This window comes from Alligator mississippiensis, chromosome 7 (assembly GCF_030867095.1).
Source record: "Alligator mississippiensis isolate rAllMis1 chromosome 7, rAllMis1, whole genome shotgun sequence".
NCBI lineage: Eukaryota > Metazoa > Chordata > Crocodylia > Alligatoridae > Alligator > Alligator mississippiensis.
In genome coordinates, this window is record NC_081830.1 from 2,699,586 (window position 1) to 2,768,993 (window position 69,408).

Here is a 69,408-nt window from a genome sequence, read left to right on the forward strand (position 1 = left end):
CTAGCCTCACCCAAACCACCGGTATAATATCAAAGCCAAACATAAACTCAAGCCTCCTGGCTATAACTCAAACACAAAGCCTCCTGGCAGAACCATGGTGCTCAAACCTCTCCGAGCTGCCATCCTTCACCAAGCTAGAGCAGTTCCTGTAATGCTCGCCTCCTAGCTCCAGGAGCTCCTGCCCCTCCAGCTGCTGGCAGGGGACTGCCAGCCTGGCCTCAACCCTGGGCTTTATAAGGGCCAGGCCCTGCCTCCTACAGGCAGCTGGCTCTCCTTAGCTGCCCCGGGAACCCACAGCTGGGCTCGTTATGTCCTGCCAGGGCTCTCTCTCTCTCCCTGGCAGTTTCCACTCTCTAGGAGCAGGCACTGAGGTGCCCTGCGACAACCTTCTTGATAAAAGGCCAAACAGTTCTGTTGAATACGCCACTCCCTCCCCACCCCCCACCACTGCCACACACACACATTTTCCTTGATTTTTTTTTTCAGAGTTAAAAACAATGGTGTCTAGCATTTATGCAAGCAAAGACACTTTGAATGTGTAGTCAGCAACAATACAGCAGACAGAGTTCTTGGGCCCTGAAGACCAAGCACTGTCTCAGGAAAAACAGGCTGATAGCAGTGTTCTCTGCTACCCCTTAAGTGTCTCTTGTTCTGCTTATTTCTCTCTCTCTCCCATTTTACCTCCTTGCCCTTGTCTCTGGGCACTGTTTTCAGTTCCCTTCTTGACACCAGAAACAGAAAGGAGTGTCTTTAGGTACTGCAGCAGAAGACTAATGGCATGAAGTTGCAGCAAAGTAGGTGTAGAGTCAATACCAAAAAAAATGTCTCCATTGTTAAAGCAGTGGAATAGACTGTCCAAAGAAGTTCTGGATGCTCCATCACGGGAGGTGCTCAAGAAGAGCTTGGATAAGTATTGAGATCAGGGATGATCTAGAAGTAGTCATGCAGGGAGGGTATGGCCCTCTGCCTAGGATCTCTCAAGAATATCTTAACAACTATTGCAGCAGCAGGACACTGGCTGCTATTGTCCTCCTGCTTCACCTGTAGCAGGCTAGAGTATTATGCCTTGTTGTAACATGGCAGCATTGACTGTGTATGTTCAGAAGAAGTTAGACAAGGATTTGTACATGATGGTTTGGCCAGGGATGATCCTGCCTCAGGCAGGGGGTTGGATTAGATGACCTCCAGAGGTCCCTTCCAGCCTTAACTCTTTATGGTTTTGGGGGGTTTATGCTGGATCTTCATATGCAGATCAGCACTTTGTTCTCATGATGGCCTGTGCCCTACTAATAGAGCATTCTGGCAGTCTCACACAGGTCTGGATCAACCACAAGTAATCTTTCTTTGAGTACAAGCTAGTCACGGATATCAAGTTGCACATCATTATTAAAATATGAGGACATTTAAATCAGAAATATTATAACAAAACCATAGTCAGGCATAGTCTCATATTCCCTTCAATTCAAGCAGTATAATAAGGCCATCTCTTGGCCGGAATTAAGTTTTCCCACCTTCTATACCAGCAGTTCCCAAACTCTGACAGATTGCATACCACCAATTTAAAATAACACAACCTTAAGTACCACCAGCAAATTTTTGTCATGTAAAGTAATTATTTAACAGGTTGTCTGCGTACTACTGGTAGTACATGGAGTACCATAGATTGGGATCTGCTATTCTATACCATTTCCTACTTTCTTCTGCTCCTAACAGTTATGACACCATGAAAATGTAGGGTCAGCTGACTGAAATGGGCCAAGTTCGGTAAGTACAAGAGCTGAAAAGGTCACACTGCAGAACTGTGTAGGAAAATTGGAGGCAGCTAGGTCTAGGCCACAACACTGAGCTGGGACTCAGGAGTCTTGGTCTCTATTCTTGACTTTGCCACTGGGCAAGCACTTTTCCTCCTGATGTGACCAGGATTTCACTGGAAGTTGTTCACAGAAGTGGGACTTATCGTCAACCCATGAGTCTGTGTTGTAGTGAAGGTTTGCAGTGGCCCCAGGTTAAAGTTATGGATCCCTTCATTAACTGTGGGATGGGACTGGGAACCCCCCATTCCAGGGCAAAGCTTAGGGAGGGGGGATGGGTTGATCAGACAGGTGTAAGAAAGCCCCAGGTCTTAGGCAGGGCAGGAAGTGGAGAGGGGAGCTGGGCTCAGTTACTGGGCTGAGGAACTGATAGAGGAAGGGCTGCATGAACAGTTTGAACCAGTGGAAGTTGCTTTGTCTTTATCGAGCACTGTTCATCTTTTCAGAGCGGAGAAACAAGTACTTATCAAACCACAGCCCAGCCGTTAGACACTTGCACTGTTTGCATAAGAGATTTCAGCAGTGACTCAGTAAGGGCAAAACTGCTGGAGAGAAACAGGGCACCCGAGAGATGACAACAATCACTTGTAGCCACTTCTTTGCTGTTCACCGTATCTGCACAAGTGACTTGATAGCCTTGGGTCTACTCAGCGATGTAGACCCCATCTGGGTCTCATCCCCACAGTGTAGGGTGGAGTGAACAGACTCCCAGTTTAAGGCATTCGGTCACCATGGCATTCTCCCATATAGGACAGGACAGAGAATTTCCCCCAGTTACCCCTCTACTAAGCCCACTTATTTGGATATCACTAAAACCATGCATGTTTGTAGGAGTGAAAAGTGGGGCAGAGAGATACAGTTGCCATTTTGGTGAAAATGAGGGCTTTTTTCTCTGTTTTAAAACAAATCAGTGGTAATGAAATACTTTCTCAGTTCCCTGGTAAAATGTCGGACCAGAGAGCATCATCTGAGCTAGAACACGCAAGAGCTAAGTGGTGGCAGGCCTAACCTGGACTGGAAAAGACCCCCATTCAACTCCCAGCTCTTTATTGCAGCGGGAACTTGAGTCTGGATTTTCTGGCCCTGAACCTAACTGCCCTCTCCACTGGGTCAAGTGAAAAAAAAACAGTATTGATGGCAGAATCACTCTTCATTGATCTTAGTAAATCCTGAACAGCACCTGAATGTGCACCCCACTGATTCTTGCTCCACCCAACGTGTACAACCAATTGCCTGAGAGAGAGAGCGACAATCCTATTCTGACAGAAGTGAGGTCACTTGAAGTCCTGGGTCATTATAATATACTGGCTTCTTTCTGATTTCTCCATTCCACAGATTTTAATGACTCGCTCTCCTTTAATGGTTCCACTAATTAAGCTATCCTTTGTGCTGCAAATCTGCTGTCTGTTAACTGCTCCTGGTAATTTAGACCCTCTTGCATACCCCTGCAGACTGCTTTTAACACTAGCTAGCAACATTAACTCAAATGTGGAAATAATTTTGAGTGCAGCCCTGCCAATGCATTGCCAAGATGCTCAAGAAGGCCCGGTTTTTTTTGGCTCTGAGACAGATGTGCATTTAATTCTAATTACTACAGGACTAATGAAACATCTCCTAAGTATTTTTGCCTTGTTTATTCTTGTTTTATACATACTATACGATGAAATAAGTCAATGTGCATTCCAACAAACTTACATTTCTTCTTGCTTCGATCTTCAACTGAACAATACAGTTTGAGGCCCCTAGCCTATCAGTAAAGTTTCTAGTTTCTTTTTTAACTGAAGAAAAATGTGCTGTGCTGTATGTGATGATGCACCACACTATTTGTTCCCACCTTTTCAAAATCCCATGGACCTGGGATAGGCGTTCCTTGTCCCTGCCCCCTGCCCATCTTCCTATCTGTCCCTGTTTTCTTTTTTCTGCTTTCATCTTTGTCTTCCATGTAGGGAATCTGGTGCACCACCAGCTATTTTTGTCACCACCAGCTATGCTGCACGGAGCATATGACCAGAGGCCAGAGCCTTGGGCTGCCTCAAGGTTGCCTGGTTTGGGGGTAGCTGATTAGCTCATGCGTGGGGCCCATGTCTCCATCCTTACAAATGTCCACCCTATATCTACTCTCTTTTCCCCATCCACTACCAGTGCCAGCTAGGGTGAACTCTGCCACTCTTGTAGATCTTTGTACATCTCGTACCCATTCATCCTGGTCACATCACTTCCATGTTGAAGAGGTTAATTCCCTGTTTCATCTCCCCCTTTTATCCAACACTCTTCGTTGGGTCTGTGAGACTCAGAGACTGCTTCAAGGCTCCTGAAATTCATTGCATTCCCAGGACTTTGACACATGAACTTTTTTAATGCTGTTTTTATTCATTGCAGTGACAGCAGCAGTGAGTGAATCTGCCCGGTAGTGAATTAGGAGAAGGGGGAAAGGAAAGGATGCAGAGGGAAAAGAGCAAGCAAGGACTAGAATTGAGGGAATCTGGCTCTACCACATTAGTGGCTAATTTCTTGGCACACAAGCAAGCACATGTCTTATCCTGGCATCCTTCCCTCTGGTTTTTCATCTGCCCCAGGAGATCTTTATTTTTAACACCTCAGCATGGTACGGAGCTCATTCATGGTCTTTCAAGCTCATTCATTTTGATTTCAATATCTTAAAGTTTCAGCTTCTAATAAATTTCATTTTTATTTATTTTGAGTTGAAATCTCACTTCATTTTTATTGCAAAATTAAATTTGCTTTAATTTCTCTCAGCATTTCAACTTTCCTCAGGTTTGAGTGAGCTATCATTTGGTATCAAATTGAAATTGATGTTTGACAAAATCAATTAGCTTTTTACAAAAATGGTTTTTCATTTCTTTCATTTTGCTTAACTTCAATTTTTGAAGTGTTTGTTGGCAACCAATTTGATTGACCCTTCTTTCATATCAACATGTAATACCATTTCAGTTAGAAAAATGATTTTACTTCCATGGAAACTTATGCTGCATTTCCAAGTTGTTTTTTTTTTTTTTTTTTTGGGGGGGGGGGGTATTCTGTTTGTTTCTTCTCTAAATCAACTACTTTTTTATTTTTAATTTTTTTTTAGCTTTCTGGGATGCTGTTTGATTTTGCACACCAGCTTGGTTCAGTTCAACTGCAGAGGTGCAAGGCGATGACTATATCATGTGATGGTGGCAGACGAAGAGGAGACAGGTGGTCCCTAAGAATGCAGCTTTTTAAGCTCTTCCTTGATCCAGGGGATGAAACTGGAGACTTTTGCAAATACTTTAGGGAAGGTTTTTCCACATGGTCCATAGGAGACAATGCCATAGGCTGCCCCATTGCACACCAGAGGACCCCCAGAATCACCCTGTGGAATAAAACCAGAAGTGAGAGGAATTACACTGGAGCAAGTTGTTTCTTTCTGTGCCAGAATTGGAACTCACCTCCCCTTTCTGACCATTGACACATTCTGAGCTGGGGCGAAGATTACACATTAGAGATTACATGTTAGTCTGTGTTAAGGCTATCTGGTGCTAGTGACAAGTTACACATTCGGGGTTAATATCTGCTCTAAAATGCACTGCTGAGCCCTGCTGCTAAAGGGCTCGTGAGCAGGGATGTGGCTATGGGCTGCAAATCTGCTTCATGCTCCTAATGTGTTCTTAGATATCTGCTAATGGGTTCTTAGATGGGCATCAGAGGGACACCAGCCCACCAACTGTTGATGCTGACTTGGTGCAGAGTCACTTGGTTGGACTGGATGTGTTTAAGTTAATGAGCTGCAACCGGCAGTACTGAAAGAATTGGTCGGTGTCATAGTAGTACCACGGGCATGGCTGTCTGAGCACTTTTGGTGCTTGGGTCAGGTCCTAGAGGATTGGAAAAGTGCCAGTGTGGTCCCTATATTCAAGAAGGGGAGGAAGGAGGATCCGAGTCATTATAGGCCAGTTAGCCTCACCTCCATCCTTGGAAAGATCTTTGAAAAGATTATGAAGGATCATATTTGTGGGAATCCAGCAGGAAAAATAATGCAGCAGGGCAACCAGCATGGATTTGTACCGTGCCTGACCAATCAGGTTTCATTTTATGACAGGGTCATAAAATGCTTAGATGCAGGAGTAGAGGTGGATGTCATTTTCTTGGATTTTAGCAAGGCCTTCAATACGGTATTTCATCCCATTCTCATAAATGAATTAAAAGGCTGTGACACAGATGTTTACACGGTCCGGTGGGTGACAAATTGGCTTAGTGGTCGCACCCAGAGAGTGGTAGTAGACAGGTCAGTATCGACCTGGAAGGATGTCGATCGTGGGGTCCTGCAGGTTTCGGTCCTTGGACCTGTACTCTTCAATGTCTTCATCAGTGACTTAGATGTGGGTGTGAAGTGTACTCTGTCCAGTTTGCAAATGATACTAAATTGTGGGGTGAAGTGCACAGTCCAGAGGGTAGGGAATGATTGCAGGCAGACCTGGACAGGTTAGGCAAGTGGGCAGTACACAACAGGATGCAGTACAACAAGGACAAGTGTAGAGCGCTGAACCTAGGGTGCAAAAATATCCAGCACATCTACTGGCTGGGAAGTGACCCTCTCAGCAGCACAGAAGCAGAAAGGGATCTCAGAGTCATACTGCACTTCAAGATAAACATGAGTTGTCAGTGTGACAAAATCATCAGCAAAGCTAACCACACTTTATCATGCATCAGCAGATGCATGACACACAGAACCAAAGAGGTTGTTACATCCCCTCTATGCAGCATTGGTCAGACCGCAGTTGGAGTACTGGGTCCACTTTTGGGCTCTGTACTTCAAGAAGCATGTTGATAGACTTGAGAGGGTCCAGAGAAGGGCCACTCGTATGGTTAGGGGCTTACAGGACAAGCCCTACGAGGAGAGGCTGAGGGACCTGGACCTCTTCAGCCTCCACAAGAAAAGGCGGAGAAGTGATCTTGTGGCCTCCTAAAAATTCATTAGGGGAATGCAGCAATGGATCGGAGAGGCACCAGGGAACCTCTTGGGGTAACAAGGAACAATGGTCACAAACTGACAGAGAGCAGATTTAGGCTAGATATCAGGAAGAACTTCTTCATGGTAAGAGTGGTCAAAATTTGGAATGGGCTTCCAAGAAAGGTGGTTCTCTACCCTACATTGGGGGTCTTTAAGAGAAGGCTGGATAGGCATCTGGCTGGGGTCATCTGAACCCAGTTCTCTTTCCTGCCTAGGCAGGGGGTTGGACTCAATGATCTGTTGACTTTCCTTCCGACCCTAGCATCTATGAACCTATGAATCTATGCCTTCCCTGCTCACTGGCTGTCTAGGCACGGTATAGGCCAAAGAGGTGTGGGGGGAAGGGCCCTCTTATGCCACTTAGATTACTCCTTCCATCCACTGAATTGCTTCACTGAATCCCATCAGCCCCTGGATTTCCACCCCTTTCCTCCCACCCCTCAAAATGGCTATCCTGCCACTCCAGCAGACTGAGAGCAGTGGCTGAAGGAGAAGCAACAGCAGCAGGGCACGGGAGAGTTCCCCTTTGCTGCCTGATCCTGGACTCCCTGCAGCCTGGATCCAGCACCTGACAGCAGTGCCTCCTGGGATACTGAAGGACTGCAAACAGGGGAACACCCAGAATTTAACTGAACTCAAACACAGTAGTAAACCTCAAAGCTAATCCTGGCCCCAAATGGTTTAACTTTAAAATGCCCAAAGGGCTCTCAGCACCAGTTAATGAGCCTTACTGTGTGATCATTCACATTTTAAGTGCTCTTAACACATTGCTAATGCACATTTTAAGTACCCTTTAAATGATCTACTTGTCATTTGTAATCTGAACCTGAGACATCTGCATGTTATCTCCCAGTTTTCGGCCCAGACAACCCCAGTATCTCCCCCACCACGGGCTCAGATGGTGTTAGCATTACCCTACTCCATGAGCCAAGAAAGCTGCTTACTTTGAATGTTGATCTCTTTCCAGAGGAATCCCCTACACACATCTGAACCTGAGGAGCGTATTTGGGGAAACACTTCCTGCAGATGCGATCATCCTGCACCCTCAGGTCCACCTCCAGCAATACATCAGATGACTTGTTACTCCACAGGTGTATTCTGCCCCAGCCAGCCACGGAGCACATGGTTCCTGGTTTCACATTTTTCTTCCAGGCAGGCAGAGGGATGGTTTGCACTTGCTTATTCAGCCTGGCTTTGTGTTTCAGCTGCCATGGAGAGAACCAAAGGATCAAAGAATCATTCAATAGAGCAGAGACGGAGAGGGAGCGCACAAAGGCTGTTGATGCCTTGCAGCACTTGCTGCAATATGGGTTCACTGGGGCAGGGTATATTAAAAGGGAGATACCAGCAGAAGCATGATGTCATAGCAGTGAGAGATCGTCCTGTTGTATTTAGGGTGGGGGATCCAGCGCCTCACTTTGATCTGCTGAGAGTTTGGTTCTGGCTTCCGAATGTTGTGCGCTCCCAGAATCACAGACATTTTGCTCAGATGCCTGTGGAGAAATCTCAGACTACTGTAGCTGTTCAAACCTAGAAAGAAAATCCCCAAAGCAGGGCTCTGTGGGTCTTACACTCTGTGCCCACTTCAAATCACCGAGGTCCAGATTCATTACATTTATTAGACACTACAGTGAACTTAGGCGCCTAAACCTGATCTTATTCAACTCTGCTCAACTCCCTGAAGAGCCATTAATGGGGTGTGGCGGGGGGGGGGGGCAGGGGTGGGAGGAGTCTTTTTCTTCTGCTGTGCTTTCTGAGATTTAGTCTAGAGACCAACATGGTGATAAACTACAGAAGCAGCTACATTATTGGTTTTTCAGGAACCTGATCAGATTATCACATTTAGGTGCCTACAGGCACTTAGGAGCCTAATGAGCGGGCTAGGATCTGGGTGTAATTTGCTGTGCTACAGTGACTGGTGAAGCAGGACTCCCATGTCCTGTGATCCCTTAATAATGCCTGGCAGTAAGTAATGTTGCAGCACAAGAAGCACCATATCCAGAGGACTTCCAGGAGCTGCTGAGGAACAAATAACAGAGCCCTTCCCTTCTAGGGGCAGCAGCTCTTATTTGCACTCAGCTCCCTAGGCTGGGTTAGGAGGTAGGGGCTGAAGGCTTTTCTCTTATCGGTGCTAGGGGCCTGTCTGCTTGAATTAGGGGATACAGGGCCTCTGATCTGACTCCAGAATGTGTGGACTGGCCAGCTTAGAGTGCCGGCAATGAGGACTGGGGCCTTTCCCCTTTCAGGAATGCTAGTTTTCATCCAGAGACAGGGAAGGGCACTGGCTGGCTCAGGGCATTGGACGTGCTCCTCTCCTCTGCTGTAGACACAAGGTGGGGGCATGGGGGCTGGAGCTGCTGTTTGTTGTCATGAGATGTGTGGGAGCCACTGGCTGAGAAAAAAACAGAGATCAATATAGTCTTCTGTTTCCCTCTGCCATTCCCCTCCTGTCTCCTGAACTGAGGATGGAGGGGAAGGCAGGGCCACTCAGCAGCTCTAGGCCGACGGGGTTACCCTGTGACTAGGGAAATTGGCAGTGCAGGAACATCCAGCTGCTCAATGGCCCTGCTACGTATCAGAGCTGTGGCATGTTCCTCTTGACCCATAAAACTCAGACTAGAGACCTCACCTGGGCTCGGTGTTACAGTGAGCCGCTGTCACCACCACATCTTCCTGGATCAGAAACCCTCCACATTTCGAATTTACTTTCTCAGTTTTTTCTATCTTTGTGTAGGCCATGTAAGGACGGGAGTACTTCTTAACTATCCGTCCTCCAATGATCTCATCTGGCAAGGAAACAGGGAAAGCTTATAACCACTTGCTTTGACACAACATATGGCTGAGAAATCAGCACCTCCATGGACCCTCCCCAGCTCTCTCCCAACATCCCAGAGGAGATTTCAGAAATCTCAGCATGCAACTCAATTATTCTCCCCACCTGGAGCACACAAAGTCATCTCTGCAAAGGTTTACAGGTGACACGGTGATGGGAGCAGTGCTCAGCAATGCAGAGGAAGGCTGCTTGCGTAGAGTGCTCTACACTGCCTAGTATGCAACCGTGTGAAAAGAAACCCATGTAGGGGTAAAGAATACCATGATGCTATAAGAGGAGACTTTGTCCTTGGTGGCTGCTAGGTCTGGGGGAGAATCTGCTGTATATCAGCTCCTGGGCTGGTACTCTTGCCAAAAAGGCAAATGGGATCTTTGGAGTGATAAATAGGAGGATCCTAAGTCAGAGACAGGAGGATCTGTGAACTCTGTATCGGACACTTGGCCAATCCCTGCTGGATACCTGGGAGCCATGCCTGGGGTTTAGTTTCTGTGCTTACTCTATGAACTGCACTGAGAAGCAGACCCCACCCATTTATTTTCTCTCCACACACCCCAACCTTGGATATTCAGCAATATAGCCCCTCTCGGTACATCTACCATACCTTTCACGTGTCAATAAGCCTTCCTGGAGAGGCAGCTATGGAGTGGGTCCTGGCTATGTGTTCAGATCACCTCAGTACCCTAATTGCCAATACTGAGTGCCTACATAACAGGAATAAGCATGGGGGTTATGCTGCTTAGTGGCATTCTGGGCTTGGGCCAGAAGCAATGCCGACACACTCCTGGTTTCCCCAGATCAGGAATTAAGCTGAAATGTAGTAGAGAGTTCAGTTCACAGAGATGCCTGAGGAGGATGAAAAACCTCTGGTGTTTAGCACCAGGAAATCCATCAACAAAGCGCCCCCAAGGGAAGGCTAAAGAGTGCCCTGATAACAATCTTTTCACACCCAAATGGCAAACAAAACTCTGGTAAGCTTGCTTCAACAGACAAGCTCAGAAGGTGAGCCAGTGGCTCAATGTGGACACTGGACATATTCAGGCTAGACAAAAGGAACCAATTTTAGTGGGGACAGGGGTTAAGTATGGAGCACTTGGCCTGTTGTGTAATCTATGACTCACACCTACCCCTCCTGTGTAACCTGGTTCCTGAATGAATGGGGATGAATGAGGGTGCTTGAGAGACAATGGCAGTAGGTCTAAAAATAGCTCCCTCTGAATGACCAAACCATCAACACCAATACCAGGACCAACAGCCCAGCCCTTGGAACCACCCTCCGCATTCAAGAAACAAAAGATGAGACAACCCACCATTGTGCCAGGCTGCACATGCTCAGCAAGAACACCTGGAGCCCTCTGGGACAGGACTGACCTTGCCAGGACAGGTCTGGACAATTGATTTCTGTCTTACTTTTTGGGTGTGTAGTGTATATGCTTGAATTGGTGATAGGTATGCATGTGCCTCGGCTGGTTTGGATGTGTATGTGTCTGGATGTGTATGTGCCTGAGTTGGTAGTGATCCTAATTGATTTGTGTGTTTGTATATGTGCTATTGTACACTGCTCCCTCCTGTCTAACAGCACAATATTGAGCTCCTGAGCATTGACCTGACCCCAAAGGGCAACAATACTCTTTAAGCCCATCTTCAAGACAGTAGAGCAAGTGATGACAAGAGCCAGCTGAACCAGAGATCTCCGTTAAAAGGGACCTTTAATGTCTGATTTTTGTAGAACACTCTCCCTCCCCACTCTCCCAAAAGGCAAAGCCTAACCCACAGGATGCTAGGATGATCCATGACTACTTCCTGGGGCTTTAAAGAAGAATGGATTAATGAACTGCTAGCTCACCCCTCTGGCCAGATTTCTGCCCAAGTATCTCATTGCTCTTTGGATCCCTTGGACAGAAATCAGAAATGCTATGATACTGGCCTCATGTACCACTCCCTTCTTTTACCTCCAGTCCCATACAAACTCCTTTCCCTTCTGGCCCTCAGTTCATTTCTAGCTAGATCCCAAGGCAGCTGCTGTAAAGAAGCATCTGACTCTGAAGAGGACCCTTGATTTGAAAACACTCTGAAAGCCCCAGGAGCTTCTGCCTAATAATCCAGTCCCACCCTGTACTCACCTGCCCCAGCCCCATGGAGCAGAAGAGCTGTGGGGAGCACGAACAGGAGCAACATCAGCATCATTAGAGTCCAGGACACTGACACCACTTTTGCCTCAGCCCAGGGTTTTTATAACCCACAGGAAACCTCTGGGTCATGTCCACACCCCCTGAGGGGGGAGCCAATGTCCTGCAGTGACCATTAGCCCAGTGCTAATATTGCATAGCATTTCACCCTTGAAAGGCTCTCAAGTCATCTTGAAAGGCTCTCAAAGTACCCTGGTAGAGAATCACTGCCCAAGACGTAAAGGATTAAAAGAGATTTCTCTTGTTCTCTCACAAAATGATATCAGGAGACCCACAGAGTAGTGGAGCCTGGCTGTAATTTGTTTGAAAAAGGGTTATCTCAGACTCGACAAAAGATCAGATGTTGGAAAGAGCTTTGTTCACCATGGTTGCATGTAACTGTTCACTGCTGATCGTCTTCATGCATTTGTATCATTTGTCTATTATATGCCTCATTTTCCCCACTTGTTATTGGGCTTAATTCTCTCCAATGTCCAGGAGGATCCACACAGGGATCCCCCCAGAGAGAACATCACCCAACCCGCAGAAACCATACGTGGAATACACAGCCCCATGTGAATATAAGTATTAAAAAACCGACCACACACCATGCAAATCGGTACATGCAAAACTTCACAAAGTACAGAAATACAGAAACCCAGGCTTACAACATAGCTTCACAGAAACAAAGCCTCACAGTATGTGGACATAGAAAACCATACGTATAACATCCAAAATGAACTATAGCAATATCAAACAATATATAGGCTATATGTGTACTCATAAAACTCTCCCTCTGTAAAGCAAATGAGAGGACTGGCTTTTAAATCATTCATTGGATAAAATGGAGAAATAGCTCAAGGATTCGTTTAAGCTCCATTGTGGGGAAAGGGCCAAAACCCAAGGTATCATACGAGTAGGCCTCTAACTGGCATGGAAAGTTAGGAGAGGTGGCAATGAATAATGGAGGCCGCCAGCCACAACATGTATCCCCTTATTAGCTTGGGCAGAGGAAGACAATCACTCCCAAGGCCAAGAGGTCGGGTAGGGTGAAGTGTGCCAGGAGTCCCCTTGCACGAGGTCCCCCCACATGCCCCAGTGTGGTGGCAGGAGCTCACATGTATATTCTGCAGACGTGGTAGGCAAAGCTGTGGGTCTGGGAAGGAGAAGGGTAGAGCCTGGTGGGTTAGAATAGGAAGTGGGGGATATCAGGACAGCTGGGTTCTCTTCCCAGGTTGAGGAGGGGACATGTGTCCCGTCCATTAGAACTTGGGAGGCTCCTCCAACTTCTGTTACTGAGCCACAGATTGGCACCCCTGGGTGCAGAAGTAGATTGTGGCCCAGCCAGTTTCTTGCCCTGGGCTCAGCCAATGGCTGAGCCTAATCCTGTTAGATTGGCTTAACCCCCATACTCACTCCAGGCAGTAAGCGAGGCCCACAGGCTCTTCCTATGCTAGTCCAGGACCAGCTGAATGATGCTAATGACTTGGAAACAATCGGAGGTTATAACAGGCAAACGGCAGCACTAGCCTGAAGTGGTGCAGAGGACAGCTCTGGACTTGGGTTTCTACTAGGAGGGTCACATGAGACTTTGCTTACTCACGGAGGGGACTGGCAAACTGGGTTTGTACTCTGATCATGCCCCACAGGAGTCATGTAAGTCAGGAGAGGTTGGAAAGCCTGGAGCTGGAGGGGCTATTTTTGACCCGAACTTCTGTCGTCTGAAGTAGTAACTATGCCATCACCACGTGACAGTTTTGCCTTAAGCCTGCTTAGTGATGCAGACACCATCCGGGTCTCAGAGTAGCACGGACCTTCATCCTTACAACACCGTGAGGAGGGAGGGGTGTACAGACTCCCAGTTCAAAGCATTTGGTCATCATGGCTTTCTCCTACATAGGGGCAGGGCAGATAATTTCTCCCAGTTGCCCGTCTACTAAGCACTTGTATTTGGGTATCCCTAAAACCATACATGTTTGTGGGAGTGAAAAGAGGGGCAGAGAGACACAGTTGCCATTATGTTGGAACTGGAGGCTTTCTTCGTGTGTGTGTGTGTGTGTGTGTGTGTGTGTGTGTGTGTGAGAGAGAGAGAGAGAGACAGAGACAGAGACAGAGACAGAGAGAGAGAGAGAGATTTAAAACGAATTGGTGGCAATGAAATACTTTCTCAGTTTCTTGGTAAATAAAAATATGTGTTCTGCTGTATGTGATGATGCACCACACTATCTCTTTCTGCCTTTTCAAAATCCCATGGGCCTGGGATATGCGTTTTTTGTCCCCATCCATCTTCCTATCTGTGCCTGTTTTCATTTTTCTGCTTTCATCTTTGTCTTCCATGTAGGGAATCTGGTGCACCAAGCAAGGCTATTCCACCACCAGCTATACTGCACGGAGCATATGACCAGAGGCCAGAGCCTTGGGCTGCCTCAAGGTTGCCTAGTTTGAGGGTAGCTGATTAGCTCATGTGTGGGGCCCATGTCTCCATCCTTACAAATGTCCACCCTATATCTACTCTCTTTTCCCCTTCCACTACCAGTGCCAGCTAGGGTGAACTCTGCCACTCTTGTATGTCTTTGTACATCTCATACCCCCTCATCCTGGTCACATCACTTCCATGTTGAAGAGGTTAATTCCCTGTTTCATCTCCCCCTTTTATCCAACACTCTTCGTTGGGTCTGTGAGACTCAGAGACTGCTTCAAGGCTCCTGAATTTCATTGCATTCCTAGGAATTTGACACATGAACTTTTTTAATGCTGTTTTTATTCATTGCAGTGACCACAGCAGTGAGTGAATCTGCCTGGTAGTGAATAAGGAGAGGGGGGAAAGGAAAGGATGCAGAGGGAAAAGAGCAAGCAAGGACTTGAATTGAGGCAATCTGGCTCTACCACATTAGTGGCTAATTTCTTGGCACATAAGCAAGCACATGTCTTATCCTGGCATCCTTCCCTCTGGTTTTTCATCTGCCCCAGGAGATCTTTATTTTTAACACCTCAGCATGGTACGGAGCTCATTCATGGTCTTTCAAGCTCATTCATTTTGATTTCAATGTCTGAAAGTCTCAGCTTCTACTAGATCCCATTTTTATTTATTTTGAATTGAAATTTCAGTTCATTTTATTGCAAAATTATATTTGCTTTAATTTCTTTCAGCATTTGAACTCCTCTCAGGTCTGAGTGAACTATTATTTGGTATCTAATTTAAATGAATTGTTGACACAAACAATTAGCTTTGTAAAAAATGTCTTTACATTTCCTTCATTTTGCTTAACTTCAATTTTTGAACGAAGACTGAATGATCCTTCTTTCATATCAATATTTAATACCATTTTAGTTTGACAAATGAATTGACTTTCATGGAAACTTATGCTGCATTTCCAAGTTGTTTTTCATGTTCTTTCTAAATTAACTACTAATTTTTATTTATTTATTTATTTTTTAGCTTTTTGGGATGATGTTAGGTTTTGCACATCCGCCTGATTTAGTTCAACTGCAGAAGTGCAGGGCAGACAAAGAGGATACAAGTAGTCCCTAAGGATGTAGCTTTTTAAGCTCTTTCTCGATCCAGAGGATGAAATCGCACACTTTTGCAAATACTTTAGGGAAGGTTTTTCCTTGTGGTCCATAGGAGACAATGCCATAGGCTGTCCCATTGCACACCAGAGGACCCCCAGAATCACCCTGTGGAATAAAACCAGAAGTGAGATGAATTACACTAGAGCAATTTGCTTCTTTCTGTGCCAGAATTGGAACTCACCTCCCCTTCCTGAGCACCAGGTGCGCTCTGAGGTGAGGGTGAAATAACACATTGCAGATAACATATTAGCTAGCGTTAAGGTTAACTGGTGCTAGTGACCAGTCACACATTCAGGGTTAATACCCTCTCTGAGAGGTGCTGCTCAGAGCTGCTGCTAGAGGACTGGTGAACAGGGACGTGTTTAGGGGCTGCAAGTCTGCTCCATGCCTTCCTGGCTCACTTGGTGTCTAGCCATGGTATAGGCTAGTGGGGTAAAGGCCTTCTTATGACACTTTAATTATTCCTTCCATCCCCCACATTGCCTCACTAAATCCCATCAGCCCCTAAATTGCCTCCTGCTCCTTTGCCCCTGACAAAATTGCTACCCTGCTACTCAATCAGACTGAGAGCAGTGATGGCAGGAACAGCGGGGTGGTGGAAAGTTCCCCTTTCCTGCTTGCTCCTGGGCTTCTGCCTCCCCTATGTGTCTGCATCCAGCACCTTAGAGCAGTGCCTCCTGGGATACTGAATAACTGCAAACCCGTGGTTTGATCTCAGAAAAACACCCAGAAGCTAATTTAACTCAAGCTAGGCAGTACAGCTCAAAGATAATTCTGTCCCTCCAAATTAAAGAAAGGTTTAACTTTAAGATGCCTAAAGGGTTAATGAGCTTTACTAGGTGGTCATTCACATTTTAAGTGCTCTGAACACATTGTATATGTACATTTTAAGTGGTCTTTAAAGGATCCACTTGTAATTTGTAATCTCATCCTGAGACATCTGCATGTTATCCCCTCCCGCGCCCCCCTAGTTTTGGGCTGAGACAGCCCTAGCATCTCCCCCACTACGGTGACAGCTGGTGTCAGCATCACCCTACTCCGTGGGGCAAGGATACTGCTTACTTTGAATGTTGATTTCTCTCCAGAGGAATCTCCCACGCACATCTGAACTAGAGGAGAATATCTGAAGAAAGTCTTTTCGCAGATGTCATCATCCTGGACCTTCAGGTCCACCTCCAGCAGTACATCAGAGCCGGTTTTATTCGACAGACACGTTCCGCCCCAGCCAGCTACGGAGCACATGGTGCCTGGTTTCACACACTTCCTCCAAGCAGGCAGGGGGATGGTTTGAACTTGGTGATTCAGCCTGGCGTGGTGTTTCAGCTGCCATGAAGAGAACCAAAGGATCGAAGAATCATCCCATAGATCAGAGAAGGAGAGGTTGTGGGCACTGCTACCCACTATGGCCCCGGGCTGGCTCCAACTCCCCACTGCTGCTGCTTTCTCCTGGGGAAACCTCGGCCAGGAGAAAGCAGCAAGCCTCAGGCAGGGAGAGCTGTACCCTCACAGCCACCTGAGCCCACCTGCATCCTCTGAGCCCATGGGAAGGAAGGGCTGAGCAGTGTGAGGTGCAGCTGGGGGCTGGGTATGGGTGCAGTGCTGCAGATCAGGACCCTTCTCTGTGTGGGGCCTCCAATTTTGTCTTTACCCAGGGCCCCAGTGCAGCACTTGCGACAGTGTGAGGTCACTGGAGCAGGGTGATATGATCAGAGAGATACCTGCAGAAGCATGATGTCATAGTGAAAGGTCCTCCTGTTGAATTGAGGGTGGGGGATCCAGTGCCTCACTTCGATCCGCTGAGAGTTTGGTTCTGGCTTCCGAATGTTGTGCGCTCCCAGAATCACAGACATTTTGCTCAGATCACTGAGGGGAAATCTCAGACTACTGTAGCTGTTCAAACCTAGAAAGAAGACCCCCAAAGCAGTGCTCTGTGGGTCTTACACTCTGTGCCCACTTCAAATCACTGAGGTCCAGATTCATTACATTTATTAGACACTACAGTGAACTTAGGCACCTAAACTTGACCTTATTCCACTCTGCTCAACATCCTGAAAACCATTAAGAAGGTGTGGGGAGGGAGGAGTATTTCTCTTTCTCTGTGCTTTCTGAGATTTAGTCTAGAAGCCAAGATGGTGGTACATTACAGAAGCAGCCACATTATTGGTTTTTCAGGAACCTGATCAGATTAGAACAGGATCACATTTAGGTGCCTAAGAGCACTTAGGAGCCTAATGAGCGGGCTAGGATCTGGGTGTAATTGGCAGTGCTACAGTGACTGGCGGAGCAGGACTCCCATGTCCTGTGATCCCTTAATAATGCCTGGCAGTAAGTAATGTTGCAGCACAAGAAGCACCATATCCAGAGGACATCCAGGAGCTGCTGGGGAACAAATAACAGAGCCCTTCCCTTCTAGGGGCAGCAGCTCTGATTTGCACTCAGCTCCCTGAGGCTGGGTTAGGGGGTAGGGGCTGAAGGCTTTTCTCTTATCAGTGCTAGGGGCCTGTCTGCTTGAATTAGGGGATACAGGGCCTCTGATCTGGCTCCAGGATGTGTGGACTGGCCAGCTTAGAGTGCCAGCAATGAAGACTGGGGCCTTTCCCCTTTCAGGAATGCTAGTTTTCATCCAGAGACACTTCTGGCTCAGGGCATTGGACGTGCTCCTCTCCTCTGCTGTAGACACAAGGTGGGGGCATGGGGGCTGGAGCTGCTGCTTGTTGTCATGAGATGTGTGGGAGCCGCTGGCTGAGAAAAAAACAGAGATCAATATAGTCTTCTGTTTCCCTCTGCCATTCCCCTCCTGTCTCCTGAACTGAGGATGGAGGGGAAGGCAGGGCCACTCAGCAGCTCTAGGCCGACAGGGTTACCCTGTGACTAGGGAAATTGGCAGTGCAGGAACATCCAGCTGCTCGATGGCCCTGCTACGTATCAGAGCTGTGGCATGTTCCTCTTGACCCATAAAACTCAGATTAGAGTCCTCACCAGGGCTCGGTGTTACAGTGAGCCGCTGTCACCACCACATCTTCCTGGATCAGGAACCCTCCACATGCCAGTTCTTCATTCTCAGATGTTTTGGTGATTGTGTAGGCCATGTAAGGACGGGAGTACTTCTTAACTCTCCGTCCCCCAATGATCTCATCTGGCAAGGAAACAGGGAAAGCTTATAACCACTTGCTTTGACACAACATATGGCTGAGAAATCAGCACCTCCATGGACCCTCCCCAGCTCTCTCCCAACATCCCAGAGGAGATTTCAGAAATCTCAGCATGCAACTCAATTATTCTCCCGTCCTGGAGCACACAAAGTCATCTGTGCAAAGGTTTACAGGTGACACGGTGATGGGAGCAGTGCTCAGCAATGCAGAGGAAGGCTGCTTGTGTAGAGTGCTCTGCACTACCTAGTATGCAACCGTGTGAAAAGAAACCCATGTAGGGGTAAAGAATACCATGATGCTATAAGGGGAGACGTTGTCCTTGGGGGTTGCTAGTTCTGGGGGAGAATCAGCTGTATACCAGCTCCTGGGCTGGTACTCTTGCCAAAAAGGCAAATGGGATCTTTGGAGTGATAAATAGGAGCATCCTAAGTCAGAGAAAGGAGGGTCTGTGACCTCTGTGTCTGATGTTTGGGCAATCCCTACTGGATTACTAGAGGCCAGGTGTGGAGTGTTTCTACACTGCTTCTGCCCTGATTCTGTGAGCTTCATTGAGAAGCAGACCCATTTATTTTCTCTCCACATACCCTAACCTCAGATATTCTTCAATGTAGCCCCCCTCTCAATACATCTACTATGCCTTCCAAATGGCAATGAGCCTGCCTGGAGAGGCAGCTAGAGAAAGGGGCCTGGCTACGTGTTCTGATCACCTCAATATCCAAATTGTTAGCATTTAGTGCCTTCATAACAGGAGTGAGCAAGGGGGTCATGCTGCTCAGTGGCATTCCTGAGCTTGGTACAGAGGCAGTGTCAACACACGCATGGTTTCGACAGCACAGAAATTAAGCTGATGTGTTGGAAATAGTTCAGTTCACAGAAAGGCCTGAGGAGCATGGCAGACCAGAACATAAACCTTGTGGCGTATAGCATGAGAAGATCCATCAACAGAGCATCAAGCAACAAAAGGAAGGCCAAAAAGTGTCTTTATCCCAGCCTTTTCACACCCAAATGGGAAACAAAACTCTAGTAAGGGGCTCGTTGCTTCGGCAGACAAGCGCAGAAGGTAAGCCAGTGGCTCAATGTGGAAACTGGACATATTCAGGCTAGTCAAAAGGAAACAATTTTAGTGGGGACAGGGATTAAGTACTGCAGCACTTCAACAAGGGCTAGGGAGTGGGATCTCCATGATTTTTTTTAAATGAAGATCAGCTGTTTTGCTACAAGACATGATCTACACCAAGCAGGAGTTACTGCAAGGCAAGGCAGTGGCCCGGGTTATCCAGGCCAGATCGCAACGGTTCTTTCGGGACGTATACTCTTTGAGCGTATCTCCAAGACAGCTGAAGAAGTAATGCCAACAGCCAGCTGCACCAGAGATCTCAGTTAAAAGGGACTTTTAACATTTGATTTTTGTTGAAGCCATAGGATGCAAATGCTATTATAATCTATGACTACTTCCTGGCACTTGGAAGAGGAATGGATTCATGAACTGCCAGCTCACCCCTCTGGCCAGACTTGCACCCAAGTATCTCATTGCTCTTTGGATCCCTTGGACAGAAATCGGAAATGCTGTGATGCTGGCCCCATGTACCACTCCTTTCTTTTACCTCCAGTCCCATACAAACTCCTTTCCCTTCTGGCCCTCAGTTCATTTCTAGCTAGATCCCAAGGCAGCTGCTATAAATTAGCATCTGACTCTGGAGAGGACTCTTGATTTGGAAGAGTCAGGGGCATCTCCCTAACAATCCAGTCCCACCCTGTACTCACCAGCCCCAGCCCCATGGGGCAGAAGAGCTGCGGGGAGTAGGAACAGGAGCAACATCAGCATCATTAGAGTCCAGGAGACTGACAGCATTTCTGCCTCAGCCCAGGGGTTTTATAACTCAGGAAACCTCAGAGTCATGTCCACATGCCCTGACGGGGGAGCCAATATCCTGCAGTGACCTATAGGAAACCATATGTGAGGTGTGGTGGGGGCACAGAAGGAGGGGGCATGTTCCCCCTGATATTCCTGCACTGATGGCTGAGCGGGGGGGCTGCAGAAAATGGGAAGCACATCGTCTATGCAAGAAACTCTGTCCCCAGAACAGGGAGAGCAGGAGAAGTTGCTTCTGAAATAAGACATCTCTCCTCACCTGGGACTAGAGAACATTTGGAACAAAGGGGCCATCTTGGACCTTCCTGGAATCATATGCACGTCAATGATATGGACACCTGGAGCCTGCATATCTGGCGCCTGCACACCTGGAGGCTGCACAGCTGGAGCCTGCATATCTGGAGCCTGCACACCTGGAGCCTGAACACCTGGAGCCTGCACACCTGGAGCCTGCATATCTGGAATCCCTTCTGCTCTGTCAGCACATCTGGTCAAATGCAACTAGTACCAAGTCAGCTGCTCTTTCCATTTTGCTCTCTTCTTCTTAGTGTATGTGTGTGTGTGCATGAGTGAGCACATTCCCTGACCCCTAAGCATTTTTGCTGCCCTCTGCTAGACTCTGTCCAATCTGTCCACATCCTTTCTGTAGTGGGGGGGCAAAAACTGGACACTGGACTCCAGATGTGGCCTCACAAGTGCTGCATAGAGGGGGAAAATCTGTTGGCAGTGCTCCTCTAATACAGTGCAGCAGTCCATTAGTTTTCTTCACAACAAGGGCCTACAGGTGGCTCTTATTCAGTTTATTATCCACTGTCCCCCCAAGTTTGTTTGTTTTTTTTTCTGCAGTGGGCCTTTTTGGAAAAGTTAACAAAAAAAAAGCAATAGCTGAGCAGGAAGGAGCTGGCATTGCCGCTGCTGTTGTCAAAGTCCAGTCCATTTTCTCCGAGGCAAAACTAGATAAACACCTGGAAAAGTGGAGAAGAAGGAACAACAAGGGAGAAAGGAAAGTCTGTATCTCTTGTACTAGTACTGGGAACACATGGTGTGATATGCTGCTGTGACACCAGGCAATGTTGAAACAATCTCTCATGTGTTTCAGGTATTGCTTTCATCAGCCTCTGCTCACTAGTGTGTCCTCAGCAGCATGGAAAGTGGTGGAGTACCTCCATGGAGAAGACTAGTGTCTAGGCCTGATGCTGTCTAATGTAGAGGGGGTACTCAACGGGGGGGTTGCCTCGCCTCCCCCCAGGTGGCACATAAACCACTAGTGGAGATGGTCTGTCCTGGTGAAAAACTTAGAAAGGCTTGGTTTAGCTTTCAAAACTGAGGGCAGAATACTGATTTCTATATCTGTTTGGAGAAATAGGTCCAACGTCTAGGACTGTCTTGCAAAGGTCAGGGCGGGCCATCCAGCTTCAGCTAAAAGCCTGGACCTGAGCAGGAGTTCTCCTTATGCCTGGAGGGGGGTCTCCATCCCTAAGGTACTGGTGTTTCTGGCACAGGTTGTGCTCTCTAGCCAGAAATACCTCCCCCATCCCTGCTTCAGGCTGAGAGAGACTTTCCATGAGGCCAATTTGTTCTGACAAAGATGCTCAGCTTCAAACAACTGGCACTGTTCTGTCTATCCAACTTTCCAAGTACCCATTCCCAAGCACCCACACTCATTAAGGAAAACTGAAATGAAGAGGTTCAGGGCAAAAATTCTCCACTGTGTTCAACAAGAGGGTGGACAAAGCACTTGAATGACTTAGCCTTGCCCCTGAAATTGCATGGGTCTGTGGGATCCCCTCCCGCCAGGGCTGCAGGGATAAACGGTTGTGCTGCTCCGGTGAGCTTGGTGAGACATGTCACTCAAAAGACCTGCAGCTCTGAGGTCAGGTGAGGGAGTGTGGATAGGCAGCAGGAGAAGGGACCTGTGGGTGACAGCTGTCATCTCTCAGTCACACTCTTTCTCTCCTGGCACTTTGCCTGTTTTGTGTCTCTGGTGAAATGCCTTATGCAACCAAAGTGGGTGTCTAACGGCCATACGGTCCTGTTTCACTACCCTGAGGAAGAAGGCAGCAATAGATAAGGACAAAGTGATGGCCACATCAGCTTAAACTAACTGTCCATGTAGCCCCTGCCTTGATGAGCCCCTTGTCCCAGAAGCGTAGTCTTTCTGTCCCAGACCTTCCATTCATTCTCCTGCTTTTCATCTGACTGGGGCCCTGCTCTCCACATGTCCCATAGACCCATCCTGTCTTTCATAGCCTTGCCTCACTAGGCAAGTGTGCTGAGGACACACTAGTGAGTGAAGTGTGATTCCAGGTCGCTTCCAAAAGTTACTAAAGAGACCCAGAGATATAACCTATGGCGCCATGTAGGTTGGCGGGGTCGATATGCTATAGATCCCCCATTTAGCCCTAGGGGGTGTTATGTCAAAGATGAAATATCCTGTTATTGTAGTGAGACACCACCTTCGCTTCCTTGGGTATATCTTTATGGAAATGCTGATATATCTTTATGGAAGATATATAATAACGGAAAGTTTGAATCTCAAGTGGCATTACTCCATTTGTCTGTCCAGTCCTATGAAGATATGACTTCTGGGGAATCCAAGTGAATGGGCTCAGCACTGGGGAACCTGGGTGACACTCTCTAGCCTGAGTTGTACAGGAGGTTGGACAAGGGAACCAAATCATTTGCTCTATCCTTCAGGTCTATGAGTCTGTAGGACTCTCCCTTCTCTCAGCAATGTGGAGATGAAGGTGCTTTCGGGTGCCTTGTTGAGATGTGCATTGCTAGACAAACCCAAGGCTCAGAAGCAGGTTGGGGGTGGTGATGTTGGATGGTATAAGATGATATGGTAGATGACAGCTTTTGGATGTCATGTTTCTCTCCCACAGCTTTGCCAGTTCTGTGCCACTGGTGTCTAACAGCTGGGTTGTGGGATGATAAATGTTGGTTTCTTTACCCTGAGCAGGATGTTAGTGATTCACGAGGACAGAGGTCTGTCCACAGAGAAATAAAATATCCTTCCAGGAAGCCTCTTGTCCAATTCGCCTGGTCTTTCTGGTCTAGGTGCCCACTGCTCCCCCTCCTCATGAGGTTTTTGGCCAGTCAGGCCATAGAGCCATCCCACCTCCCCAAGCCTTGCCCATGGTATAGGATCACAGCCTTTTCCAATGTTAATGAAAGTAAACAAAGCTTTCCCTTGGTTCACAGCCCAGTTGAAGAAGAATATACTTGACTGAGCCAAACAGGGTGTTAAGGGAGGGGTGGAGTATTACACAAGTGCAGTGAGGTGAGACTTATACATCCCCAGACACCCTGTCACCAACCTTGGCTTGACTCACTCTCATACCTTTCCCTCTTCTTGCCTCTTCTGCTCCCTCTATGCAGGATCTTGCTGAATTCTTCCAGAGAAAGCAATCCTCTCCCTTGGCTCATCTTTCCTGCCCACTTTCCCCCAACAGTTCAAATTTCTTTCTTTGTCATTGACAGAGAAATAGTTCATCTGCTCCTTTTTGCTATTCCCTTCCACTTGGCCTTGTGACACCATCCCAATCTCACCCCCCAGTTCTTTTTTTCAACTCTCCTACCCCCTTCCTTTCTGGATTTTTCTCTTCAAAGTGTAAAAACATTAATCTTTCTTTGAAAAAAAAAATCACCATTGACTTCACTTGCCTCTCCAAAGACCACCTTCTCTCTTTTACCCCTCGGCTCCCCAAATTGGGTGTTCTTCACCAGTTCTGTCCTAGATCCACTCCAATCCAGTTCTATCCCACAATAGGGTGCCTGTACATATGCAGGACACCTGCTCTGATGCATTCGAATTACAACGCTCCAGCAGCCTCGCCGTCACATGTGTTCAGTGTCCCTGCATTTCAAAACGGCGGTGGAGGCACTTTAACTAAAGCTCCTTGAACAAGCTTTAATTAAACGACCTCTCCCACCATTTTGAAGTGTAGGACACTGAAAAAAACAAGATGCTGCAGGCATTTTAATTGGAGTGGTTCCCAAGAGCCGATCTAATTAAAACCCCACCCCACCTGAGCCTGTATATAGGTGCAGATCCATCCAATGACCACGTTCTCACCAAAGCTCAGACTCCCTTCTCCTTGTCCTTCTATCTCTTGCCATCCATGCAACTGGCCACAATCTTCTTTCAATCCTGTCCTTCTTTGGCTTTCATGGCTCTGATCCGACCTTTTTTTCCTCCTACATTTGTAATTATAGACCTCCTTCCCACCACTGTTTTTTTTCCCTCACTACAGACAATGCTACCTGAGTACTGTCCTCACCTGGAACCTCTCTCTCTAGGTCTTCACCTCTAGGTTGTGTCTATGCCTTGCTGATTCCTTCAACACAACACCATTAAGGTTCATCCTTTCCTCTCCACCCTCACAGATAAACCTCCTGTCCAAGCTCTCATTCCACATTTTGTATTTTTCCTTTCTTCTTTTTTCTGCATAATGTGCTTTTACCCTGCCCATATTGATTCTCAACACTGCAGCAACAATCACTTCCCTGCCTTTTGGTTCTGAATTCCTGCACTTTTCTGTATTGGATCAAACATCAATGGTTTGAGCTTTTATTGACCCATGACTTTTCTATCATTGGAAGTTCTTTGAAGTATAAACTGTGTGTGTGCAACCCTGTATGATTCTGGTGCACGGTCAGCACTCCTAGACTCCACATTCATCCACATCTGTTTTTTCAGTGCAAATATACCCATCAAAGATTACACTGGAAGTCTGTGGTGGAGCTAAGAATTGAACTTCCTAAACACCTGAGTTGAGCTTAAGCGCTCAGTGAGCAAGAGAGGAGGAGAGGAGTGTTGTAGTTTAGAGGTTAGCACCCTCACGTAGAAGTAGGACACCTGGGTTCCTGTTCCTCTGCAGATGACTGTAATCTTTCCATGAACCTCCAACCCAAGGATCTAAATTCTTTTCCACAACCTTGTACCCTGGGGCTTAGAGCTTGCTCCTGGAAAGCTGGTAATGTGAGCTTGGGTCTGCTCAGGAACAGCAGTGAATTGATTTAGGGTCTTTCACAACCCATGTGTGGGCCATAACGAGTAGCTATAGGGAAGAATGGGGGGACACATTCCTTCTGTCTGTGTTTGCATAGGGTTAGGCTGGTGAGACAGGCACGGAAATACCTGCTTTGTGGATTCCAAAACGGTGAGATGTATAGCTGCTCAGCACTTAAGCAGTTCTTGACTTGCCTAAGAACAAGCCATTGAACCTCCCAGATATAATAGTAAAAATGTAGATACCTACAGATTTTGGACACCTGTAACAGTAGGTGCCAGCTGAGCAGAGGTTTGAAAATCTAAATTTTAGATTTAGCTGCCTCAAGGGCCCGTTAGGCAGGATTTAGAAATTTTTTTTCCCTTGCCAATCTACTCCTTAACCTCTCCCTGTCTCAGTTTCCTTCTGGAAAATGGGGGTGATGCTTTGCTTCCTCACTAAGGCCCATGAAGGGTGAATTCAGTCATGAAGGTGAATTAGCTAGGGGTACAATGCTAGGGCATAGAGGAGGATGTGTTTGTGGGTGGCAAAAGCTCTCTTATCTCTGGATTTCATTGCTTCTTTGTTATTGGCAACAGCAGTTGAGCAACCCTAAAATGATGTGTAATGAATTTTTGTCCATGTGGTTGTTTATGAACCACGAGAAAAGTTTCTGAGATGACAGATACAGACAGAGGAGTTGCTTTAGGTGGTCAAACTTACTGATCCCGTTAACCTATTGTTAACCTGAACACAGGGTGAGGATGTGGGCTTGCTCTTGAGCTGGGGACACAGCTGTCAGCTCAGCTCAGCTGCAGTCTCTCAGCTTCAGGGTAAAACACCGAGGAAGGGGCAGGCCAGAAACAGACAGGCGTTCCTAAAAACCTGCTTTAGGCTCCTACATCCGACGTTTTGATACCACAGAGATCCTATCTGGCTTTCCTGAAATACCTTGGCTGTTGGCTAGACCCAGTGAGCATTCCCAGAGCATACCAAACTGCATATACACCTCCACCAAAGGAGGTCACCCTTTCCATCCTATATCCTCTGGAACCCAGAAAGGGCAGATTCTATATCTTCCTATTCCTGAAAGCACATGTCTTGCCTTCTGGGCAAGCACCTTCAGGTCCAGGCTACAGGGTATTCTGGTTTGGGGGAACACCTTCTCCTTCCTGTTCTACCCATCATGACACACATATAGCAGTTGAGACAAGGAGTAGAACCCAAAAGATGACAAGGCAGCGGGCCAAACTTCTAGGTCATGCAAGGGGCTCAGAGAGACAGCAGTTTACATGGGGGAAGAGTGAGAGGAGTCAGCCACAATGACTCCGGTGGACTCCTGATTTATACCAAGGTGAGGAAGAGATAAATACATTGGCATCCAGGTCCAGGTCCCCTCTCTCTCCAGAGACATGCTTGGGCACTTCTGCTAATGCCAGCAGCCCAGTGGCTGCTATTTTTTCAACCCCTGCCAACTCAGGGGCTGGTGCCCCTGCCAACCATCCAGGGCTGGTGCCCCAGTTACTCACACATGTTCCTCTTAGCTACACTACTGTGTCTCTCACAGCAGGGGTTAACTTGGGGAAAGAGAACAGTTACCCAGTTTTCATCATCATCTTCTCCCATTCTGTGTAAGATTGTTGATGACAGAGATTTAGCAGAATTCATGGATTTGTTAGCATCTGAGAGGGCCGTGATGTGAGCACTTCTGTTATGGCCAATAGAAAATCATTTGTTCCAGGGAAAGAAAAGCAAATGTTCTGAAGTATATGGCACAGTCTTGGGAGCGGAGATTGAGGGACCCAGAAGCAAGTAGAAGGCAATCAGTGGCCTTCTGATGAGGATGGTCAGACCCTTTGAGACTGAAAGTTTTTCAGGCTGCATCCAGGATGAACTGTGAATTGCTTTGGATCTGGGATTTGGACACAGAATCCTCTACAGAATTTCCTATAACTGCCTCTAGCAGTGACTTCCCTGGGCAGCACCTGATGCTCACATCATAGCTCTGAAGTCTCACTAGCATGAATTGGAGTTGTTTGGTGGACTCTCCTGAAGAAGCCTGAGTAGATCCTTGCCCAACCCAAAGCTCAATTTTCAAGTGGCATTCTGCCAACTGATACCACCCTAGGCCTTTGTCCAATACACATTGTCCTGAATGAGGAGCTGACATTGGTCTGGGATTATCTCACAAAATTCCCCATTGTCCCAGCTACCAGTGGAGGGAGGGTTTGGGATTGAGAGAGTGGTTGGGGTAAAAAGGTAAGAAAGGCTTATTGATCTAACAAACACACAACTATGCAAAGCTTAACAATATAACAAAGACAGACAGTAAAATTCTGAGTCAGCAACTTAGCAGTCCCCTTTGATGCCTGGTATACGACAAGCCTCTCAAGATCCAGCGAAGTCAGGTGTCCCCAAGCTGTGCTGTCTAAAGGGGTACCAGGAAGAACCCTGGTATTCAGTCTCTTGGCTTTTTAAAATCCACGGGTCGATGGAATCCAAGTCAACAGCTTTTTCTTTCAAAGTCAGCTCTCATTACCATGCTGCTGCATTCCCTTCTGTTGATTTCTGGATGTACTAGCAAATGTATAACCTTTGAACTACGCTGTCACCTTGCAGCCAATTATAGTTTTATGCCAGAAACTTTCCTTATATGACTAACCAATAGCAGTACAAGCCTTTGTGTTTTCCTTATATTATTAATTTTAGCTGCGGCATTGTTAATGAAGCTGGCCTTAACTAGGTTTTAAACTTTAATTACACTTTCAGCTATGGCAAAATGCATTAAGACATTACAGGAAACATTTAGTCTGCTCTTGTAAGCTCCTAACCACAACAATTTCCTTTTACACTTTCTTTTTAGCTGTAAGCATTCTGTGATACATAGCTAAGCAGCAGAAAACCAGGTTTAACCCTCAGAAAGCTGGTTTAGCCATCACAGGATGCTTCAGCAAACATTTCTTTCAAGCAGAAACAATTTTTGCTGTCGAGAGACATGATCAGATCACTGCCACACCTATGGTTTACCCCACACCACACATGTCTATATTTGGGGAACTCTCTGGAAGAAGCCAACCCAAAGCTCAGTGTTGCAGTGGTGTTCTGCCAACAGATAGTCCCCAGGTGTGTGTGTGATATACATTGTCCCGAATAAAGAGGTGTGGTTGGGCTGGGAGGATTGGGCACAATCTGTCTTTGGTCATCCCTCTTCTCAAGACTTATGAGGAGTTCCTACTCAAACCAAAGCTTGGTTTTTGAGTTCCATTCTACCAAGCAAGACCTCCCCAGGCCTTCATGCTGCGTACATTGCCCTGAACAAGGAGTTATAGATGGTTTAGCGGGCAAAATCTGTTTTAAATCAGACAAAACCACACAACTATGTCACCAGGAGACTGTCATGAAGAATCCTGGACAGGTCCCTGCCTAATCCAAATCTTTTATTTTTGGGTGGCATTCTTCTAAATGACACCATCCTAGCCTTTGTGCTATCTACATTCAGCCTGAATAAGGAACTGGTATTGGGCTAAAATCATCTTGCAAAATCCATTACATGTCACCTCAAACTACAAGTCTCCACTGTTGGGAAACTGTCCTAAAGAAGCCTGGGTAGGCTCCCCCTGACTCAGGTCTTGGTTTCTGAGTGGCATTCTGCCAAGTGATACTCCCCTAGGCTTGTGTGCTGTGTACGTTGTAGTGATTAAGGGTTGAGGCTGGGCTGCGATTATCAGGCAAAATCCATTTTAAATCACCCCAAACCATACATCTATGTCATCAGCAGACTGTTATGAAGAATCATGGGCAGGTACCTGCCTGACCAAAGCTCAGTCTTTGAGTGGCATTCTATCACCAGACACTAGGGCTATACGAAGCTTCGGGTGGTGATTCAATCTGGAGGAGATTTGGCCTGATTCGGTGGCCGAATCCCTGAATCTGAATCAGGGGACCAAACGGCCTGAATTGATTCAGAGCTCTCTGAATCTTCGGAAAAGATTCGGAGAGCTTGGATGATTTGGCCAGTCCCCAGGGGCTGCAGCCACTGAGCTGGTAAGTACTAGGGGCGGGGGCCATGGCGGGAACCCTGCCAACCCCCCCGCCCCACTCCCTCAGCCACATCCCAACCCCTGACAGCTCCCCCCATGGCTGCCCTGCCCTGCCCACCCCAACTTGGTACTTTAAAAAAAGCCCCAGTGCTCACTGGGTGCTGACAGGTGGGGGTCAATCCCCAGTACCCTCCTCTGCCCCATGCTGCATGGGGGGCTCTGCCATGAGGCCCCCGGCCCCCCTTGCTCCCCCAGCCCTCCCCAAAGGTGCCGTGCCCAGGCCAACTCCAGCCCCTTAAGGAAAAAAAAATGGAGAAAAGTCCTGGGACTCACTGCTGCTGCAGGTGCCTTGGGGCTTTGGGGGCTCATGCAGAGCCCCCCACATGATGCGGGGCAGTGGGGGGCAGTGGGAATCGCTCCGTGCCGGCAGGACCGGTGAGCCCAGGAGTTTATCGTTTTTTTTCCCTAAAAGGGCCAGAGCTGGCCCAGGCAGGGCAACCATGGGAGTGCTGGGGGAGTGATGGGGGGATCGGGGGCCTCATGCAGAGCCCCCCATGCAGTGTGGGGCAGTGAGGGGCAGCAGAGGTGCCCCCCCCGCCACCCAGCAACAACTGGTGAGTCAGGGCTTTTTTTTTTTAACAAGTGCTAGGAGCTGGGAGAGGGGTTAGGGATGAGCCTGGCTGATTCAGAGATTCACCTGAATCAAATGGGGACAGTGATTCGAATCACCCAATCGAATCACTGTCCCCCAAATCAGCTGAATCCAAAGCGAATATTAGCCACTTCGCACAGGCCTACTACACACCTCCATAGGCTGGTGCGCTCTGTGAATTGCACTGACTAAAGAGCTGAGGTCAGGTTAGGATTCTCAGGCAAAATCTGGCTAATTTTATCCAAAAGTACTCTCTCCAGTTTACTATCCTAAAGAAGCCTAGTCAGGGCCCTGCCCAAACCAAACCAAACCTTGGTTTTCAATTGGCAACGACCATGCAAAATCCCTTTTAGTTCACTGAAAACCAAACATGTCTGCACTGGGAAACTCTCCTGAAGATGCCTGGGCAGGCCCCTGTCCAACCTGAAGCTTGGTTTTCAAATGCCATGCTGCCAATTGACACCACCCTAGCCTGGAGTCCTATGTACATCGCCTTGAATAAGGAGCTGTGGTTAGGGTGGGGTTTTTGGCCAAATCTACCTTAGGCCATATCAAATTACATGTCTCTGTCACCACATCACCTTTCAGCTCTCCTGTGAAATATGAATTTTCATTTTGACATTGGAGAAATTAGGGACAGATGGCCCTAGACAGGTGGGTGGGCCAATATTGTGACCAGCCCCGGGGATGGCCCACGGTTGCACACACCATTCATTTTCTATTTAAAAAATATCGGACATTAAAAACTGAGATTAAACCACTTCAAAGAAGAGATGAAGTGCTGCAACCTGATCTCAAAGTGAGTGAGGCATTTAGCAGCAAGACCTGGGATGAAGGGAAAGGCAGTAGCTGGCACAGTTTAAAAAAATTACAGGCAGGAGCAAATGAAATTAAGTGGAAATGAGTAAAATAGAGTGACATATCTCTTCTTGTTCCTCTACAGCAAGGCTGTCAAATTCATCTGGCCCTGTAGGAAGTTGTATCTTCATTAGCAGAGTGTATGCTCCATGCTACTGCTTGCACGGTGGTCAGAGCAATTGTGAAATTCTCCAAGCTCTCAGAGCTTCCTGGCATCATCCTTCACATTCCCCTCATGCATACTGTGTTACAACCTGCATTGCAGATAGTTGTATCTTCATTAGAAGAGCCTGTGCTCCATGCTGTGGCTTGCAACTATGTGGTACTGTGCGTGCTCAGAACAGTTGTGAAATTCTCCAAGCCCCTGGAGCCTCCTGGCATCACATCCACTTTCTCCGTCTGCATGTTGTTTCAACCTACATTGCAACCCGGTTGTGTTGCAACCTGCAGGAGCCCATGGGTTGTCACCCCGTCCACCAGATCTATAAAAAGGGGTGTGGGGAGGAAAATCTACAGCTCTTATCCTTGCAGGAGGGAGGATTCATCTCTGAGAGGAAACCCAGGAGCAGGACTTGGGTAAGCTCAAATCCAGGTTAAGGAGGAAAAGCAATTGGCAGGGGCGGGGGTCACTGTAGATTTACCCAAAGGGAGCTAAGACTTTGGCTGTGACCCCGCAGCATCAAGTGAGTTACTTGAGAGAGGAATAGGATGAAAAGACACGGCACTGAGGGTGCTGGCAGATATAAAAATAATGATGACCTGTGTTCTGACCCCCCTTCCCCACATGCCAGGACTGAGAGTGTCCATGTCAGGACAGGTCCCAGCCCTGGACTGCTGCAGTCTGCCTGGCTCAGGTGGAAAGGCTGTTGCAGGGGTGCCAAGGAACTGTCCTTGGCCCCATCCCAGCAGCGCAGCAAGAGCTTCCTCTCTGACCGGTTGTAAGGCTGTGGGAGGCAAGAGATTTCTGACTCTCCCCACCAGTGCCAGGGAGGTGAATGCCTCAGCCCACATGAGCTCCTTGTGCAGATGGTTCCCAGGGTGGGGAGACAAGAAGCCATGACCTTGGGCTCTTGGGAGCTAATGCAGACAATCAGCTGACATCCTCACTGACCCCAAGAACCCCAGATCTGGTTATGGTACACCAGCAATTTAAGTGCCAGAAAGGGTTTGCGGGCCCTAGCACATCCTACAGGTATGGTAGGATTCACATGTAAGTAGCAAAGGTGCTACCCCTGCACACAGTTTCAGATCCTTCCTTCTGCATGTTCTTCTGACAAGGTATTTAGCAGCAGTCACAGATTTGTTGGAATCTGACAGGGTTGTGCTTTGAACGCTTCTGCTATAGCCTGAATTTGCTATCCCTGCACCCAAGTTCACACTGGTAGAGCAGCTGTTAAATAGCTAGGGGAAATCTAATAGGTGTGGAACAGCACATACATACTTAGGATTGGTATGCCCTATAGCAGTGAAGCCATAAATAATGACAATTAGAAACAGGGTGGGAGTACTCAGGTGAAACACAGAGAAGCCTAATGTAAACATATACATTTCCTGATTGAAAGGTCACACACAAGAAGCCATCCCCATACCACTAATAATTATAAGGACTTTTATACTAATGCCAGAAGATGGGAGAACTTGGGTGCGTAGCATGAAGTAATCATTTTGAGATAATTAGTATCTTAGAAACCTGGTGCAAAGAGGAAAATCAATGAGATGGATAAAAATTATACAGGAATGATAGAATAGGTCACAATGTTGTAGAGTATGGCTCTCTACATCAAAATCTGCATCAAATCAAATAGGATAAAGTGTTTTAGCTGATAAGATAGGTACTGATAAGATAGGTACTGTATTTCTGTAAATGCAAATTCTGTGTTTCAGTAGAAAACATCTGGGGATATAGCAACCCCCAAGACCAGGACGGCAGCAGTTAGCTAGAAATGCTGAAGTAGTTGAGAGAGGCTGTGAAAGCTGAAAACAGATAAATAATTGGGGACTTTAATTATCCATAAATAGACTGGGTCAATCTAACCTCAGGCTAAAATGCAGAGACTAAATTTAGTGACTTGATAAAATACTGCTTTCTGGAGCAATTAGTCCTGGCACTTACAAAAGGGAAGGCCACTGCTGACCTACTCTGAAGTAGGAACTGGTGCACACTGCAAGTGTTACTGAGCCGTGCTGAGCTGTGGCCAGAAGAAGATGTCTTTATTTCTCTTGTTTATTTAGATTGCCCACTCTTTTGGGCAGAGAGCATTGTGTTGCATCTGTAATACAAATCATTAATAGGAAGAAACAGTTTTATCTTTCAGTGCCATTCACCATGCCTGGAATACTTCCGAAGAGTAAAGCTCCCGGAGTTGATTTCTGTGGTGTAGATCACTATTATTACATCGTCCGCTCTGACCTGGGCTGCTACATGAGGTCAAGCAATTTCAATAAAGGAAATGAACTGAATGTGTATAGCCTGCACCCCTCCTGCCAGGGTGGGGAGCACTATCTTGCCCACCAGGATGACCTTTTCTACATCATCAAAGGAGGAGCTTATCGGCGTGTCAGCAACATGAACACCGATGCAGATGCCGTTGTGTACAATCTCCATCCCAACTGCCGTGGAGGAGACCATTACCTCTCAGCCTTTGCACACTTCTATATCATCTACAACAACAAAGGTGTCTACCGCAGGGTCACCAATATGAACACTGATGGTGATGCCGTTGAATATACTTTGCACCCTACGTGTAGGAATGGTCTCTATTATTGGGGCGTCAAGGACTACTACTACTTTGTAAAGCCCCACGATGAATGGGGGGTCCAGTATTACCGAAGCACGAACTTCAATAAGAACACAGATTCTGTGACTTACTCCTTCCACCCCGATGTTGTCAATTTTCTCCCAGGGGGACTAGCCATTACACATGGTTCTTGTTTTGGCACTTGGCAAGCCATCAAGACCATCTCCAATGATTCCAACACACCCATCACCTGGAACAAGAAGATCACCAGGAAGGTGGGCTACACCAAGGAGAAGATGAGCAGTGTGGAGCACAACTGGAAAATAAGCATCTCTGCTTCATACCAGTCAGGAGCCCTCACTGAAGCCATTGCCAAGTATCAATTCTCCGTCTCTACTGAATATGGTGGGCGCAGCGTCAACACAGAGCAGGAGACCTGGAGTGAAGCCACTGAAGTGGAAGAGTCTGTCAACCTGACCCTGAAGCCCAATGAGAAGATCTACATATGGCAGTATCAACTTGGCCTGGGAAAGGAGAACATCTTGTTCTGCCGTGACATGACATTTGGTGATGACCCCACACCACCTACCAATGTTCCTCTGCCTCCTTCCAATCAGTGATCTGAAATGAGGAGTCCTCCAGAATTCCTCCTCCATCGTGCTCTTGCTAACAACGTAGGCTATTAAGGTAGAGCACCGTAGAGGTCTATTTAGAGTGAATGCTTTATAGCAATCATACAAGTTTTGGGGTACAGTGAGGTGTAGTGAAGCTCTCAGGATTAGAAGCTATGATTATTGAACATAAAGACTAGTCACAGGATCTACTATCATGATCAGAAAAAGGCCTGTCTGTCAACCAGTTTCCAACAGGTGTGCATGTAGCATGGGTGGTTAATCATATCCCAGTCCAGAACAGAAGTTTTTAGTTGCCATCAACCAGCACAGCAGTTAGTGGGAAGTGAAAGACATACTAATGCTTCTTTTCCCACTGAATGGTGTAAAGCTCAGAAGGAAAAAGGAAAGGGCCCTAACGCACCAAAAATAACAGCACCGTTGGGCTTTTTTTTACTTGCAACAACATTCCAGCTTCCTTTGCAGCATCGGCGATAGTTTCAGCCCCTTATTGTGGATTAGGACTTCTGGGGATTGCATTAGTCATGTAGGGTTGAATGTAGAGTTAGATCATGCTTCTAACCAAAGTATGACTTTCACCTGCAAAGCAGCTCAGGTAGGTTTCAAAGGGTACATTCCTCTTACACAGGTTATCTGTTCTGGGGCTGCTACATAAATAAAGGAACTCAAAACTTTAAAAAAAATTGGCTTATTTTTTGTTTCTGTGTCTGCTTGTAGAAACAATACTTAGACGTGGCGATACCTGTGAATAGGTGTGAGGTATCACTCAAGTCTTTCACGGCAGGCTATGCAAATTTCTTTCCTTCCAGTTCTGACAGGGCAGGGAGAAATCTGCCTCCCAATCTGAAAAGGAATCTATTTTATAAGCTCCCCCTCCGCAACTCTCTCCGTGGTTTGGGGAATGGGGTAGGGATCTTCTACTTCTAAGTCCCCAACACAACTGCAAAAAACCTGACTCCTTCATCCAGGATAGTGTCAATAATCAGGGAGAATCACATAGAGGTAAAGAACTGTTTTCATTTCTCAACCTAGTATTTGTAACACAATGACTAGAATACTGTTTCCAGTTCTGTGGTCTGTATTTATAGAAGGGCACGGTCATAAGTTCAGAGACAGGGTACAAAAGTGAGCTGGCAAACTTAGCCTTTTCACCTCTGGCTGAAGGAGTTCAGCCTACTCCTCTTAATAGAGAGAAGTCTAAGAGGGGACTCTTACTGCACTCACAGACAATCTTCTCTTAAGTTTCAGACTTTGAAGTTTCAGAGTCCTTCTCCAAACAGTGCAGTCAAAGGAAGAAAAAAAACCCAGCACCTTCCCACAGGTCAATGAAAGTAAACAGTGCCTGCCTCTGGGCTTTGAAAGCAAACCTTTTCCCCGGTTGCAGAGATTTTCCACGCTCACCCAAGCTCCCTCCTCCTATCTTTCTTGTGGGTAAGGCCCTCTGAATACTTCCAGATTGCAATCTTCCCAGCAGCATGTTTGATAGAAATTTCCCTGCAAATCAGATTGAAAAGGACCACAATGGACTTTTCACCTTCCTCATCAGGACAGAGCATGGATCCTTGGACTAGTCATGGCTGGACACAGATTCCATGAAACATGACCTATATTTTCCCCTGTGAAAGTATTTGAGATAACTTGGGGGGGCGGAGGGGTGGGGACAGGACATTTTTAGGGTCTCAGTCTGGGGCGGGTGAAAAGAATGGTTTCAGCCGTGGGGTGGGAGGGCAGCATAGGCAGACACAGATGGTGACAGTGAGATAAGAAAGATCCCAACAAGTTGGTCCTGGGAGGTGTTTGAGACAAAATCCAAACTGTGTAAAATTGTGGGGAACAGGAATCATCATGGCAAGAGTTTTACTTGTAAAAAAAGAAAATTCAAATTTCCCTGTATTCCTGAACTGGGAAACAAAACAGGCATGCCAGGTCAGCAGTGGTGGATGTCAATCCTGGATTTCTAATCTTGGCTGTAAGGATGGCCTGAATATCTATACAAATGGAGCTAAAGCTCCCCCTGCTAGCTGAAACACAGCATTGCTACTCTTCAGGCAAACTAGAAAGAAAACCTGTCCACAGTCATTAATGCAAGAGGCAAGAATGTCTTAGGGTGATATCATTAACTGGACCAACTACCTTGTTGGGATAGAATTAGGCAAGCTTTTAAGTGCAGGGCATTTTTCATCCAATCGTGCATTTGAAAGCTTGCCTAACTCTATCCCAACAGTATGGTTGGGCCAATAGAAGATATCACCCAACAACATTTTTACCTCTTGTTCAGTGCCTGAACTAACACAATTACATCACTCTAACACTGCCCAATTCATAGAAGCATTTAGGCACCTAAGTCAGAATGAAAGGGAACTCTTTGTGGACCAGGCTTGGGTTAAATCCAGGGTGGATTTTGGTAGTGCAGTTTCCCATCCCCTACTTTCCCCCTTTGATTTCTGCTCCACTTAAACTCTAAAACAAACTTCCCATACAGAGAGCTGTATTTCTTTTCAGGCTATGGAAATCAATTGACTTTGTAACTCATTTTTATCTACTTGATTTCTGCTCTTCAGAGGTGTTAACAACCCTGGAACTCCAAGTACTCAACCTATCCTTTCTTCTACAGTTATCCTGGTACTGGGTTTTCTGCATATCCCACAGGGTCTCCAGTAAGGGTGTGCCACCTAGGTATCCATACTATTTGCTATTTTTTTCAAGGAATTCAAACCCAGAACACATCAGAGATGGTGACGAGAGGGCAGGGCTAAAGGCAGGCCCAGCTCTCCAATGGCTCTACCTGAGTGGTCAGAGGCAGGTGGGCATTGTAAAAGCAAGGCAAAGATATAAGTTACTGCAGTGACCCCTTCCAAGGTCATTCATTGAGGCAGATGACAAAGGCAACCAGTTTGGCAAGCCAGGCATGAGCAGACCTAAGGGGTTGGTTTCCCTGGGTCAAGGTGCTGCCCCCCAGCCCAGATGCTTTGTTTCTGTATGGTACGAGTGGAAGGAAGTAGAGGCTAGCTAAGGGCATGCGGTGGGGATGGGGGCAGTGGAGAGGAGGAAGGGGCAGTTGCAGCCCTTCCCCCATTTGCCCCATGGTTAGAGGCTGAGGGACAAGAGGAAGTTTTTGGGAGGGGTTCTGAGGGGAGAGGGCTGCTGGAGGTGGTGAGGATGGAGGATCAAAGGGATTTTAGAAGAAGGGAGGTTATGCAGTAGATGTGCCTGGAAGAAGGAGTTGGCTTATGGGGGTGAAAGAATGTGAGGGGTAGATGAGGTTTGGGGATAAGGGGTGTGGTGGGGGCCACAATGCTGAAATAGGGTCTGAGAAAGTTTGGGAGGCAGAGGGATTATGATCAAGGAGAGTCCAGGGGGTATGAGAGACTGCATTAGGATTTTTTTGGGGGGTGGGGCTCATTGGGGCATGAAGGGGACAGTGAGGGGTCAAGAGGGCTGGGACATGAGGGGGATGGGTCTTTGTGGGGTGCAGTGGGTTCATGGGAACAAATGAGGGGGCAGAATAGGACTCCATGGTGGTGGTGGGGTCTGATGGGGCTTGTGGCACAAAAGGGTTGTGCTGAACACGGGGGATATGTGAGATAAAAGAGAGCAGAGTAGAGCCAGGGGCCATTGAGAGGGGCACTTTACGGCCACAGTGGAGTGACTGTGGGACACATGTCTTAGGGCTGGGGTGCAGGGAGCAGATCTGTCCATGGCCAGGCTGGGGGATAAAAGCTGTACTTCTCTGGTGCCACTTGTCTGCCCTACTCTGCAGCTGACAGTCAGACCCCACCCCCTCCCAACCTCTCCAGCTCAGTTATATTTGTTTTTGCTTGGATCTTAAACAGAATCATACAGCCCCAGGCCCTGGGCATATCGGTAAAGTTTCTAGTTCCTTTCTAAGTGGAGAAAAATATCACATCACTAGCACTCCTTTTTTTTTCAAAATCTTAGACCTACCCTTGGATCTAAACCAAATAATTTTCCTCAGCCCAACTGGAAACTGCATTCAATCCAAAGATAACACATATGGAAGGGATGCCATATCCCAGGATGCCATATCCCAGGCTGGAAGATGATCCTCGATGGCCAGTCGGGACTTCTTCAGCTCGGTGTTGTCCAGAGGGGGTCATCAGCAGGACCTCTGGGGTGGATAAGTGACGTGAAGCTGGTCTGGTCTGGATGGAAATGGCGTTCCCACTGGGTCTGTTTTCACTGCCCCTTTTTATAGGGGCAGACCGTGTGTGACCCTAGTGACAGGAGGCATGCCCAGGCAAGGGTCAGCTCCTGATGTACTGAGCATGTGCGCTCCATGCAGGGACGTGCAGTTTCAGGTGTCTGTAATGGTGGAGTACAATGAGAGAGTTGCTGGTTCTGCAGGGTCTTTTGTTTTTCAAATGCTGGTTTTGTCTCTGTTCCTAGGTGAGCTCTGTGGTTCCTGGGTGAATCAATGCGAGGTTATGGCCTGGTCGTTACAGGCCATTCAGTAGAGGCCTGCTACCATTGTATTTCAATCATTCTTATTCATCGGGGAACCAATTTACATGGGAGAAGTACAATGAATCATATTATTGCAACATGGGATGCCCAGGCAGAGGACAGAAGATGGAGGCTTGACATATACAGTGGAAACTTGACATGACTTTGGTTCACTTACAAACACAGGCCTAAACCATACAATATCCATATGAAACAATAAAAATCAATATGAAAATGATAATTATACAATATACATCAATAAAAATTAATACAAACATAATATTTATACAATATAAAACAGTGGCTATCCAAAACCAAAAACTTGCTAGCAAAATAAAAATGTTCAAAGCTTATCCTAAGTTTGAGTTCACTTATACTTATCTATAGGGAATAGAGAGGGAGAGAAAAGTCAGAAATGGTTGGGGAATGCATTTTAAAATTAAAAAAAAAGAAAAACTGGGGCTTTTGCTCCATGCGGACAAGCAAAACTCATGACGTGGGTGACACTGTGTGTGTTAAGGCGTAGCAGAGTAGAAGCTGCCAGCTTGCTAGCCCCTGCTGAGGACATGAGGCCTGCCAGCTGTCGAGGAGATAGGCGCAGGGGCTTCTGGGTTCTAGGGCCCTGCACCTCTAGCTGCTGACAGGCAAAACTTGTGTCATGGGTGCTTGTGCAGCTGACTGTGTCTGCCTTGGGGCACAAGCAGTTCCTGGCTCTGTGGTTTCTAGGTGTTAATCCTTGCTCATTAACTTGTTATCATATCTAGCTACTGTGTTACATAATCAATCATGATTCACTCAGGGACCAGCTCAATACGCAGGAGCTAGCTAGGATAACATGTACACCTGACATGAGTTTTGCTTTCAAGATACTGGGGTGCAGTTTCCCTGCATCTATCTCCTTGAAACATGGCAGGCTGCATGCCTTCAGAAGAGGCTACCATTCCTGCAAGTGTCATCCAAATCAGGCCAGAAATGACAAAGTTATAGGCTGTTTCAACCTTCCCCATTATAGCCTATGGATGAAATGTCGAAAGAGCGTCGAAACGGCAAAACGTTTTGACTTGCCTCGTTTTGTTTTGAGGCTGTTTCAACTATATCTGTTCCATTTCAATTTTGCTGTTTCGACTTCGAAACGGGTCGAAACAGCATCGAAAAAAACTGTCTGCAAAATTTAGCACAGCCCTACTGCACAGTGTTATTAGGCTAATGCACAGTAAGTGTCTTGTGCAGACGTCCTCGGTTAGAAGAGAATGTGTTAGCACTGCTGGGTCAAATCCTAAGGATCTAACTGAAGGGAAAAAGAAAAAACACAGTGAAGAGCAACTCACCCTCAGGCACATACTTTAGCTGGAGTATGTTGGCAAAAGCAACAGTTGGATAGCCCAGAGGATCTCCCAAAACACAGATCCCAGAACCTTTCCAGAGCAGCACTCAGAGACCATGAGAAAGGAGCTCGTTAGCCTGAAGCAGGTGCAAATTGGAGAGGGCTATGCAACACAAGGTGCTTTGTTCCCATTGACACGCTGAGTATTGGGCATAGAGCTGAGGTGTAGCCTACAGTACAGTTTGCCAGCAGAACTGAAGTTCTGCCAGGAAAATATGTGGGTGTTTACACTCCAAGCTTCTCAGTGCCAGCAGACCCCTCATTCCTGGCAGCATAGTTAAGCCACCTGTCTTAAGTAAAATACAGCTTTTTCTGCCACCTGAAAGTAGGCATATGGTGGGGGCAGGCACTTCCACGCCTTATGTTGGAAGCTCAGTTTTTCAGTGGATGGTACCTTCTCACAGTGCACTTAAAGCCTGGAGGGAGTACTGCTGAGTGGAGTGGCCAGAAGCGCCTGGGAATGCCACCCACTCTGACAACCTGGTGGCAATATTCTTGTTGGTGTCATGATTTTCAAATAATACAAACATTTTCATTATATGTCTTTTCATTTAATTTTAACCAGCAGATCTGTAACCTTAAAACATCCTCCACATATCTTAAAAAAACAAACAAAAAAACCCAAGGGTAAGGAAGAAAAAAATTCAAGAAAGAAATGACTTAATATCAGGTCTAATATTTATTAACAGATGGAGCTCTTGCAGACACTGTAGATCAACTCTTGAGCAATGAGTTGTAGTTTATGGGAAGAAAACCTACTTAATGTTAGGGTGGAATTCAATATGGTTATAAGGGGATTTATGCAATGTAGTTTCCTGGACTAGCAAAGGACTGGACTCAGTGGCTCAGGAAATTCCTTATAGTCCTTTGTTACTGATTAGGAGTTCCAAAAATCTACCACATTTATTCTTAAAACGTAACTAGACAGACAAGTAGGCTGATAGGTAGAAATATCACTCCTAAAATATACCAAAAGACGATGCTATTACAACTTTAGTAAAAGACAATGAAATTTACCATTGGTAAATGGTTGGCAAACAAAATAATCATTTCCTATTTAAGCCTTCAGATAAATAGTCCTTCAGTAAGAAATAATAGATGTTCCCCATGTGGGAGCCCTCCACACTGAGACAAAGGTTGCAGTTACTGAACCTCTTAGATGTCCAATAACAGCCACTGTGATATGTGGAGTTTAGTTCAATGTAACCTGACTGGTATTTTCCCCATCTTTGGTTTGGGCATTTTGAGTCACCCAACTCAGGCAGGAATGGAGGGCACACAGAGGTTAACATCTAAGTTTGGGAACATTGCTTCATAGGGATTTCTACCTACAACAGGGTCCTTATTCTGTGTCTAACCACTAAGTGTTCCCTGTAGGAGACATGGTTTGCAGCAGAATACCATGGGAGAAACTCCTATTGCCTATATTTGATTGCATCTTATAACAAATATGTTTGAAATATTTGGCAGGTTGTTATGAAGGTCAGAATCTTATTGAGAGAGAAGTCTGGACTGGAAAAGACCCCCATTCAACTCCCAGCTCTTTATTGCAGTGGGAACTTGAGTCTGGATTTTCTGGCCCTGAACCTAACTGCCCTCTCCACTGGGTCAAGTGAAAAAAAAAGAGTATTGATGGCAGAATCACTCTTCATTGATCTTAGTAAATCCTGAACGGCACCTGAATGTGCACCCCACTGATTCTTGCTCCACCCAACGTGTACAACCAATTGCCTGAGAGAGACAGTGACAATCCTATTCTGACAGAAGTGAGGTCACTTGAAGTCCTGGGTCATTATAATATACTGGCTTCTTTCTAATTTCTCCATTCCACAGATTTTAACGACTCAGTTTCCTTTAATGGTTCCACTAATTAAGCTATCCTTTGTGCTGCAAATCTGCTGTCTGTTAACTGCTCCTGGTAATTTAGACCCTCTTGCATACCCCTGCAGACTGCTTTTAACACTAGCTAGCAACGTTAACTCAGATGTGGAAATAATTTTGAGTGCAGCCCTGCCAATGCATTGCCAAGATGCTCAACAAGGCCTGTTTTTTTTGGCTCTGAGAGAGATGTGCATTTAATTCTAATTACTACAGGACTAATGAAACATCTCTTAAGTATTTTTGCCTTCTTTATTCTTGTTTTATACATACTATACGATGAAATAAGTCAATGTGCATTCCAACAAACTTACATTTCTTCTTGCTTCGATCTTCAACTGAACAATACAGTTTGAGGCCCCTAGCCTATCAGTAAAGTTTCTAGTTTCTTTTTTAACTGAAGAAAAATGTGCTGTGCTGTATGTGATGATGCACCACACTATTTGTTCCCACCTTTTCAAAATCCCATGGACCTGGGATAGGCGTTCCTTGTCCCTGCCCCCTGCCCATCTTCCTATCTGTGCCTGTTTTCTTTTTTCTGCTTTCATCTTTGTCTTCCATGTAGGGAATCTGGTGCACCACCAGCTATTTTTGTCACCACCAGCTATGCTGCACGGAGCATATGACCAGAGGCCAGAGCCTTGGGCTGCCTCAAGGTTGCCTGGTTTGGGGGTAGCTGATTAGCTCATGTGTGGGGCCCATGTCTCCATCCTTACAAATGTCCACCCTATATCTACTCTCTTTTCCCCATCCACTACCAGTGCCAGCTAGGGTGAACTCTGCCACTCTTGTAGATCTTTGTACATCTCATACCCCCTCATCCTGGTCACATCACTTCCATGTGGAAGAGGTTAATTCCCTGTTTCATCTCCCCCTTTTATCCAACACTCTTCGTTGGGTCTGTGAGACTCAGAGACTGCTTCAAGGCTCCTGAAATTCATTGCATTCCCAGGAATTTGACACATGAACTTTTTTAATGCTGTTTTTATTCTTTGCAGTGACAGCAGCAGCGAGTGAATCTGCCCGGTAGTGAATTAGGAGAAGGGGGAAAGGAAAGGTTGCAGAGGGAAAAGAGCAAGCAAGGACTTGAATTGAGGCAATCTGGCTCTACCACATTAGTGGCTAATTTCCTGGCACACAAGCAAGCACATGTCTTATCCTGGCATCCTTTCCTCTGGTTTTTCATCCCCCTTGGAAAATCTTTATTCCTGATACCTCATTGTGGTGCAGTCGTGATGATCTTTGGAGCTCATTCATTTTGATTTCAATATCTTAAAGTTTCAGATTCTAATAAATCTCATTTTTATTTATTTTGAGTTGAAATTTCAGTTCATTTTTATTGCAATATTAAATTTGCTTTAATTTCTAAGCATTTGAACTTTCCTCAGCTTTGAGTGAACTATCGTTTGGTATCAAATTGAAATTGATGTTTGACAAAATCAATTAGCTTTGTACAAAAATGGTTTTTCATTTCTTTCACTTTGCTTACCTTCAATTTTTGAAGTGTTTGTTGGCAACCAATTTGATTGACCCTTCTTTCATATCAACATGTAATACCATTTCAGTTAGAAAAAAATATTTTACTTCCGTAGAAACTTATGCTGCATTTCCAAGTTTTGTTTTTTTTTTTTTGGGGGGGGGGGGGGATTCTGTTTGTTTCCTTTCTAAATCAACTACTTTTTTATTTTTTATTTTTTTTAGCTTTCTGGGATGCTGTTTGATTTTGCACTCCAGCTTGGTTCAGTTCAACTGCAGAGGTGCAAGGCGATGACTATATCATGTGATGGTGGCAGACGAAGAGGAGACAGGTGGTCCCTAAGAATGCAGCTTTTTAAGCTCTTCCTTGATCCAGGGAATGAAACTGGAGACTTTTGCAAATACTTCAGGGAAGGTTTTTCCACGTGGTCCATAGGAGACAATGCCATAGGCTGTCCCATTGCACACCAGAGGACCCCCAGAATCACCCTGTGGAATAAAACCAGAAGTGAGAGGAATTACACTGGAGCAAGTTGTTTCTTTCTGTGCCAGAATTGGAACTCACCTCCCCTTTCTGACCATTGACACATTCTGAGCTGGGGCGAAGATTACACATTAGAGATTACATGTTAGTCTGTGTTAAGCCTATCTGGTGCTAGTGACAAGTTACACATTCGGGGTTAATATCTGCTCTAAAATGCACTGCTGAGCCCTGCTGCTAAAGGGCTCGTGAGCAGGGATGTGGCTATGGGCTGCAAATCTGCTTCATGCTCCTAATGTGTTCTTAGATATCTGCTAATGGGTTCTTAGATGGGCATCAGAGGGACACCAGCCCACCAACTGTTGATGCTGACTTGGTGCAGAGTCACTTGGCTGGACCGGATGTCTTTAAGTTAATGAGCTGCAACCGGCAGTACTGAAAGAATTGGTCGGTGTCATAGTAGTACAACGGGCTTGGCTGTCTGAGCACTTTTGGTGCTTGGGTCAGGTCCTAGAGGATTGGAAAAGTGCCAGTGTGGTCCCTATATTCAAGAAGGGGAGGAAGGAGGATCCGAGTAATTATAGGCCAGTTAGCCTCACCTCCATCCTTGGAAAGATCTTTGAAAAGATTATGAAGGATCATATTTGTGGGAATCCAGCAGGAAAAATAATGCAGCAGGGCAACCAGCATGGATTTGTACCGTGCCTGACCAATCAGGTTTCATTTTATGACAGGGTCATAAAATGCTTAGATGCAGGAGTAGAGGTGGATGTCGTTTTCTTGGATTTTAGCAAGGCCTTCAATACGGTATTTCATCCCATTCTCATAAATGAATTAAGAGGCTGTGACACAGATGTTTACACGGTCCGGTGGGTGACAAATTGGCTTAGTGGTCGCACCCAGAGAGTGGTAGTAGACAGGTCAGTATCGACCTGGAAGGATGTGGGTCATGGGGTCCTGCAGGTTTTGGTCCTTGGACCTGTACTCTTCAATGTCTTCATCAGTGACTTAGATGTAGGTGTGAAGTGTACTCTGTCCAGTTTGCAAATGATACTAAATTGTGGGGTGAAGTGCACAGTCCAGAGGGTAGGGAATGATTGCAGGCAGACCTGGACAGGTTAGGCAAGTGGGCAGTACACAACAGGATGCAGTACAACAAGGACAAGTGTAGAGCGCTGAACCTAGGGTGCAAAAATATCCAGCACATCTACTGGCTGGGAAGTGACCCTCTCAGCAGCACAGAAGCAGAAAGGGATCTCAGAGTCATACTGCACTTCAAGATAAACATGAGTTGTCAGTGTGACAAAATCATCAGCAAAGCTAACCACACTTTATCATGCATCAGCAGATGCATGACACACAGAACCAAAGAGGTTGTTACATCCCCTCTATGCAGCATTGGTCAGACCGCAGTTGGAGTACTGGGTCCACTTTTGGGCTCTGTACTTCAAGAAGGATGTTGATAGACTTGAGAGGGTCCAGAGAAGGGCCACTCGTATGGTTAGGGGCTTACAGGACAAGCCCTATGAGGAGAGGCTGAGGGACCTGGACCTCTTCAGCCTCCACAAGAAAAGGCTGAGAAGTGATCTTGTGGCCTCCTAAAAATTCATTAGGGGAATGCAGCAATGGATCGGAGAGGCACCAGGGAACCTCTTGGGGTAACAAGGAACAATGGTCACAAACTGACAGAGAGCAGATTTAGGCTAGATATCAGGAAGAACTTCTTCATGGTAAGAGTGGTCCAAATTTGGAATGGGCTTCCAAGAAAGGTGGTTCTCTAGCCTACATTGGGGGTCTTTAAGAGAAGGTTGGATAGTCATCTGGCTGGGGTCATCTGAACCCAGTTCTCTTTCCTGCCTAGGCAGGGGGTTGGACTCAATGATCTGTTGACTTCCCTTCCTACCCTAACATCTATGAACCTATGAATCTATGCCTTCCCTGCTCACTGGCTGTCTAGCCATGGTATAGGCCAAAGAGGTGTGGGGGAAGGGCCCTCTTATGCCACTTAGATTACTCCTTCCATCCACTAAATTGCTTCACTGAATCCCATCAGCCCCTGGATTTCCACCCCTTTCCTCCCACCCCTCAAAATGGCTATCCTGCCACTCCAGCAGACTGAGAGCAGTGGCTGAAGGAGAAGCAACAGCAGCAGGGCACGGGAGAGTTCCCCTTTGCTGCCTGATCCTGGACTCCCTGCAGCCTGGATCCAGCACCTGACAGCAGTGACTCCTGGGATACTGAAGGACTGCAAACAGGGGAACACCCAGAATTTAACTGAACTCAAACACAGTAGTAAACCTCAAAGCTAATCCTGGCCCCAAATGGTTTAACTTTAAAATGCCCAAAGGGCTCTCAGCACCAGTTAATGAGCCTTACTGTGTGATCATTCACATTTTAAGTGCTCTTAACACATTGCTAATGCACATTTTAAGCACCCTTTAAATGATCTACTAGTCATTTGTAATCTGAACCTGAGACATCTGCATGTTGTCTCTCAGTTTTCGGCCCAGACAACCCCAGTATCTCCCCCACCATGGGCTCAGATGGTGTTAGCATTACCCTACTCCATGAGCCAAGGAAGCTGCTTACTTTGAATGTTGATTTCTTTCCAGAGGAATCTCCTACACACATCTGAACCTTACGAGAATAATCAGAGAAAGTCTGTTTGCAGATGCAATCTTCCTGGACCATCAGGTCCACCTCCAGCAATACATCAGATGTCTTGTTACTCCACAGGTGTATTCTGCCCCAGCCAGCCACGGAGCACATGGTTCCTGGTTTCACATTTTTCTTCCAAGCAGGCAGAGGGATGGTTTGCACTTGCTTATTCAGCCTGGCTTTGTGTTTCAGCTGCCATGGAGAGAACCAAAGGATCAAAGAATCATTCAATAGAGCAGAGATGGAGAGGGAGCGCACAAAGGCTGTTGATGTCTTGCTGCACTTGCTGCAATATGGGTTCACTGGGGCAGGGTATATGAAAAGGGAGATACCTGCAGAAGCATGATGTCATAGTGAGAGGTCGTCCTGTTGTATTTAGGGTGGGGGATCCAGCGCCTCACCTTGATCCACTGAGAGTTTGGTTCTGGCTTCCGAATGTTGTGCGCTCCCAGAATAACAGACATTTTGCTCAGATGCCTGTGGAGAAATCTCAGACTACTGTAGCTGTTCAAACCTAGAAAGAAGATCCCCAAAGCAGTGCTCTGTGGGTCTTACACTCTGTGCCCACTTCAAATCACTGAGGTCCAGGTTCATTACATTTATTAGACACTACAGTGAACTTAGGCACCTAAACCTGATCTTATTCCACTCTGCTCAGCTCCCTGAAGAGCCATTAATGGGGAGTGTGTGTGGGGGGGGAGGGGGATGGGTGGGAGGAGTCTTTTTCTTCTGCTGTGCTTTCTGAGATTTAGTCTAGAGACCAAGATGGTGATAAACTACAGAAGCAGCTACATTATTGGTTTTTCAGGAACCTGATCAGATTAGAACAGGATCACATTTAGGTGCCTACAGGCACTTAGGAGCCTAATGAGCGGGCTAGGATCTGGGTGTAATTGGCAGTGCTACAGTGACTGGCGGAGCAGGACTCCCATGTCCTGTGATCCCTTAATATTGCCTGGCAGTAAGTAATGTTGCAGCACAAGAAGCACCATATCCAGAGGACATCCAGGAGCTGCTGGGGAACAAATAACAGAGCCCTTCCCTTCTAGGGGCAGCAGCTCTGATTTGCACTCAGCTCCCTGAGGCTGGGTTAGGGGGTAGGGGCTGAAGGCTTTTCTCTTATCGGTGCTAGGGGGCTGTCTGCTTGAATTAGGGGATACAGGGCCTCTGATCTGGCTCCAGGATGTGTGGACTGGCCAGCTTAGAGTGCCGGCAATGAGGACTGGGGCCTTTCCCCTTTCAGGAATGCTAGTTTTCATCCAGAGACAGGGATGGGCACTGGCTGGCTCAGGGCATTGGACGTGCTCCTCTCCTCCGCTGTAGACACAAGGTGGGGACATGAGGGCTGGAGCTGCTGCTTGTTGTCATGAGATGTGTGGGAGCCGCTGGCTGAGAAAAAAACAGAGCTCAGTACGGTCTTCTGTTTCCCTCTGCCATTCCCCTCCTGTCTCCTGAACTGAGGATGGAGGGGGAGGCAGGGCCACTCAGCAGCTCTAGGCCGACGGGGTTACCCTGTGACTAGGGAAATTGGCAGTGCAGGAACATCCAGCTGCTCGATGGCCCTGCTACGTATCAGAGCTGTGGCATGTTCCTCTTGACCCATAAAACTCAGATTAGAGTCCTCACCAGGGCTCGGTGTTACAGTGAGCCGCTGTCACCACCACATCTTCCTGGATCAGGAACCCTCCACATGCCAGTTCTTCATTCTCAGATGTTTTGGTGATTGTGTAGGCCATGTAAGGACGGGAGTACTTCTTAGCTTCCCGTCCCCCAATGATCTCATCTGGCAAGGAAACAGGGAAAGCTTATAACCACTTGCTTTGACACAACATATGGCTGAGAAATCAGCACCTCCATGGACCCTCCCCAGCTCTCTCCCAACATCCCAGAGGACATTTCAGAAATCTCAGCATGCAACTCAATTATTCTCCCCACCTGGAGCACACAAAGTCATCTCTGCAAAGGTTTACAGGTGACACGGTGATGGGAGCAGTGCTCAGCAATGCAGAGGAAGGCTGCTTGTGTAGAGTGCTCTACACTGCCTAGTATGCAACCGTGTGAAAAGAAACCCATGTAGGGGTAAAGAATACCATGATGCTATAAGGGGAGACGTTGTCCTTGGGGGCTGCTAGGTCTGGGGGAGAATCTGCTGTATATCAGCTCCTGGGCTGGTACTCTTGCCAAAAAGGCAAATGGGATCTTTGGAGTGATAAATAGGAGCATCCTAAGTCAGAGACAGGAGGATCTGTGACCTCTGTATCGGACACTTGGCCAATCCCTGCTGGATAGCTGGGAGCCATGCCTGGGGTTTAGTTTCTGTGCTTACTCTATGAGCTGCACTGAGAAGCAGACCCCACCCATTTATTTTCTCTCCACACACCCCAACCTTGGATATTCAGCAATATAGCCCCTCTCGGTACATCTACCATACCTTTCACGTGGCAATATGGACACTGGACATATTCAGGCTAGACAAAAGGAACCAATTTTGGTGGGGACAGGGGTTAAGTTTGGAGCACTTCAACAAGGGATAGAGAGTGGGATCTCCATGAACATTTTTAGATCAAGATCAGCTGTTTTGCTACAAGACATGATCTACACCAAGCAGGAGTTACTGCGGGGAAGGGCAGTGTCCCGGGTTATCCAGATCAGATTACAATGGCTCCTTTGGGACATATACTGTATCAAAACCCCCAGTTTTTCTTTTTTTTTTGTCTTTTAAAATGCATTCCCTCCCCTTCCCCAAACATTTCTGACTTGTTTTCTCCCTCTCTATTCCGTATAGGTAAGTAGAAGTGAGCTAAGACATAGGATAAGCTTCAGCATTTTATTTTGGTAGCAAGTTGTATTTGTTTTCATTTTTTTCTCCTTTTTATATTGTATAATTATTATATTTGTATTGATTTTTACTGTTTCATATCACTGTTTTACTGGTACTATATGATTTAAGACCTACATATGTAAGGTAGCATAGGTCATGTCAAGTTTCCATTTTGTTTGTCAAGACTCCATCTTGTTCCCCTTGGCCTGTTGTGTAATCTATGACTCTCACCTACCCCTCCTGTGTAACCTGGTTCCTGAATGAATGGGGATGAATGAGGGTGCTTGAGAGACAATGGCAGTAGGTCTAAAAATAGCTCCCTCTGAATGACCAAACCATCAACACCAATACCAGGACCAACAGCCCAGCCCTTGGAACCACCCTCCGCATTCAAGAAACAAAAGATGAGACAACCCACCATTGTGCCAGGCTGCACATGCTCAGCAAGAACACCTGGAGCCCTCTGGGACAGGACTGACCTTGCCAGGACAGGTCTGGACAATTGATTTCTGTCTAACTTTTTGGGTGTATAGTGTATATGCTTGAATTGGTGATAGGTATGCATGTGCCTCGGCTGGTTTGGATGTGTATGTGTCTGGATGTGTATGTGCCTGAGTTGGTAGTGATCCTAATTGATTTGTGTGTTTGTATATGTGCTATTGTACACTGCTCCCTCTTGTCTAACAGCACAATATTGAGCTCCTGAGCATTGACCTGACCCCAAAGGGCAACAATACTCTTTAAGCCCATCTTCAAGACAGTAGAGCAAGTGATGACAAGAGCCAGCTGAACCAGAGATCTCCGTTAAAAGGGACCTTTAATGTCTGATTTTTGTAGAACTCTCTCCCTCCCCACTCTCCCAAAAGGCAAAGCCTAACCCACAGGATGCTAGGATGATCCATGACTACTTCCTGGGGCTTTGAAGAAGAATGGATTAATGAACTGCTAGCTCACCCCTCTGGCCAGATTTCTGCCCAAGTATCTCATTGCTCTTTGGACCTCTTGGACAGAAATCGGAAATGCTGTGATACTGGCCCCATGTACCACTCCTTTCTTTTACCTCCAGTCCCATACAAACTCCTTTCCCTTCTGGCCCTCAGTTCATTTCTAGCTAGATCCCAAGGCAGCTGCTGTAAAGAAGCATCTGACTCTGAAGAGGACCCTTGATTTGAAAACACTCTGAAAGCCCCAGGAGCTTCTGCCTAATAATCCAGTCCCACCCTGTACTCACCTGCCCCAGCCCCACGGAGCAGAAGAGCTGTGGGGAGCACGAACAGGAGCAACATCAGCATCATTAGAGTCCAGGACACTGACACCACTTTTGCCTCAGCCCAGGGTTTTTATAACCCACAGGAAACCTCTGGGTCATGTCCACACCCCCTGAGGGGGGAGCCGATGTCCTGCAGTGACCTTTAGCCCAGTGCTAATATTGCATAGCATTTCACCCTTGAAAGGCTCTCAAGTCATCTTGAAAGGCTCTCAAAGTACCCTGGTAGAGAATCACTGCCCAAGAAGTAAAGGATTAAAAGAGCTTTCTCTTGTTCTCTCACAAAATGATATCAGGAGACCCACAGAGTAGTGGAGCCTGGCTGTAATTTGTTTGAAAAAGGGTTATCTCAGACTCGACAAAAGATCAGATGTTGGAAAGAGCTTTGTTCACCATGGTTGCATTTAACAGTTCAGTCAGCTTGTGGTCTCATATTAAGACTACCCCCTCTCTTCTATGAAGTCATTTTCATTTTAGTCATTAAAATACAGGGGGGAAAAGAAGAAAAATGAGTAAAAACCTCTGAAATGTACGGCTTTAATTGTGACAAAACTCTTTCCTCACTGCCCTTTTAGTAGTGGACAGAATGTGCAAGGAAATTCTCCTGTGTGACAGCCTTTCCTAATACCAGAGCTGCTTGGGATATTATATAATGAGTCGTAGAGGGGTGGACACCCAGGGTCTCTCAGCTTTGCAGGTTACCAAGTCCATTGCTCTACCAGGAAACACAGTGCAAGGATTCAGGCAAGGGGAAGGCCCAGTCTCTGAGCAGGACCATTTGTTTCTTAATAGGTTAAGGAAGGGGGTGATAATGCCACGACTGTCTGTGATAGCTGGATATTGATATCAGTAACCCAGGGGTTCCCTGAAAGTCCAGTGTTTCTATGAAATTCAGGAGACTTGGATTCTATCCCTAGCCCTTGCTAGGCCGCGAAGTCTTGGGAATAGAGTTGGGATCAGAAGCCCGGACTCCTGGCTTCATGCTCACTTGTTCTGAGAGAGTGGAACAGTGTGCAAGCGCTGTGAAGGTGTAAGTCACTTCACTGCTGATCGTCTTCATGCATTTGTATCATTTGTCTATTATATGCCTCATTTTCCCCACTTGTTATTGGGCTTAATTCTCCCTACTGTTCAGGAGGATCCACACAGGGATCCCCCCAGAGAGAACTTCACCCAACCCACAGAAACCATACGTGGAATACACAGCCCCATGTGAATATAAGTTGTTAAGAAACCGACCATACACCATGCAAATCAGTGCATGCAAAACTTCACAAAGTACAGAAATACAGAAACCCAGGCTCACAACATAGCTTCACAGAAACAAAGCCTCACAGTATGTGGACATAGAAAACCATACATATAACATCCAAAATGAACTATAGCAATATCAAACAATATATAGGCTATATGTGTACTCATAAAACTCTCCCTCTGTAAAGCAAATGAGAGGACTGGCTTTTAAATCATTCATTGGATAAAATGGAGAAATAGCTCAAGGATTCGTTTAAGCTCCATTGTGGGGAAAGGGCCAAAACCCAAGGTATCATACGAGTAGGCCTCTAACTGGCATGGAAAGTTAGGAGAGGTGGCAATGAATAATGGAGGCTGCCAGCCACAACGTGTATCCCCTTATTAGCTTGGGCAGAGGAAGACAATCACTCCCAAGGCCAAGAGGTTGAGTAGGGTGAAGTGTGCCAGGAGTCCCCTTGCACGAGGTCCCGCCACATGCCTCAGTGTGGTGGCAGGAGCTCACATGTATATTCTGCAGACGTGGTAGGCAAAGCTGTGGGTCTGGGAAGGAGAAGGGTAGAGCCTGGTGGGTTAGAATAGGAAGTGGGGGATATCAGGACAGCTGGGTTCTCTTCCCAGGTTGAGGAGGGGACATGTGTCCCGTCCATTAGAACTTGGGAGGCTCCTCCAACTTCTGTTACTGAGCCACAGATTGGCACCCCTGGGTGCAGAAGTAGATTGTGGCCCAGCCAGTTTCTTGCCCTGGGCTCAGCCAATGGCTGAGCCTAATCCTGTTAGATTGGCTTAACCCCCATACTCACTCCAGGCAGTAAGCGAGGCCCACAGGCTCTTCCTATGCTAGTCCAGGACCAGCTGAATGATGCTAATGACTTGGAAACAATCGGAGGTTATAACAGGCAAACGGCAGCACTAGCCTGAAGTGGTGCAGAGGACAGCTCTGGACTTGGGTTTCTACTAGGAGGGTCACATGAGACTTTGCTTACTCACGGAGGGGACTGGCAAACTGGGTTTGTACTCTGATCATGCCCCACAGGAGTCATGTAAGTCAGGAGAGGTTGGAAAGCCTGGAGCTGGAGGGGCTATTTTTGACCCGAACTTCTGTCGTGTGAAGTAGTAACTATGCCATCACCACGTGACAGTTTTGCCTTAAGCCTGCTTAGTGATGCAGACACCATCCGGGTCTCAGAGTAGCACGGACCTTCATCCTTACAACACCGTGAGGAGGGAGGGGTGTACAGACTCCCAGTTCAAAGCATTTGGTCATCATGGCTTTCTCCTACATAGGGGCAGGGCAGATAATTTCTCCCAGTTGCCCGTCTACTAAGCACTTGTATTTGGGTATCCCTAAAACCATACATGTTTGTGGGAGTGAAAAGAGGGGCAGAGAGACACAGTTGCCATTATGTTGGAACTGGAGGCTTTCTTCGTGTGTGTGTGTGTATGAGAGAGAGAGATTTAAAACGAATTGGTGGCAATGAAATACTTTCTCAGTTTCTTGGTAAAATGTCTGGCCTGAGAGCATCATCTGAGCTAGAACAACCAAGAGCTAAATGGTGACAGGCCTAACCTAGAACGGAGGAGACCCCCGCTCAACTCCCAACTCTTCACAGCAGCAGGAAATTGAATCTGGGGTTTTGCTTCAATCCTAAACAGAACAATACAGTCCTAGGCCCCTGGCCTATTTGTAAAGTTTCTAGTTTCTTTTTTAACTGGAGAAAAATATGCGTTCTGCTGTATGTGATGATGCACCACACTATCTGTATCTGCCTTTTCAAAATCCCATGGGCCTGGGATATGCGTTTTTTGTCCCCATCCATCTTCCTATCTGTGCCTGTTTTCTTTTTTCTGCTTTCATCTTTGTCTTCCATGTAGGGAATCTGGTGCACCAAGCAAGGCTATTCCACCACCAGCTATGCTGCACGGAGCATATGACCAGAGGCCAGAGCCTTGGGCTGCCTCAAGGTTGCCTGGTTTGGGGGTAGCTGATTAGCTCATGTGTGGGGCCCATGTCTCCATCCTTACAAATGTTCACCCTATATCTACTCTCCTTTCCCCATCCACTACCAGTGCCAGCTAGGGTGAACTCTGCCACTCTTGTATGTCTTTGTACATCTCGTACCCCCTCATCCTGGTCACATCACTTCCATGTTGAAGAGGTTAATTCCCTGTTTCATCTCCCCCCTTTTATCCAACACTCTTTGTCGGGTCTGTGAGACTCAGAGACTGCTTCAAGGCTCCTGAAATTCATTGCATTCCCAGGAATTTGACACATGAACTTTTTTAATGCTGTTTTTATTCTTTGCAGTGACAGCAGCAGCGAGTGAATCTGCCCGGTAGTGAATTAGGAGAAGGGGGAAAGGAAAGGTTGCAGAGGGAAAAGAGCAAGCAAGGACTTGAATTGAGGGAATCTGGCTCTACCACATTAGTGGCTAATTTCCTGGCACACAAGCAAGCACATGTCTTATCCTGGCATCCTTCCCTCTGGTTTTTCATCTGCCCCAGGAGATCTTTATTTTTAACACCTCAGCATGGTACGGAGCTCATTCATGGTCTTTCAAGCTCATTCATTTTGATTTCAATATCTTAAAGTTTCAGCTTCTAATAAATCTCATTTTTATTTATTTTGAGTTGAAATTTCAGTTCATTTTTATTGCAATATTAAATTTGCTTTAATTTCTAAGCATTTGAACTTTCCTCAGGTTTGAGTGAACTATCGTTTGGTATCAAATTGAAATTGATGTTTGACAAAATCAGTTAGCTTTTTACAAAAATGGTTTTTCATTTCTTTCACTTTGCTTACCTTCAATTTTTGAAGTGTTTGTTGGCAACCAATTTGATTGACTCTTCTTTCATATCAACATGTAATACCATTTCAGTTAGAAAAATGATTTTACTTCCATGGAAACTTATGCTGCATTTCCAAGTTGGTTTTTTTTTGTTTGTTTCCTTTCTAAATCAACTACTTTTTTTTTATTTTTTATTTTTTTTAGCTTTCTGGGATGCTGTTTGATTTTGCACACCAGCTTGGTTCAGTTCAACTGCAGAGGTGCAAGGCGATGACTATATCATGTGATGGTGGCAGACGAAGAGGAGACAGGTGGTCCCTAAGAATGCAGCTTTTTAAGCTCTTCCTTGATCCAGGGAATGAAACTGGAGACTTTTGCAAATACTTCAGGGAAGGTTTTTCCATGTGGTCCATAGGAGACAATGCCATAGGCTGTCCCATTGCACACCAGAGGACCCCCAGAATCACCCTGTGGAATAAAACCAGAAGTGAGAGGAATTACACTGGAGCAAGTTGTTTCTTTCTGTGCCAGAATTGGAACTCACCTCCCCTTTCTGACCATTGACACATTCTGAGCTGGGGCGAAGATTACACATTAGAGATTACATGTTAGTCTGTGTTAAGCCTATCTGGTGCTAGTGACAAGTTACACATTCGGGGTTAATATCTGCTCTAAAATGCACTGCTGAGCCCTGCTGCTAAAGGGCTCGTGAGCAGGGATGTGGCTATGGGCTGCAAATCTGCTTCATGCTCCTAATGTGTTCTTAGATATCTGCTAATGGGTTCTTAGATGGGCATCAGAGGGACACCAGCCCACCAACTGTTGATGCTGACTTGGTGCAGAGTCACTTGGCTGGACCGGATGTCTTTAAGTTAATGAGCTGCAACCGGCAGTACTGAAAGAATTGGTCGGTGTCATAGTAGTACCACAGGCATGGCTGTCTGAGCACTTTTGGTGCTTGGGTCAGGTCCTAGAGGATTGGAAAAGTGCCAGCGTGTTCCCTATATTCAAGAAGGGGAGGAAGGAGGATCCGAGTAATTATAGGCCAGTTAGCCTCACCTCCATCCTTGGAAAGATCTTTGAAAAGATTATGAAGGATCATATTTGTGGGAATCCAGCAGGAAAAATAATGCAGCAGGGCAACCAGCATGGATTTGTACCGTGCCTGACCAATCAGGTTTCATTTTATGACAGGGTCATAAAATGCTTAGCTTAGATTCAGGAGTAGTGGTGGATGTTGTTTCCTTGGATTTTAGCAAGGCCTTCAATACGGTATTTCATCCCATTCTCATAAATGAATTAAGAGGCTGTGACACAGATGTTTACACGGTCCGGTGGGTGACAAATTGGCTTAGTGGTCGCACCCAGAGAGTGGTAGTAGACAGGTCAGTATCGACCTGGAAGGATGTGGGTCGTGGGGTCCCGCAGGTTTCGGTCCTTGGACCTGTACTCTTCAATGTCTTCATCAGTGACTTAGATGTGGGTGTGAAGTGTACTCTGTCCAGTTTGCAAATGATACTAAATTGTGGGGTGAAGTGCACAGTCCAGAGGGTAGGGAATGATTGCAGGCAGACCTGGACAGCTTAGGCAAGTGGGCAGTACACAACAGGATGCAGTACAACAAGGACAAGTGTAGAGCGCTGAACCTAGGGTGCAAAAATATCCAGCACATCTACTGGCTGGGAAGTGACCCTCTCAGCAGCACAGAAGCAGAAAGGGATCTCAGAGTCATACTGCACTTCAAGATAAACATGAGTTGTCAGTGTGACAAAATCATCAGCAAAGCTAACCACACTTTATCATGCATCAGCAGATGCATGACACACAGAACCAAAGAGGTTGTTACATCCCCTCTATGCAGCATTGGTCAGACCGCAGTTGGAGTACTGGGTCCACTTTTGGGCTCTGTACTTCAAGAAGGATATTGATAGACTTGAGAGGGTCCAGAGAAGGGCCACTCGTATGGTTAGGGGCTTACAGGACAAGCCCTACGAGGAGAGAATGAGGGACCTGGACCTCTTCAGCCTCCACAAGAAAAGGCGGAGAAGTGATCTTGTGGCCTCCTAAAAATTCATTAGGGGAATGCAGCAATGGATCGGAGATGCACCAGGGAACCTCTTGGGGTAACAAGGAACAATGGTCACAAACTGAGAGCAGATTTAGGCTAGATATCAGGAAGAACTTCTTCATGGTAAGAGTGGTCAAAATTTGGAATGGGCTTCCAAGAAAGGTGGTTCTCTAGCCTACATTGGGGGTCTTTAAGAGAAGGTTGGATAGGCATCTGGCTGGGGTCATCTGAACCCAGTTCTCTTTCCTGCCTAGGGAGGGGGTTGGACTCAATGATCTGTTGACTTCCCTTCCGACCCTAACATCTATGAACCTATGAATCTATGCCTTCCCTGCTCACTGGCTGTCTAGACATGGTATAGGCCAAAGAGGTGTGGGGGGAAGGGCCCTCTTATGCCACTTAGATTACTCCTTCCATCCACTAAATTGCTTCACTGAATCCCATCAGCCCCTGGATTTCCACCCCTTTCCTCCCACCCCTCAAAATGGCTATCCTGCCACTCCAGCAGACTGAGAGCAGTGGCTGAAGGAGAAGCAACAGCAGCAGGGCACAGGAGAGTTCCCCTTTGCTGCCTGATCCTGGACTCCCTGCAGCCTGGATCCAGCACCAGACAGCAGTGCCTCCTGGGATACTGAAGGACTGCAAACAGGGGAACACCCAGAATTTAACTGAAATCAAACACAGTAGTACACCTCAAAGATAACCCTGGCCCCAAATGGTTTAACTTTAAAATGCCCAAAGGGCTCTCAGCACCAGTTAATGAGCCTTACTGTGTGATCATTCACATTTTAAGTGCTCTTAACACATTGCTAATGCACATTTTAAGCACCCTTTAAATGATCTACTTGTCATTTGTAATCTGAACCTGAGACATCTGCATGTTATCTCCCAGTTTTCGGCCCAGACAACCCCAGTATCTCCCCCACCATGGGCTCAGGTGGTGTTAGCATTACCCTACTCCATGAGCCAAGAAAGCTGCTTACTTTGAATGTTGATCTCTTTCCAGAGGAATCCCCTACACACATCTGAACCTGAGGAGAGTATTTGGGGAAACACTTCCTGCAGATGCGATCATCCTGCACCCTCAGGTCCACCTCCAGCAATACATCAGATGACTTGTTACTCCACAGGTGTATTCTGCCCCAGCCAGCCACGGAGCACATGGTTCCTGGTTTCACATTTTTCTTCCAGGCAGGCAGAGGGATGGTTTGCACTTGCTTATTCAGCCTGGCTTTGTGTTTCAGCTGCCATGGAGAGAACCAAAGGATCAAAGAATCATTCAATAGAGCAGAGACGGAGAGGGAGTGCACAAAGGCTGTTGATGCCTTGCAGCACTTGCTGCAATATGGGTTCACTGGGGCAGGGTATATTAAAAGGGAGATACCAGCAGAAGCATGATGTCATAGCAGTGAGAGATCGTCCTGTTGAATTGAGGGTGGGGGATCCAGCGCCTCACTTTGATCTGCTGAGAGTTTGGTTCTGGCTTCCGAATGTTGTGCGCTCCCAGAATCACAGACATTTTGCTCAGATGCCTGTGGAGAAATCTCAGACTACTGTAGCTGTTCAAACCTAGAAAGAAAATCCCCAAAGCAGGGCTCTGTGGGTCTTACACTCTGTGCCCACTTCAAATCACCGAGGTCCCGATTCATTACATTTATTAGACACTACAGTGAACTTAGGCACCTAAACCTGATCTTATTCCACTCTGCTCAACTCCCTGAAGAGCCATTAATGGGGTGTGGCGGGGGGGGGGGGGGGCAGGGGTGGGAGGAGTCTTTTTCTTCTGCTGTGCTTTCTGAGATTTAGTCTACAGACCAAGATGGTGATAAACTACAGAAGCAGCTACATTATTGGTTTTTCAGGAACCTGATCAGGTTAGAACAGGATCACATTTAGGTGCCTACAGGCTCTTAGGAGCCTAATGAGCGGGCTAGGATCTGGGTGTAATTTGCTGTGCTACAGTGACTGGTGAAGCAGGACTCCCATGTCCTGTGATCCCTTAATAATGCCTGGCAGTAAGTAATGTTGCAGCACAAGAAGCACCATATCCAGAGGACTTCCAGGAGCTGCTGAGGAACAAATAACAGCCCTTCCCTTCTAGGGGCAGCAGCTCTTATTTGCACTCAGCTCCCTAGGCTGGGTTAGGAGGTAGGGGCTGAAGGCTTTTCTCTTATCGGTGCTAGGGGCCTGTCTGCTTGAATTAGGGGATACAGGGCCTCTGATCTGACTCCAGGATGTGTGGACTGGCCAGCTTAGAGTGCCGGCAATGAGGACTGGGGCCTTTCCCCTTTCAGGAATGCTAGTTTTCATCCAGAGACAGGGAAGGGCACTGGCTGGCTCAGGGCATTGGACGTGCTCCTCTCCTCTGCTGTAGACACAAGGTGGGGGCATGGGGGCTGGAGCTGCTGCTTGTTGTCATGAGATGTGTGGGAGCCACTGGCTGAGAAAAAAACAGAGATCAATATAGTCTTCTGTTTCCCTCTGCCATTCCCCTCCTGTCTCCTGAACTGAGGATGGAGGGGAAGGCAGGGCCACTCAGCAGCTCTAGGCCGACGGGGTTACCCTGTGAAAGGGAAATTGGCAGTGCAGGAACATCCAGCTGCTCAATGGCCCTGCTACGTATCAGAGCTGTGGCATGTTCCTCTTGACCCATAAAACTCAGACTAGAGACCTCACCTGGGCTCGGTGTTACAGTGAGCCGCTGTCACCACCACATCTTCCTGGATCAGAAACCCTCCACATTTCGAATTTACTTTCTCAGTTTTTTCTATCTTTGTGTAGGCCATGTAAGGACGGGAGTACTTCTTAACTATCCGTCCTCCAATGATCTCATCTGGCAAGGAAACAGGGAAAGCTTATAACCACTTGCTTTGACACAACATATGGCTGAGAAATCAGCACCTCCATGGACCCTCCCCAGCTCTCTCCCGACATCCCAGAGGAGATTTCAGAAATCTCAGCATGCAACTCAATTATTCTCCCCACCTGGAGCACACAAAGTCATCTCTGCAAAGGTTTACAGGTGACACGGTGATGGGAGCAGTGCTCAGCAATGCAGAGGAAGGCTGCTTGTGTAGAGTGCTCTACACTGCCTAGTATGCAACCGTGTGAAAAGAAACCGATGTAGGGGTAAAGAATACCATGATGCTATAAGAGGAAACTTTGTCCTTGGGGGCTGCTAGGTCTGGGGGAGAATCTGCTGTATATCAGCTCCTGGGCTGGTACTCTTGCCAAAAAGGCAAATGGGATCTTTGGAGTGATAAATAGGAGCATCCTAAGTCAGAGACAGGAGGATCTGTGAACTCTGTATCGGACACTTGGCCAATCCCTGCTGGATACCTGGGAGCCATGCCTGGGGTTTAGTTTCTGTGCTTACTCTATGAACTGCACTGAGAAGCAGACCCCACCCATTTATTTTCTCTCCACACACCCCAACCTTGGATATTCAGCAATATAGCCCCTCTCGGTACATCTACCATACCTTTCACGTGTCAATAAGCCTTCCTGGAGAGGCAGCTATGGAGTGGGTCCTGGCTATGTGTTCAGATCACCTCAGTACCCTAATTGCCAATACTGAGTGCCTACATAACAGGAATAAGCATGGGGGTTATGCTGCTTAGTGGCATTCTGGGCTTGGGCCAGAAGCAATGCCGACACACTCCTGGTTTCCCCAGATCAGGAATTAAGCTGAAATGTAGTAGAGAGTTCAGTTCACAGAGATGCCTGAGGAGGATGAAAAACCTCTGGTGTTTAGCACCAGGAAATCCATCAACAAAGCGCCCCCAAGGGAAGGCTAAAGAGTGCCCTGATAACAATCTTTTCACACCCAAATGGCAAACAAAACTCTGGTAAGCTTGCTTCAACAGACAAGCTCAGAAGGTGAGCCAGTGGCTCAATGTGGACACTGGACATATTCAGGCTAGACAAAAGGAACCAATTTTAGTGGGGACAGGGGTTAAGTTTGGAGCACTTCAACAAGGGATAGAGAGTGGGATCTCCATGAACATTTTTAGATCAAGATCAGCTGTTTTGCTACAAGACATGATCTACACCAAGCAGGAGTTACTGCGGGGAAGGGCAGTGTCCCGGGTTATCCAGATCAGATTACAGTGGCTCCTTTGGGACATATACTGTAACAAAAACCCCCAGTTTTTCTTTTTTTTTTGGCTTTTAAAATGCATTCCCTCCCCTTCCCCAAACCTTTCTGACTTGTTCTCTCTCTCTCTATTCCGTATAGGTATGTAGAAGTGAGCTAAGACATAGGATAAGCTTCAGCATTTTATTTTGGTAGCAAGTTGTATTTGTTTTGGTTTTTTTCTCCTTTTTATATTGTATAATTATTATATTTGTATTGATTTTTACTGTTTCATATCACTGTTTTACTGGTACTATATGATTTAAGACCTACATATGTAAGTTAGCATAGGCCATGACAAGTTTCCATTTTGTTTGTCAAGACTCCATCTTGTTCCCCTTGGCCTGTTGTGTAATCTATGACTCTCACCTACCCCTCCTGTGTAACCTGGTTCCTGAATGAATGGGGATGAATGAGGGTGCTTGAGAGACAATGGCAGTAGGTCTAAAAATAGCTCCCTCTGAATGACCAAACCATCAACACCAATACCAGGACCAACAGCCCAGCCCTTGGAACCACCCTCCGCATTCAAGAAACAAAAGATGAGACAACCCACCATTGTGCCAGGCTGCACATGCTCAGCAAGAACACCTGGAGCCCTCTGGGACAGGACTGACCTTGCCAGGACAGGTCTGGACAATTGATTTCTGTCTAACTTATTGGGTGTATAGTGTATATGCTTGAATTGGTGATAGGTATGCATGTGCCTCGGCTGGTTTGGATGTGTATGTGTCTGGATGTGTATGTGCCTGAGTTGGTAGTGATCCTAATTGATTTGTGTGTTTGTATATGTGCTATTGTACACTGCTCCCTCCTGTCTAACAGCACAATATTGAGCTCCTGAGCATTGACCTGACCCCAAAGGGCAACAATACTCTTTAAGCCCATCTTCAAGACAGTAGAGCAAGTGATGACAAGAGCCAGCTGAACCAGAGATCTCCGTTAAAAGGGACCTTTAATGTCTGATTTTTGTAGAACTCTCTCCCTCCCCACTCTCCCAAAAGGCAAAGCCTAACCCACAGGATGCTAGGATGATCCATGACTACTTCCTGGGGCTTTGAAGAAGAATGGATTAATGAACTGCTAGCTCACCCCTCTGGCCAGATTTCTGCCCAAGTATCTCATTGCTCTTTGGACCTCTTGGACAGAAATTGGAAATGCTGTGATACTGGCCCCATGTACCACTCCTTTCTTTTACCTCCAGTCCCATACAAACTCCTTTCCCTTCTGGCCCTCAGTTCATTTCTAGCTAGATCCCAAGGCAGCTGCTGTAAAGAAGCATCTGACTCTGAAGAGGACCCTTGATTTGAAAACACTCTGAAAGCCCCAGGAGCTTCTGCCTAATAATCCAGTCCCACCCTGTACTCACCTGCCCCAGCCCCATGGAGCAGAAGAGCTGTGGGGAGCACGAACAGGAGCAACATCAGCATCACTAGAGTCCAGGACACTGACACCACTTTTGCCTCAGCCCAGGGTTTTTATAACCCACAGGAAACCTCTGGGTCATGTCCACACCCCCTGAGGGGGGAGCCGATGTCCTGCAGTGACCTTTAGCCCAGTGCTAATATTGCATAGCATTTCACCCTTGAAAGGCTCTCAAGTCATCTTGAAAGGCTCTCAAAGTACCCTGGTAGAGAATCACTGCCCAAGAAGTAAAGGATTAAAAGAGCTTTCTCTTGTTCTCTCACAAAATGATATCAGGAGACCCACGGAGTAGTGGAGCCTGGCTGTAATTTGTTTGAAAAAGGGTTATCTCAGACTCGACAAAAGATCAGATGTTGGAAAGAGCTTTGTTCACCATGGTTGCATTTAACAGTTCAGTCAGCTTGTGGTCTCATATTAAGACTACCCGCTCTCTTCTATGAAGTCATTTTCATTTTAGTCATTAAAATACAGGGGGGAAAAGAAGAAAAATGAGTAAAAACCTCTGAAATGTACGGCTTTAATTGTGACAAAACTCTTTCCTCACTGCCCTTTTAGTAGTGGACAGAATGTGCAAGGAAATTCTCCTGTGTGACAGCCTTTCCTAATACCAGAGCTGGTTGGGATATTATATAATGAGTCGTAGAGGGGTGGACACCCAGGGTCTCTCAGCTTTGCAGGTTACCAAGTCCATTGCTCTACCAGGAAACACAGTGCAAGGATTCAGGCAAGGGGAAGGCCCAGTCTCTGAGCAGGACCATTTGTTTCTTAATAGGTTAAGGAAGGGGGTGATAATGTCATGACTGTCTGTGATAGCTGGATATTGATATCAGTAACCCAGGGGTTCCCTGAAAGTCCAGTGTTTCTATGAAATCCAGGAGACTTGGATTCTATCCCTAGCCCTTGCTAGGCCGCGAAGCCTTGGGAATAAAGTTGGGATCAGAAGCCCGGACTCCTGGCTTCATGCTCACTTGTTCTGAGAGAGTGGAACAGTGTGCAAGCGCTGTGAAGGTGTAAATCACTTCACTGCTGATCGTCTTCATGCATTTGTATCATTTGTCTATTATATGCCTCATTTTCCCCACTTGTTATTGGGCTTAATTCTCCCTACTGTCCAGGAGGATCCACACAGAGATCCCCCCCAGAGACAACTTCACCCAACCCACAGAAACCATACGTGGAATACACAGCCCCATGTGAATATAAGTTGTTAAGAAACCGACCATACACCATGCAAGTCAGTGCATGCAAAACTTCACAAAGTACAGAAATACAGAAACCCAGGCTTACAACATAGCTTCACAGAAACAAAGCCTCACAGTATGTGGACATAGAAACCATACGTATAACATCCAAAATGAACTATAGCAATATCAAACAATATATAGGCTATATGTGTACTCATAAAACTCTCCCTCTGTAAAGCAAATGAGAGGACTGGCTTTTAAATCATTCATTGGATAAAATGGAGAAATAGCTCAAGGATACGTTTAAGCTCCATTGTGGGGAAAGGGCCAAAACCCAAGGTATCATACAAGTAGGCCTCTAACTGGCATGGAACGTTAGGAGAGGTGGCAATGAATAATGGAGGCCGCCAGCCACAACATGTATCCCCTTATTAGCTTGGGCAGAGGAAGACAATCACTCCCAAGGCCAAGAGGTCGGGTAGGGTGAAGTGTGCCAGGAATCCCCTTGCACGAGGTCCCCCCACATGCCTCAGTGTGGTGGCAGGAGCTCACATGTATATTCTGCAGACGTGGTAGGCAAAGCTGTGGGTCTGGGAAGGAGAAGGGTAGAGCCTGGTGGGTTAGAATAGGAAGTGGGGGATATCAGGACAGCTGGGTTCTCTTCCCAGGTTGAGGAGGGGACATGTGTCCCGTCCATTAGAACTTGGGAGGCTCCTCCAACTTCTGTTACTGAGCCACAGATTGGCACCCCTGGGTGCAGAAGTAGATTGTGGCCCAGCCAGTTTCTTGCCCTGTGCTGAGCCTAATCCTGTTAGATTGGCTTAACCCCCATACTCACTCCAGGCAGTAAGTGAGGCCCACAGGCTCTTCCTATGCTAGTCCAGGACCAGCTGAATGATGCAAATGACTTGGAAACAATCGGAGGTTATAACAGGCAAACGGCAGCACTAGCCTGAAGTGGTGCAGAGGACAGCTCTGGACTTGGGTTTCTACTAGGAGGGTCACATGAGACTTTGCTTACTCACGGAGGGGACTGGCAAACTGGGTTTGTACTCTGATCATGCCCCACAGGAGTCATGTAAGTCAGGAGAGGTTGGAAAGCCTGGAGCTGGAGGGGCTATTTTTGACCCGAACTTCTGTCGTGTGAAGTAGTAACTATGCCATCACCACGTGACAGTTTTGCCTTAAGCCTGCTTAGTGACGCAGACACCATCCAGGTCTCAGAGTAGCACGGACCTTCATCCTTACAACACCGTGAGGAGGGAGGGGTGTACAGACTCCCAGTTCAAAGCATTTGGTCACCATGGCTTTCTCCTACATAGGGGCAGGGCAGATAATTTCTCCCAGTTGCCCGTCTACTAAGCACATGTATTTGGGTATCCCTAAAACCATACATGTTTGTGGGAGTGAAAAGAGGGGCAGAGAGACACAGTTGCCATTATGTTGGAACTGGAGGCTTTCTTCGTGTGTGTGTGTGTATGAGAGAGAGAGATTTAAAACGAATTGGTGGCAATGAAATACTTTCTCAGTTTCTTGGTAAAATGTCTGGCCTGAGAGCATCATCTGAGCTAGAACAACCAAGAGCTAAATGGTGACAGGCCTAACCTAGAATGGAGGAGACCCCCGCTCAACTCCCAACTCTTCACAGCAGCAGGAAATTGAATCTGGGGTTCTTGTTTCAATCCTAAACTGAACAATACAGTCCTAGGTCCCTGGCCTATTTCTAAAGTTTCTAGTTTCTTTTTTAACTGGAGAAAAATATGCATTCTGCTGTATGTGATGATGCACCACACTATCTGTATCTGCCTTTTCAAAATCCCATGGGCCTGGGATATGCGTTTTTTGTCCCCATCCATCTTCCTATCTGTGCCTGTTTTCTTTTTTCTGCTTTCATCTTTGTCTTCCATGTAGGGAATCTGGTGCACCAAGCAAGGCTATTCCACCACCAGCTATACTGCACGGAGCATATGACCAGAGGCCAGAGCCTTGGGCTGCCTCAAGGTTGCCTGGTTTGAGGGTAGCTGATTAGCTCATGTGTGGGGCCCATGTCTCCATCTTTACAAATGTCCACCCTATATCTACTCTCCTTTCCCCATCCACTACCAGTGCCAGCTAGGGTGAACTCTGCCACTCTTGTATGTCTTAGTACATCTCGTACCCCCTCATCCTGGTCACATCACTTCCATGTTGAAGAGGTTAATTCCCTGTTTCATCTCCCCCTTTTATCCAACACTCTTCGTTGGGTCTGTGAGACTCAGAGACTGCTTCAAGGCTCCTGAAATTCATTGCATTCCTAGGAATTTGACACATGAACTTTTTTAATGCTGTTTTTATTCATTGCAGTGACGGCAGCAGTGAGTGAATCTGCCTGGTAGTGAATAAGGAGAGGGGGGAAAGGAAAGGTTGCAGAGGGAAAAGAGCAAGCAAGGACTTGAATTGACGGAATCTGGCTCTACCACATTAGTGGCTAATTTCTTGGCACATAAGCAAGCACATGTCTTATCCTGGCATCCTTCCCTCTGGTTTTTCATCTGCCCCAGGAGATCTTTATTTTTAACACCTCAGCATGGTACGGAGCTCATTCATGGTCTTTCAAGCTCATTCATTTTGATTTCAATATCTTAAAGTTTCAGCTTCTAATAAATTTCATTTTTATTTATTTTGAGTTGAAATCTCACTTCATTTTTATTGCAAAATTAAATCTGCTTTAATTTCTCTCAGCATTTCAACTTTCCTCAGGTTTGAGTGAACTATCATTTGGTATCAAATTGAAATTGATGTTTGACAAAATCAATTAGCTTTTTACAAAAATGGTTTTTCATTTCTTTCATTTTGCTTAACTTCAATTTTTGAAGTGTTTGTTGGCAACCAATTTGATTGACTCTTCTTTCATATCAACATGTAATACCATTTCAGTTAGAAAAAAATATTTTACTTCCATAGAAACTTATGCTGCATTTCCAAGTTGTTGTGTTTTTTTTTGGGGGGGGGGGGGTATTCTGTTTATTTCTTCTCTAAATCAACTACTTTTTTTTATTTTTTTTATTTTTTTTAGCTTTCTGGGATGCTGTTTGATTTTGCACACCAGCTTGGTTCAGTTCAACTGCAGAGGTGCAAGGCGATGACTATATCATGTGATGGTGGCAGACAAAGAGGAGCCAGGTGGTCCCTAAGAATGCAGCTTTTTAAGCTCTTCCTCATAGATTTCATAGATTTCATAGACATTAGGGCTGGAAGAGACCTCGGAAGATCATCGAGTCCAGCCCCCCGCCCAAAGGGCAGGAAGTCAGCTGGGGTCATAGGATCCCAGCAAGATAAGCATCCAGTTTCATCTTGAAGGTGTTCAATGAAGGTGCTTGAACAACCTCCGGCGGCAGGCTGTTCCAGACCTTGGGGGCTCGGACAGTAAAGAAATTCTTCCTTATGTCCACCCTGAAACGATCTTGTAGTAGTTTGTGACCATTCATCCTCGTCATCCCTTGGGGCGCTCTGGTGAACAAACGTTCCCCCAGATACTGGTGATCACCCCTGATAAACTTGTAGGTGGCCATCAGATCACCCCTGAGCCTCCGCTTTTCCAGGCTAAAGAGCCCCAGGGCTCTCAGCCTGTCATCGTAGGGTCTGCTTCCCTGACCCCTGATCATGCGCGTGGCTCTTCTCTGGACTCTCTCAAGCTTCTCCACATCCTTTTTGAATTGTGGAGCCCAAAATTGGACGCAGTACTCCAGCTGCGGCCTCACTAAGGCCGGGTACAGGGGGAGAATGACGTCCCGGGATTTGCTTGAGAAGCATCTATGGATGCAAGCCAGCGTTTTGGTCGCTTTACTAGCCGCAGCATCGCATTGCAGGCTCATGTTCATCTTGTGGTCAATGATGACCCCCAAGTCTCTTTCTTCCATAGTGCTAACCAACATAGCACTGCCGAGCCTATAAGGATGCTGCGGGTTTTTCTTCCCAAGGTGGAGAACCTTGCATTTATCGGCATTGAACACCATCAGATTTTCATCCGTCCACTTGCTGAGCCTGTCCAGGTCAGCCTGGACCACCCGCCTGTCTTCTGGCGTGGATGCTTTGCCCCAAAGTTTGGTGTCATCGGCGAACTTGGCCAGTCCGCTTCTGACTCCAGTGTCCACATCATTAATGAAGATGTTGAACAGTATGGGTCCAAGGACAGAGCCCTGGGGGACCCCACTGGTCACAGGACACCACGATGAGTGACTTCCATCAATTACTACCCTCTGGGTCCGACCCCGGAGCCAATTTTCCAGCCAGTGGATCGTGGGGGACCCAAGGCGACAATTGGCCAGTTTCTCCAAGAGACGATCATGGGACACCAGATCGAAGGCTTTTTTGAAGTCAAGATATATGACATCAATCTCATCTCCCTTGTCCAGGTGATAGGTCACCTGGTCGTAGAAGGAAATGAGATTGGTCAAGCAAGACCTACCCGAAACAAACCCGTGCTGGCTATCCCTTAAGATGTTGGCGTCGGCCAGTCCATTAAGGATGGCCTCCTTAATAAACTTTTCTAAGATCTTCCTCGGGATAGAAGTCAGGCTGATGGGCCTATAGTTAGCCGGATCCACTTTCCTCCCTTTCTTGAAGATAGGCACCACGTTGGCCTTCTTCCAGTCTTCGGGCACTACACCAGAGCGCCAAGAGTTTTCAAAGATCCGCGCTAGAGGCTGGGCTATGATGCTCGCCAGCTCCTTGAGTACCCTGGGGTGAAGATTGTCAGGGCCGGCTGACTTGAAGGTATCCAGCTTCTCAAGATGTTCCTTCACAAAGTCAGCATTAATGGAGGGCAGGGGATCACCCTCACCCGGACTTCCCGGCCCTGTAGCAGGCACAGGCGTCCCATGGGGCTGATGAAAGACCGACGCAAAGTACCTATTTAATAGGTTGGCTTTTTCCTGGGCGTCAGTTGTCAGTTGCCCCATCTGGTTCAGCAGGGGTCCAACGTTGCCCCTGCTTTTCCTCCGGCTCCCCACATATCTGAAAAAGGACTTTTTATTGTCCTTGATGCTCAAAGCTAGCTGGAGTTCAGTTGCAGCCTTGGCTTTCCTGGTCTGCTCCCTACAGGACCGGACCAGTGCAGAATAATCCTCCTTGGAGGTGACTCCCATCCTCCATCCTTTGTAGGCCTTTCTTTTTAGCCTCAGGAGGTCTGCTAGGTCCCTGGAGAGCCAGGGGGGCTGCTGTGCCCTCTTGCTGCCTTTCCTCCGAGATGGAATAGACTTAGTTTGTGCATTGAGGATCGCTCCCTTGAGGAGCAACCACTCTTGTTGAACTCCCCTCTCCCTGTGGTCACAGTCCCTTAGGGCCTCACTGACAAGCCTCCTGAGCTTGTCAAAGTCGGCTTTCCTGAAGTCAAGGACTTGCGTGTTGCTGACCGACTTGCCAGCTTTTCGGCGGATGGTGAAGGTGATCAGCTCGTGGTCGCTGTCACCCAGCTTCCCATCGATCACTAGGTCGCCGACTAGGTCCTCCCCAGTAGCCAGCACCAGGTCGAGCAGCGCTTTGCCTCTCGTTGGCCCATAGACTTCTTGAGTCAGGTAGAGGTCATCCACGCACGAGAGGAAGCTCTGCGACCGCTCAGATTTTGCTGAGCGATCCTCCCACGAGATGTCTGGGTAATTGAAGTCACCCATGACAACCATGGTCCTGGAGCAAGCTGCCTCAGCCAGTTCCTGGGCAAACTCCTGGTCTAGCTCAGGACTTTGGGTGGGAGGTCTGTAATAGACTCCCACCATTGTGTCCCCTGTGCCGTGTTCCCCACGGATTTTAACCCAGAGGGTCTCCAGCCGTCCACC

At 46.8% G+C, this 69,408-nt stretch overlaps 5 protein-coding genes across 6 annotated transcripts; 1 reads left to right on the plus strand and 4 right to left on the minus strand.

Annotated features, from left to right (window-relative positions):
- Positions 1-4,811: 4,811 nt before the first annotated feature.
- Positions 4,812-11,825, minus strand: LOC132251610 (cathepsin G-like). Its single transcript, XM_059731568.1, has 5 exons — positions 11,758-11,825; positions 9,434-9,590; positions 8,150-8,297; positions 7,749-8,009; positions 4,812-5,166 (listed from the first exon to the last, which is right to left on the minus strand). The coding sequence occupies exons 1-5, from the start codon at positions 11,819-11,821 to the stop codon at positions 5,017-5,019; spliced, it is 780 nt and encodes a 259-aa protein (XP_059587551.1). The 5' UTR covers positions 11,822-11,825; the 3' UTR covers positions 4,812-5,016.
- A 2,843-nt stretch (positions 11,826-14,668) lies between these two features.
- LOC132251622 (mast cell protease 1A-like) lies at positions 14,669-16,692 on the minus strand. The gene is made up of 2 exons (XM_059731592.1): positions 16,438-16,692; positions 14,669-15,480 (listed from the first exon to the last, which is right to left on the minus strand). The coding sequence occupies exons 1-2, from the start codon at positions 16,615-16,617 to the stop codon at positions 15,331-15,333; spliced, it is 330 nt and encodes a 109-aa protein (XP_059587575.1). The 5' UTR covers positions 16,618-16,692; the 3' UTR covers positions 14,669-15,330.
- A 14,738-nt stretch (positions 16,693-31,430) lies between these two features.
- LOC132251592 (uncharacterized) lies at positions 31,431-34,647 on the plus strand. 2 transcript variants are annotated; one of them, XM_059731508.1, is made up of 2 exons: positions 31,431-31,520; positions 33,260-34,647. In XM_059731508.1, the coding sequence occupies exon 2, from the start codon at positions 33,271-33,273 to the stop codon at positions 34,300-34,302; it is 1,032 nt and encodes a 343-aa protein (XP_059587491.1). In that variant the 5' UTR covers positions 31,431-31,520; positions 33,260-33,270; the 3' UTR covers positions 34,303-34,647. The 2 variants fall into 2 exon arrangements, with proteins under 2 accessions (XP_059587491.1, XP_059587490.1); XM_059731507.1 differs by having other exon boundaries at positions 31,432-31,520; positions 33,247-34,647.
- Positions 34,648-43,006: 8,359 nt separating this feature from the next.
- LOC132251611 (cathepsin G-like) lies at positions 43,007-50,776 on the minus strand. The gene is made up of 5 exons (XM_059731569.1): positions 50,708-50,776; positions 48,282-48,438; positions 46,988-47,132; positions 46,587-46,847; positions 43,007-44,005 (listed from the first exon to the last, which is right to left on the minus strand). The coding sequence occupies exons 1-5, from the start codon at positions 50,769-50,771 to the stop codon at positions 43,856-43,858; spliced, it is 777 nt and encodes a 258-aa protein (XP_059587552.1). The 5' UTR covers positions 50,772-50,776; the 3' UTR covers positions 43,007-43,855.
- A 3,494-nt stretch (positions 50,777-54,270) lies between these two features.
- LOC132251612 (cathepsin G-like) lies at positions 54,271-62,423 on the minus strand. Its single transcript, XM_059731570.1, has 5 exons — positions 62,356-62,423; positions 59,528-59,684; positions 58,236-58,383; positions 57,835-58,095; positions 54,271-55,251 (listed from the first exon to the last, which is right to left on the minus strand). Exons 1-5 carry the CDS (start codon positions 62,414-62,416, stop codon positions 55,102-55,104), a joined length of 777 nt encoding a protein of 258 aa, XP_059587553.1. The 5' UTR covers positions 62,417-62,423; the 3' UTR covers positions 54,271-55,101.
- Between the last annotated feature and the right edge of the window lie 6,985 nt (positions 62,424-69,408).

What these genes read in the sequence shown, in the direction of transcription:
- LOC132251611 (XM_059731569.1), bottom strand. Translation starts at nt 50,771, where the DNA reads ATGATGCTGATGTTGCTCCTGTTCGTGCTCCCCACAGCTCTTCTGCTC. An exon ending in GCTCCGTGGGGCTGGGGCAG is followed by an intron (nt 48,439 to 50,707) that starts GTGAGTACAGGG and finishes TTTCCTTGCCAG; the next exon opens with ATGAGATCATTGGGGGACGG. An exon ending in GAAAGAAATCAACATTCAAA is followed by an intron (nt 44,006 to 46,586) that starts GTAAGCAGCTTC and finishes TTTATTCCACAG; the next exon opens with GGTGATTCTGGGGGTCCTCT.
- LOC132251622 (XM_059731592.1), bottom strand. Translation starts at nt 16,617, where the DNA reads ATGTGCTCCGTAGCTGGCTGGGGCGGAACGTGTCTGTCGAATAAAACC. An exon ending in GAGAGAAATCAACATTCAAA is followed by an intron (nt 15,481 to 16,437) that starts GTAAGCAGTATC and finishes TTTATTCCACAG; the next exon opens with GGTGATTCTGGGGGTCCTCT.
- LOC132251612 (XM_059731570.1), bottom strand. Translation starts at nt 62,416, where the DNA reads ATGCTGATGTTGCTCCTGTTCGTGCTCCCCACAGCTCTTCTGCTCCAT. An exon ending in CACTGTAACACCGAGCCCAG is followed by an intron (nt 58,384 to 59,527) that starts GTGAGGTCTCTA and finishes ATTTCTCCACAG; the next exon opens with GCATCTGAGCAAAATGTCTG. An exon ending in ATGACATCATGCTTCTGCTG is followed by an intron (nt 58,096 to 58,235) that starts GTATCTCCCTTT and finishes TCTCCATGGCAG; the next exon opens with CTGAAACACAAAGCCAGGCT.
- LOC132251610 (XM_059731568.1), bottom strand. Translation starts at nt 11,821, where the DNA reads ATGATGCTGATGTTGCTCCTGTTCGTGCTCCCCACAGCTCTTCTGCTC. An exon ending in ATGACATCATGCTTCTGCTG is followed by an intron (nt 8,010 to 8,149) that starts GTATCTCCCTTT and finishes TCTCCATGGCAG; the next exon opens with CTGAAACACAAAGCCAGGCT. An exon ending in GAAAGAGATCAACATTCAAA is followed by an intron (nt 5,167 to 7,748) that starts GTAAGCAGCTTT and finishes TTTATTCCACAG; the next exon opens with GGTGATTCTGGGGGTCCTCT.
- LOC132251592 (XM_059731508.1), top strand. Translation starts at nt 33,271, where the DNA reads ATGCCTGGAATACTTCCGAAGAGTAAAGCTCCCGGAGTTGATTTCTGT.